The 72089-nt window shown below is 42.7% G+C and overlaps 1 protein-coding gene and 1 long non-coding RNA gene across 3 annotated transcripts; one reads left to right on the top strand and one right to left on the bottom strand.

Moving 5' to 3' along the window:
* Positions 1-2712: 2712 nt before the first annotated feature.
* Positions 2713-4078, bottom strand: LOC143273476 (uncharacterized). The gene is made up of 2 exons (XR_013051598.1): positions 3784-4078; positions 2713-3020 (listed from the first exon to the last, which is right to left on the bottom strand). It is a non-coding gene; the product is annotated as an uncharacterized LOC143273476 (long non-coding RNA).
* Positions 4079-15702: 11624 nt separating this feature from the next.
* On the top strand, positions 15703-55801 carry Tmem170b (transmembrane protein 170B). Of its 2 annotated transcripts, XM_006972805.4 has the most exons (3): positions 15715-16169; positions 41797-41967; positions 48459-55801. In XM_006972805.4, exons 1-3 carry the CDS (start codon positions 16073-16075, stop codon positions 48587-48589), a joined length of 399 nt encoding a protein of 132 aa, XP_006972867.1. In that variant the 5' UTR covers positions 15715-16072; the 3' UTR covers positions 48590-55801. The 2 variants fall into 2 exon arrangements, with proteins under 2 accessions (XP_076429340.1, XP_006972867.1); XM_076573225.1 differs by lacking the exon at positions 41797-41967 and having other exon boundaries at positions 15703-16169.
* Positions 55802-72089: the final 16288 nt, after the last annotated feature.

The following is a 72089-nucleotide window of genomic DNA, read 5'->3' on the forward strand; positions in this document are numbered from 1 at the left end:
GTTTTAGCTCTTAGCTCTGACCTCTTGGCTTTCTTCTTTGCATTGGTTCTGTTTCTTATTTAATAAGATGGTTAGTTACATCTACAGAGGAGAACTGTTCTGAATTTTAAAAGCACACCAATCTGTGGTGATATTGTGTTCCCCAAAATATTGTGCACTCTAATAAACTTGTCTGGGGTCAGAGAACAGAACAGACACTAGATATAGAAGCCAGAAAATGGTGACACACATGCCTTTAATCCTATCACTTGGGAGGCAGAGATCCATCTGGATCTCTGAGTTTAAAGCCACACTGGAAACAGCCAGGTGTGGTGACTCACACCTTTAATCCCAGGAAGTGATGGCAGAAAGCAAAAAGGTATATAAGGCATGAGGACCAGGAACTAGGCTTCTAGCAGCAGTTCAGCTGAGATCCATTTAGATATGAGGACACAGAGACTTCCAGTCTGAGGAAACAGGATCAGCTAAGGAATTGGCAAGGTGAGGTGGCTGTGGCTTGTTCTGCTTCTCTGATCTTCCAGGGTTCACCCCAATACCCAGCTCCAGGTTTGTTTTTATTAATAAGACCTAACAATTCGTGCTACACCAATCCCTAGGCTCGTCCCAAGCTCAAGACTTGAAATCCCACCAATCCCCACACTGGAAATATCCACCTTGGAAAACTCCACTGAGTTCTTCACTGCTTCTCACGCAAGCAGAGGCAGCCACCCTTTTGTGTATTTCCCAATAAATCTCTTGTGTGAGGCGTATTATGCAGTGTGACTTTGTGGTGTTCCTTGGCTCTCAACCGCCAGAATACCTTTCCTTCAGGCTACAGCACTTACATTGGGGAAACTTTTCCACTCAGAGTTGTAACACGTAAATAACCAAAGTATGGATACCACCGAAGTCCACCTTGGTGAACCAATGAGTTTCATTGGGGTTACTTACATAAGTATGGGTGAAGAGTTACTCATAGGAGCAGAAATGACTCAAAGACAGCCACATCACCAAAGCTTATCCCAGCTTAGGCGACAACTCACAAAAACTGGAAACCTGGGGCCCACTGCACAGCCTACAGGCAGCTCAACAGGTTGGAGAACATCCTTTCCCAGTAATTCAGTTGATCTAGACTTCTTCCAGGCAGTGCTGCTGGTTTCTGCTTCTTCCAGGCGACTGGTCTGGTTTCAGAGTCTTCTTTGCTGGCTGGCTTCTTTGAGAATAACTCTCATCAGGCCTTATTGCTTACTCTGGGAGGGAGGAGCCTAGAGAATATAGTCAGTTTCAGGTACTTCCTGAAGCAATTTTGAGTTGTCTACCATCTTTCTTAAAACCTTTCCCATAGGATAGAATGTTTCGATCTCTGGAAGAAACTGCTATGTAGTGGGTAGCCATTCCAGCTTTGATCTGGAAGTTCCAATCCCCATTGAGGCTTCAGTAACTGTCACGCCTACAAGGTGGGGCCAAGAGAGGACTCTGAAGACCTGAGATCCGGATGCACCGCCTCTTGGTTCCTGGACCCTGGACAGTGGAGGTAGACAGAGCAGAGTTCTCCAGAGAACACCGCTAGACTGTGACACACCTTCCCCAGACCCTGCAACCTACCTATCCCTTCATTTGTAAGTTACGCCACTAAATAAACCTCCCTTTTAACTACATGGAGTGGCCTTAATAATTTCACCAATAGCTACACAAGAGAAATTAATCGGATTTAACCATGTTATAAGTTGCCTTATCAATATTCTAAAATCAGTAATTTTATGCACTAACACCAGACAATTGAGAAACAAATATTTCATTTACAGTGGTAATTTGGGAGGCACTGAATACTTGCAAACTAATTAAGAAAAGTCAGACAAGATTTGACATTAAAAATTATAAAACTGCTGAGAGAAATGAAGAAAACACAAATAGCTGGAGATAGATACTATTTTCTGGATAAAAAGATTCAGACGCACTTGAGAAACAATAAAGCTGAGGGTTTATGCTAACTGAAATCAACATTTACATTCATTATGAAATTGCCATACCATCTTAAGAACCAATTGGTATCATAGCTCAGAAATAGAGCTCAATAAACAAAAGGTATTGGAACTATTGGATATTTAAGTGGAAAAAGTTTATGCAAAATGAATTTGAATGTCCTTCAACACTACTTCTATCTAAACAGTAATCCATGTATTATTGTTTTTTACTTATGCATTGGTAATGTATTTGTAGTTAACCAAAGTACTGTTTCTAAAAATATGTTGATATTCTTGCTGTTAGGCTGTTTATTTTCAACAAAAGTAATTGCTTTAAATTAGAAAGGAAGAGTTTTTCATTAATAATAGCTCTAAAGATAGCATATGAAGTAAATAAAAATTATCCATGACCACACAACCCAGAAATTAACTGAAAATGAAATTTTGTGGTAGTCTTCCAAAGCCTTTCTGTATAATGCCATAAAATTTGTAAATTTCTTAGCATAGTGTCAAGTTACTTATAAATTTTTCTTTGTGAATTCTTAGGATTTAATTATTTTTGTTTGTGTATTATCTTTCATTTCAATATATTTCTTGACTTCTGTGACTGTATTTTCAAATGGTATAAATTTTAATTGTAAGCTATGTTGAAGTCACACTTCATTAGATATCTGCTCCTAGGGTACCTGTCAAGCTCATAAACATTCTTCCTCCATTGAATGTTCCCCACTCAAAATATGTCATATCTATTGAGCAAGAATGCAAGGAAGCAATTTTGAAACAGTTATATTTTTGTTGTCTGTGGTGACTTTGAGTCTGTCTTATCTGCTCAGTATTTCCTTACATAGTGAATTTAAGGAAAGTCATAAGCTGAACATTTCAACATTGTATCTAAATGTCCTGTTATAGGAGTAGGTATAGAAACAGTGATCAGACCAAATTTACAGCACATAACAACATTGGGTGACCACAAATGATTGTTCAAGTGCTCACATCTGACTTAAATTTGTCAGTTTTCCTCTCAGCCAAGGATGTTTGTTCTTCATAGGTCCTGAGACTATACCCTGATACTGTGGGCTGAAGAACAGAGAAAGGCTGTCCTCAGAAAGAAAAACATGAGGAAAGTAAAAAGAGAAGTGAGGATGGACCAGAGGCACTTCCTCAAGCCTTCTAGCTATGGACCTTGGTTTCAGTTCCTTCTGGAACTTCCCTGGCTTCCTGCCTTTGGGTTCTGAGAAGATCCTTGTTCACAACAATTCCTAACTTTCCTTCTTCCCTCTCTCTCCCTCCCTTCCTTACTTTTCTCTCTCCCCTCCTCCTTCTTCTCTTTTGTGAAGTTGACTTAGTATCAAATAAACCTAAATAATACAAAAATAAAGTGATCTATGAGAGGCTTTCTCCTATAATCAACAACCCTCTTTATGTTCTGCACATCCTTGGCTTTACATATGGAAAGTATCACCTATCTAGCCCCTCAATAGTTTACGTTCAATTTTCGCTAGAAATCTATTGTGATGCTGGCTCATCCACCAAGGATTTTGTATATAGAGATCACCCTTGCTCCGTTGATGCTTTAGTGTGAAACTTCCATGTGTCTTTTCCTGAGCAGAGAGTGTGGATTGTTAGAAAACGCTTAGAATTTGACATCTGATGACTCCTTTAGGTTGCTGTTTTCTTAAAATCCTAATCCTAACACATGGTTTTTAGAAAGGTATTACACTAATTTCCTCTAAGGAGACACAAATAAATATCTTTAAATTCAAGACAGAGCATCAACAATAGACCAAGGAATAGATTCTACTTAGTCCAATATGTGAACCAAAGAGTTTATTTGGCTTACTTATAGGAACAAGGGTAAAAGGTTACTTCCAGGAACTGGCAATCCCTCCAAACAGCTGCATCAGCACAGAGTTCTGCCCCTTCATGGATGATGACATCATGGAAGCTACATCACAGAGTCCTACTTTTAGTTAACCTGACACTTTCCATTTACTCTGGCATCTCCCAAGATCATTTATATCTAGGAGGTGAAGGGGGCAAAAAGGAGTCAAGACCGACTCTCAGGTAAGAGAACTATTCCCCTACCCCTTCAGCCTACTAGAGTGTGTCGGTACATCTATTACTGATACCACAGAATTATCTGATATTGTCATGTTTTGTTTATTTTGCTGCCATGGCAACTGGGCCAAAGTCATCCCTTCTCTGAGATGGCTGTGGGATGATGATGGTATGTCTAAAGGAAAAAGTCTATACTGAAACAAAGGGAAATCAAGTTTAGTTTATCTTACTGTTATTTCAAATGTTGTCGATAAGCTTAACACTAAAAATTAAGCAAATTTAAAAATTTTTATTCTTGAATGTCAATGAATTCTGTTTTTAAACATTTGGCTTGGGTTCAGCAGACAGTTCTGTGACGTGTTTTTAGTGATTGATGCAAAGAGATAATATTCACTCACAATGCTAACTTTTTTTTTTTTCAGTAATATCCACTGTGCTAACGAGCTTTCTATTACTATAACTGTAAGTGTTGCAGCTCTGAAGAGAAAGGTATACTGGTAGTCAGAAGCCAAGGATTACCTCTGGGTCTGAAGGGAAAGTTATCCCAACAGAAGTGTTACAGCTCTGTTCCAGTGGGGGAGTTTCCCCCCAAAAAGTGTTACATTCCTTGTTCCAGGAAAGGTTTCCCTAATGCAAGTGTAACAACTCTGCACTAGGGAAATGTTACAGCTCTGCCCCACTAAGAGAGTTTCCCAGCAGAAATGTAGCGGTTCTGCTCTGCTCTACCTAGAGCCCTTACAGCTCTGCTCTGCTCTGGTGAAAGGAACTCATCACTACAAACCTCACTCAAGAGATTTATTTGGGAGGGAGGAATCCAGGAGAGTGGCTGCCTCTGCCAGGGTGGAAAAGAGGCAGCCCCAAACTGAACAGGTACAGGACTTATATAGGGTTTCTTAGGGGGTGGGGCTTTCCAAGGTGGAGATTTTCAGGGTGGGGATTGGCAGGATTTCATTTCCTGTGCTTGGGACAAACTCGGAGATTGGTTGGATTTCATGCCCAGGGATTGGTTGTTTTTGTGCTCAGGGAATGGTTGGATTTCAGTTCCTGAATTGGTTAGGGTCAGAATGTATTTCTTTGGCTCTGGTCTCAGGGCCAGGGTTTTCTTTCACTTGTTCTTTTTACCCTATAATAACAAATTACCCCTCAAAACAGCTTATACAGAGAAAAGGTTTAATTTGTTTTATGGATTTGTTGGTTTCAGTCCATGAGCCTTTTGGCTACAAGTCTTTGGGCTAGCATGCATTTAGTTTTCAGAAACTTGTTTTCTATGTATTATATACAAAATCTCATTCTCAAACTGTTAAAAAACTGTAATTAAACTAAACTAAAGTGGTTCAATAAATATCCAGTGTTAGATGTCAGTGCTACAGCGTTGCAGAGGAAAAAGAAGAGATGAGATGTGGAAGTGGTATGAAGAAGCAATATATAAAATAAGGCTGCAGAGAGTGAACATTGAACTTTAGAAGTTCTGAGATAGACAATAGAGAGGCAGAGTAAAACGTAAACAGAGACACTGACTGCAGGGATACTAAAACAGAGAGGGGGTCCACCGATATTTCTGATAACCCTTCCATCACTCTTTCTTTAGGCTCTTCTGAAGTAAGTGAAAGCTGAAATGTTGGAGAGAAATTTCTAGAAGGGGGTGAGGTTTGATATGGATCCTGAAGGTGGAGATTTGAGAGAATAAAGCATTGAAGACAAAACCTGAGCCAAAGCACAGGAATGAGAACACGCTCCATTTTGCAGAGGAGTGATCTACCTTTCTAGACTTCGGTGTGTGTCAGAAACTGTGGGAAATTGCTCAGGTGAGTATGGTGGACAAAGACACATCAGAGCCATTTGAATATGAATGGCAGCAAGAAGGAATCACTGAACTATGGAGTATCAGGATAGAAACTGGGGTGAGGTTACTCAAGATGCATTGGATGGGTGGAAGCTGAAGCCAGGCAAGCTAATTGGGGCATCCTATAGTGATCCATCTGTCACACAGTGAAGACCTTATCAACATAGTGCAGATGTGAGAAGGGATGGGAGATTGTTCAAGAGATGAAAATGTCTGGTTTCAAGCATGAACAGCTAGAGAAGACAATGGAGCTTCCTGTCTAAAAAGTCTGCATGTGTGGGACTGGGCCTTAGGGGAGAGTGCAGGGTGGAAACGCATGTTGAGATATAAGGAATAGCCAATGGCATGGTTCAGCTGAATTCAAGAAAAGGAAGATCTTTGGAGAAAGAATGTGAAGAGAAGGGTGGAGAGACATGGTGGAGATGCACCCACATTAAAGGCCTTGGACAGGTAAAACGAGCCAGGGTTGTGGAAACATGCAGCCTGGGAGGTGAGACTCAAGGGTTGCCAGAGAATGAAGAGAACAAAGTGGATGAGGAGCCAGAGAAGGTGACTGAAGAGGATCACATTTAGAAGAGTTCCATTAATGACCTGGGATTAGAAATCAAGGAGAGGAAGGACAGGAGGTGATGGACTTGCAAACATGGGCAGAGTCGTGAAGCTGTTATGAGGATGGGCTCTGGCAGCCACTCTTCTGGATCTTGGATCCACTAAAACAGGACAACTTAATTTGCAGAGGCTTACCCATTATAATGTACTAGATTGACTGTCTGTCATGGCCCTAACTCATGTCTTTCCCACCGGTTCATGTGATCTTATTTAGAAATGAAGATATTGTAGATCTAATGAGTCAATATGAATTCAGACGAGGGAAAGGTGGGTCGGTAGCGCAGTGGAACTGGTTTCCTTGTAAGAAGTGAAGAGAGACATAAGGAGAACACCTATGCCTATAATGACAGGAGCAGTCTGGGGTTACATAGCTGTAAACCAAGAAGCACCTAGGGCTGCTGGAAATAGCAGAAACGAAGAGAAAGGCTTGGATCAAATTCTGACCTAGCACTTTAGGAGGAATAGGGCTCTTGCCTCTAGGACTACAAGAAAAGAAATTCTGGAAATTCTGTTCTTTTGAGCCCCCAGTTTCTGGCGTTCTGTGGTGCTAGTCCCAGAACCTTAATGAATTCAGCCACCACATCCTTAAACTGAAGATGATACTGTCTTCCTAGGAAGGGTGGGAAATAGCACATTGAAAAATGCTTAGTACAGTGTCTGCTCTGGAGCTAGAACTCAAACAAATGTTGACAATATGTTATGTTATTCTTTAAGGATCTGGTTGTAGGCAGAGGGAAAAAATAATTCTAGTCAAGCCATGGGGACAATAAAGTCCGAAATTTTTTTCTTGCTAAATTATTGGTGCATAGTTAAATGGAGATGACAAACCCCTCACTTATGATGACAGGTGTCATTTTAGATCAAAAGAAGCATTTTCTAGGTTGGCCACTTAACTGGTGTGACACCACACTTCAGAATTTCAGAACACTAGACTCACCCTTCAATTACAGACATTAGCACCCTTGAATATAACTTTTACAAGAATGTCAATTTTATCAAAGCTAATTATAGGTATCCCCATATGAAAGAAGAGAATCTTATTTTAAGTAAAAAAAAAAAATCAACTTTGTTGGCTTAACATCTCAATGACTTAAATCCAGAGAAGATTTCTTTCAACAGAACTTGGCAAAATGGCACGCCACTCTACATCTCTCTGACATGTAAACAGCTCTAGCTACCCTGTCTGAAAAACTGAGGAAAAGTTCAGGGTGAATGTGTAATTGAGTTCTACTCAGCAAGTTCAAAACAAATGACTAATCTAATGTCATGGACTTCCTTTCTTCTCGGACTTTAGACATCGGTACACAGGCTTTATTAGGTTTTACTAAAAATAAAAAGGAACAAAGATTTTAGAATGCTGAGCAAACTGCTCATATCATATTTACATGACCAGAAAGGAAGGAAGATGAGAATTGGGAAGAGAGACTTTACAGATTGTTCTCCTTTAAAGAAACTGTTGCAAGCAGATCCCAGAAGCAAGCAGAAGACCATTAAAAAGTTACAAGAGGGTGTGGCTCAGTAGTAGACTATCTGTTGAGAACGTTCCCACCATTTTTTAAAGTCACATTGAAATCTTTCATTATTTAATTTCTAAACAATAATTAACATGAAATCTATCCTTTAAGCAACAAGACTTGTGGACCAAGAATTTGACCATGCTTTATCTTACCCTAGAGTAAATTTAAGTCCTTATTGACCCTTTCTACTGTACCTTGAGCACCAGAGTTGACAGTACAATATTAAATTATACTTCATTTGAACTTGGAAATCCAGGACAAATACAAGGAGGCTGAACATAAAATAGGAGTTCCCTTGGCAACCAGACTCTGAGTTCTTGAAATGTTCTCTGGTTGCAAGGAGGAAGTTAGAGTTTATTGTGCAAGCTGTTGGTTGTAGAGCCGTTGGCAAACTGAGAGATGACAGTCAACCACTGCCGAGCTCAGTGTATTTCTCAATGTATGTTGGCTAATAGAATTTTAAAACATTGGCTTCCATTCCTTTCAGAATCAGGAAAGACAGAGATACTTGGGGAGGCGGGGAGTTGATTATCTTTCTAGCTGATTCCATCTCAAACCTGTGATTAGATTGCAAGGCCTTAGTCATAAGGCAGGCTTTGATCTCTTTCACAAAGGCAAAGGCGAGATGTTCATCTTTTTCTGTTTTATAATCCTCTCAGCATTTATGGACAATGGATATATACATGTATATGTTAATGAGTATACACATATAGATTATGAGAGCACACCTATACATTGTGATATAGTCAATATATTTACTGAGTACTTATATGTCATATATAAATATATAAAACTCCTGAAGCTGGGTATTTTGCATATTTATCTCAGAGTTTGTAAAACCTTGTGGTGGTTTGAATAAGAATGGCCTCCATAGGATTATACATATGTATGCTTAGTCACCAGGGAGTGGTCGTTTTGAAAGGATTAGAAGGATTAGGAGGTGTGGCCTTATTGGAGCAGGTGTGGCAATTTTTTGGAGGAAATGTGTCACTGGGGGTGGTTTTTAGGTTTCAAAAGCCCACACCAGGGCCAGTGTCCCCCCCTACCCCCCCACCCCGTCTCTCTCTCTCTGCTTCTCTATCTATGGATCAGGATGTAGCTCTCAGGTACTGCTCCAGCACCATGCACAGCATCTTACTTCCCACTATGACGATAATGGACTAACCTCTGAAACTGTAAAGCAGCCCCAATTAAATGCTTTCCTTTATCAGAGTTGCCCTGGCCATTGTGGCTCTTCACAGCAATAGAGCAGTCACTACGACAAAGCTAAAATCTTAAGATCAGGTAGGCACGCCTGTTCAGCCTGTGACAAGGGATCTCTTTAAGCCGAGCCACAACATACTCATCTCGGAGTTGCCTGTTGATTGTCTTTTTCTATGAAAATTTAAATGTCCTGTATCTAGGGCTCTTGATGGGATCATTTGGGGTCTAGTAGTTGTGGGCAGCCCTGACTTTCCAGCTTTGCTGCTTATACCACAATATCCTGTCTTTCAGGCTGCCTTCACTCCATGATGTAATGTATGTAATGAATGTAACTGTGTGGTGGACACCTACAGCATCCTAACTGGGTCTCCAGAAACAGTTATTCTGCACCTTCACAGCTTCACACAGTGTCCTCTTGGGGGACTTCTTGCTTGGCATCAGACCTTGCCTGTTTCATGCTGGCAAACGGTATCAGGTGGTCAATGCTGCCAAGCTCTGTTGTTAGCTCTAGATGTACCTGGCCTCCTTGAGCCACACTCTCATTGCCTCTGTGTGGACCCTGGTGAGACTTTTTTCTAGGCGACTGTGTTTGAACAAGGAGTCCCTTCAGTGACATTGTCAGCCTAAGCTCATTCCTTTAAAATGAATTTGAGTTTTCACAAGTTGGTCTTACTGCCGGGAGGTTTTCCTAGGTTTCTCTGTAATGGGACTAAGCCCTTAGACAACCACAGCTGCTTTCCCTTCCCCCTGCTGCAACTTGAAACTTTCCTGCCAGACTACTTTCCCTGCCAAACGGCACCTTTCATATCTTTTTGCTCTACTTGCCACTGTCTTTTACTACAGACCTGGATAAGAGCAATTAACCACGATATAGCCTGAATACAACCCTGTCTTGAAATGCCCTCTGCCAAACAAATTAGCTCATTCCTTTTGGATTTAGCCACACTCCAGTTCTCAGGACAGTGGCTAAGTGCGATTCTCTGCCAGAATACAACAGCAATGCTCTCTAGCCTGGTTCTTGATAGAGTCCTTGCTCACCTCTGCAGCCCTATGAGCCAGGCCTCCACTGTCCACATCTGTTGCTGTTCTTCTGAACGCCCACCAGAAGGACCATTAAGCATTGCTTGCAGCATGGTAGGGCGTCTCTAGCTCATACCTCCAAACTCTTTCACATTCCTCCCACACACCTGCTCCAAATGCCTCAGAGCTACATGGTCAAGTTTATACAGCAACAGCCTTAATTCTTGGTACTAATTTTCTGTATTCTATTTGTGGAAGGAATACTGACTTGCTGTTTAAGGATTTTATTATTTACTTAAGTGTAGATCTATGTGCAGATGTCCTCAGAAGCCAGAGGGTGTTAGACCCCCAGAACTGTAGGTTTGGGCAATTTTAAGCCATCTGATGTGGGTGCTGGGAAACAGATGTGGGTTCTCTGAGGGAGCAGCTTTAACTGCTGAGCCATCTCTCCAGCCCCCAACTTTTTTGTTTTCAAAGCAAACAGTCAATGAGGTTCAGTCAAGCTACAGCAAGCTCAGCATGGTCCTTTGTGGGTTGTGATTGCAGAGCCTTCATACTGACACTTAGAGTTTTCCCATGACATCACCTTATAGCTTGGCTACTCTGCTATGTGAGTATTTGCTAAAACAAATGCCGTAGTCTAGGTAGCTTAAGTAATTTATTTCCCATAATTCTGGAAGCTGGGAGACACAGATAAGGGTGCCATTAAACTCCATGTTTGTTGTGGGTCCTTTCCTGGGTTGCAGATAAGTACCTCGTTGCTGCATTTTACATGGATGACAGACCATCTCCCTCATCTATTCTAATAAAGGAATCAGTCTCATCTACAAGGGTTCCACTGCCATGACCTCCTAATAATTTGGGAAAGTGTATCAGTTTGGAGAGATATGGACATTCAATACACAGCATGGTCTACACTGAGGTTCAATACACTGAGGTTCAGGCTTTCAAGTCTATCGTATGTATTTGAGGTCAGATCCATGCTTTTCACAGAACTGGGAAGGAAATGGCAAAAAGATGAAGTTTAAATATGCTGATTTTTCTCAGATTTTACAGCTGGAGTTGAAAAGATGTAATTTAACCTGGCTAAAAACAGGATGAGTCACAAGAACCTTGTAACTGTGTTTGGGTGAGAGGCAGTGAGCAGTTGGGGGGAAGTGGTAGGAGGACACTTTTCAGTGTACACATTTCATACGGTGAGAGTTTTGAGCCACTCAAATATATTACAATTTTCAAAGTAGGAAAATATAAGTAGATGTTTTCCTATCAAAGGACTCCTTTACAAGTAAGTCCCTTTGGCTTGTTCATTAGGAGAAATATTTACAAGGTAGCAATTTTCATATGGCTTCAAAAATCCATATTTAAATGTGACAGTAATAAAAACTAGCACCTACTGTTATTTATAGATACAGATTGCATTCTGAGTGCTTAAGGACCCGAATGCCATGTACACTGGTCCTCAAAATATCTCAAGAAACATTGCAATGAAATATGAGTATAATGATTTATGTTCCCTGCAGTAAGTAACATATGAAATAAATATATAATGAAATACTAAAATTCACAGATAATGAAACTGAAGCTTAGAGGTCAATAGCCCATTGTAATTAAATGTTCACATTGGCTTATGCAGTTAAATGGGGGTTAGAACCCAGACACTTGAGCTTTACGAGTAGACAAAATATCCAATCTACTGTGTTATGATAGGGAAAGAGAAGAACATTATGAGGAAGTGGAAATGTGTGAGTTTTAGACTGTTTGGAGTGAATTGACAATGGACAGACTCTCAACTGAAGTGTTTCACAAGTCATGGTGATATACATTACCAGAAGCAACCAGAGGACCAACCTCAAATGTTGTATAGGTGTTTCCTTTAGAGGGAAACACGTCTCCTTGGATGGAAACAGGGGGACTCACAAGAAAGTTACAAGAACTCACCACAAGGTTAGAGAACTTGCACAACCTTCCTGAGGTTACAGAAGCAGTAAACAGTTGCTGAAGGAAAGACTCTCACATGAGACACATGAGGGGACCGCCCTCTCCATGAGGTGGTAGGCGGGTGTTCGATATCGTTAAAGTACTATTCAAACACATGAAGGACACCATTAGTGTTTGTTACTTATGGTGGGCTCTCTTTCCAGTATTCATTTTCTATTAGCAAAGACTCTGGGATGGGTTAATTTGACCTCCTGGCAGGTGTCCACTCTCCTCTGTTGCCCTGTCAGCCTTGAGCAAAAGGCCTGCGGGTTAAGAAGTCAGCCAGTCTCCCAGCACCAGTCATCTGGAACACTCCATGGATGCCCTGAGGAAAGGCCCTTCACACAGGTTGTCCTGTACTTCCTGCCATACAGTCTTTGATGAACTCTACCTAGATCCTGCAACTATTTCCATCTAGGGGAGCATTTTTTTTTCCTAGCAGCCTAGTGGTATAGTGGTTGTTGCTGCTACCAAACAGACTGGGTAGTTGGTGCAACCACAAACCTTCATTAGCATGAGTGATTTTCTGTGCTTGTTGCAAACACCTCTTCTTCGACTATTTCAGCAGGTTTTTCTGGTTCGTTTTGTAAGCCGTCCAAGAGACAGTGCCCTGTGCTACTGTCCCTGGTGTTACAATAACACCTCTCTAAAGAGGTCTTTACCTCCTGTCCTAATTTGCTTCCTATTGCTATAATAAACACCATGCCCAAAAGCAATCTGAGAAAGAAAGGGTTTATTTCATCATACAGTCCATCATGGAAGGGAAGTCAGGGCAGGAACTCAGCCCAGGAACCTGGAGGCAGGAAGTGAAGTAGAGACCATGGAAGAACACTGCTTACTGGCTTGCTCCTCATAGCTCACTCAGCTTGCTCTTTTAGACAACTCAGGACCACCTGCCCAGGGATGGTACTGATCATAGCAGGCTGGCCCTCCCCACATCAGTCATTAATAAAGAAAATGCCCTAGGCAATCAGATGGAAACATTTTATTTATTGAGGTTACCTCTGTCCAGATGACTCCAGGCTGTGTCAAATTGAAAAGAAAAAAAAATGAATAAATAAATAAAACCAATGAACACATCTGCTCATTTTGGATAGGGCAGACCAGGCTGGCAACATGAAGAAAGCACCAGAGAGAACAGAATAACAGCAACGACAGAATAGCACCAGGTTGGCAGTGATGGGAGAAGAGGCGGAGCTGAGTGGCCAGAGGGCTGAGCTGCAGAGGGCTGAGCTGCAGAGGGCTGAGCTGCAGGGGACTGAGCTGCAGAGGGCTGAGCTGCAGGGGCCTGAGCTGCAGAGGGCTGAGCTGCAGGGGGCTGAGCTGCAGAGGGCTGAGCTGCAGGGGGCTGAGCTGCAGAGGGCTGAGCTGCAGGGGGCTGAGCTGCAGGGGCCTGAGCTGCAGGGGGCTGAGCTGCAGAGGGCTGAGCTGCAGGGGACTGAGCTGCAGAGGGCTGAGCTGCAGGGGCAGCAGAGGGGCCAGCTGCAGTGACACAAAGAGGCAGAGCTCCAGGCCTGGGACAGGTGGACTTGGCAGCAACCGTGGCAGCCGCCCTCCTGTCAAATACCTGGAGACACACAAACTGCCAAAGGGCAGTACTTGAAGAGCTGCTCCTTGCCTACCCACAATTCCTATCAGAGTACAGCAGAGGGTTCCAGCCCGCCGACTGGTAACAAGTGCAAGATCAGACTCTGTTTTGATTTAAAGAATTTGGTATTTTATTCACTATGGATTTTTGTAGTTTAAAATATACTGCATTTTAATATTCATTTATCTTGATAAAAGTTTTGGTTTTTTTTTTTCTTTTGGTAAAGTTGCCTTAAGTTTCATATTCCACTGTGTCTCAATCATCTAACATAAATGCTTGGATATGAGTTTGTTTTTTTTTTTTAAATCACATGGAAAAGGAAAAATGTTAACTTTCCTATGAAGTTTACTCAATTATTCATTAAACAAATATTTCTGGAGCATTTTATGCTAACACTGCCCTAGGTACAGGATGTTTTCAATATGTATTTTTAATGTGTGCTACAGCATTTTAAATAAATCTGTAATTAAAGAACCCAATAGCTTAAAGCTTAGGAGAGTTTAATGAGATGCTCCAAGACTCGGGTATATAAGCCTTTCACTAAGTGTGTTCACATTTCCTAATAATGTCAAGTCCCTTTCTTGCATTATTGGGTAACTTCCCATTCTGAACTTTAATGCTAGGGAGGGACTAGTGAGCCAGGACAGACACTATGGCTGCCAGAAAGAAAAGAGAGAAAGAAAAAAATAAGGGTAAAATTAGAAATGATGCCCCTTCAAATCACTTAATTCCTCAAAATCAGTTTCTCTATAAAATACAAAGAATTAGAACGTTAAAGCCTCATTTATGTCTGATAATTTTGAAGTAACAGATTTAATTTAGCTGATAAACTCTAAATTACAGTGGGTTTTAATTCAATTCCCATTAATGATCCCCAAATTTCCTTTTCCTATATTGTGAGAGCAAAAGAAAAATATACATAAATATATACCTGCATATACATTGTTGTCATTTTTAAAGTGCTCACTAAGAGCGACAATATTTAGGCCACTCGACCCTTCACTGTCTGAGCAAATACACCTGGTTAGTTTAGTTATGTTTTCTTCACTTTCCTCTCTAAACTTTATCAGCAGTGTTTGAACAAAATGGAGTTGGGTGAGGTGATAGCACCCTTTGCAAACACTTAAATTTTTATTTTTCACATTAAAAGGTTTCAAACTTCAAGGAAGAGGGTAACCAGCATAGCTGGACTTAAGATGCTTCTGAGGCTGACCTTGGATTTGAAGGACTGGGAAAGGGGGCTGATCTAGTTTAAGTGCTGGGGAGGCATGTGTGATAACAGAGACTCAAAGCGTAGATGAAAAGAAGAGCTAGAGCCAACCTTGGCCAGGAGGATTCAGACACCTGCCGGGCCTTGCGTCAGTAAGTGATTTCAGATCCTGCAGCCCCGGGAGGTCAAGTTCATATCGCCGGCAAGAAGGCTAGTTGAAATGACAAAGAGGATCTATTTCTGTTTTAGTGGATTTAGCAAAGGAAGAGACTTATCCAGGTCACTGGACTCACAGACAACCCCGCAAATAAAAACACCTTAACATTGTCATTTACATCTCTGCAAAAAGTTGCTCGCAAACGCCCTCACGGAGACGGAAGGGTCTCGAGTCGCGAAGCACCGTCTCAAAATAAAGCCCGAACGGAGAGCTCCTCAGTTCCACGCGCAGGGACGTCATGCCCGCCCTGCTCACCGGCCTCTGGGTCTCCGGGGGCGCGCAGTCGGGCGGGGGCGAGGGGCGTGGAGGCCGTTCCCTCGGAGCACCCAATCAGCAGCGAGCCCCGGCGGTGGCGCCAGTGACGTAGGAGGCGCTCCCTCCGCCCCACTGCGGGCGGACGCCGAGTTCTAAGCGGCTGCGGGCGGCGCACGCGGAGCCGGGGCAGTGCGCCTGCGCAGCCGCTCACCCGGGGGAGGCGGGGCCGAGAGAGGCGGGCACGCGCGTGCGCGCTCCCGGGGCGGTCGCGGGCGGAGGGGGCGGCTCCTCGAGTGTCGGCGACCCTAAGGCCGAGCGAGCGGGCGGCAGGCGGGCGGCAGGTGCCGCGGCCCGGCGCCGCAGCCTCGTCGCGCGTCCCCGCGATGAGCCTCGTCCCGCGGCCTGTCCCTGCCGGCTGCCGGTCCTCGCGGGCCTCACGGCGTGACCCGAGCCTCGTGGCGTGGCGGGCCCCCGCGGCGCGACGCGGGCCCTGAGCGGGAGCGGCGGTGCCTCCCGCGGCCCAGGCCTCGCCCTCCCGCGCTCCTCGATGTCTCCCCGGCGGGGAGGACGCTGCCTGCGACACCCGCCGAGCGGCGCCCCCCGGAGCGCCCCGCTGTCGCCCCGCGGCGACGATGAGGGCGGAGGGCGCCGACCACTCGATGATCAACCTGTCGGTGCAGCAGGTCCTGAGCCTCTGGGCCCATGGCACGGTGCTGAGGAACCTCACGGGTAATGCGCGGGGCGGAGGGAGCGGTGGGGACCCGCTTCACGCGTGTTCTGGGCGTCCTCACCCCCCCGGCCTGGTGCCGGCCGCTGGAGCACGCGCGAGTTGCGCCCGTGCCCAGACTGGATCACAGTTCACGTTTGTGTCATTAGCTCCCCCCCTCGCCCACTGCCCCGCGTACACACATACACACACACACACACACACACTCACACTCACACTCACACTCACACTCACTCAGCTTCTTGAGGTTTCGATCATTTTTATTCTTTCTTTCCTGGTATAGCTCTTTTTCTTGCTGACAAACCTCAAACCAAACGCAGCACTTCCATTCCCTGCTCACGGCGATCTGTTTGCTTGGACCGTTCTTTTCTTTTTTGGAGAGCGAGATGACTAAGTAGATTATAGTGGGTCAGGGGCTGGGCCAAGGTCTAGCTAGAGCAGTCAGAGCAGTTGTCTGTCTTCCCTGCTGTTTCCTTTTGTCTGTCGGTGTCTCCTTCTGGCCTCAAGTTGCTGCATCTGTGACATTTGCGAATTCTGTGTATTTCCCTTCAATAATCAAGGTGATTGGGAATTGAATTTAGATACGTTATAGCATCAGTTTGTGGTTGTTAGAGCGAGGCATTAGTACACAGCATATTTTCATCCAGTCTGTGGGCTTGCTTTGGGAAGAAACTTTTGGTTTTCTTAATGTGGAAATGTTTATACTCTGAGTTTTTAAGAGGGCTTCTAAAGAGGAATAGTGACAGGAAAGCGATAGGATTAACAGTTTGAGTCCAGGGTGTCTACTTTTCTGAAACAACCACAACCTCCCCACTCTACCCCCCCCCCCAAAAAAAAAAACCTCAGGTCTTTAAAGTCTCTTAACTCCAATTGAACATTAATATTTCAAAATTTGTGTGATGTCAAGTTAATAGCATATAGTATACATATGCATATATTTATAGGTAAAAATCTGACCTGATACAGGGCTCACATGTTCAAAGAGAAAAATGTGATGGAATTATGTACCCCCAGGACAATTTTCAGGTTACTTAATTCCTTATATAAGGAAACTACACAATTAAAGGAAACCCTGGAGCCAGCAGACTCTTCTTGGTTGCATGTTTATAGTTCTGAAAAGTTAAATCCACATAAAGGTAATTTCAAGATAACACTCCCTTATCTTACTTATGACTTTGTGTGTGTTCATCCACAGTTTCATATTTCCAAAGTATGATTGTTTATTAATGAATAATGATAAAGACTTAGTAAGAATATATATTGCCTATATTAATAACTAGCTTGGCTCATCAAGGTATTTTATAGAAAGTTAGCGTGGGGACTCTAAGAGTAAAGTGTAAATGTAGTGGACCTGTTTGCAAGATTGAGCAATATTTTAAAACATTTAAGATTCTTATCATTACAGTGGCTTTTCAGCTCCACAAGTCACCCATTTGGTTAGGAATAGCAGATAGCAATCCTGGAGAGCTTTGCTTATCTCTGGTGTGAGCCTAATAATTGCTTATATAAAGTGGCAGCCTGTGGTTCTGTGTCCCCTGACCATAGCTGTCCCACATGTAGCTTGAGGCTTGGTCAAGAGATGCTGTGTGCTGTGCCATGTACAGCCTAGTCTGTTCAAAACAAGCAAGCAAGCACAGCTCCCAAGACAATCAGCCCACCGTTGATTGTCTCCTATGGATTACTCTCTATATATAATTTCTAATCTTAATAACTCTGCAGAGTAGACACACAAAGCATTGCAGGCAAACGAAACTGCCCTAAGTTCTAGTGAGCAAATGGGCCTTCAGAGCAAACCTGTCTACAGGATGCCTTCCCTTTCCCTCTCCATAGCTCTTTATTCAGCTTCATCCTCTGCTCTGTCAAGCAGTGTGACTTTCTTGCTTCATCCTGCTACTTCTGCTCTTTGTACCTACTTCTGTTTTTGACTGCGTTGTAATTTTTGTCTCTGCTAGCCTGAGTGTTTGAAAGTAAGGCTGCTGTCTTGCTCCTTTCTGAGTTCTTATGCCATAGCGTACTGGACTCTGGCACGTTGTAACTGCTGACCCCATGTGTACTGAAGTGAGACTGTGAAATAGGACCCAATGCGGGACTTAAACGTGCTGCTGCGTTGTTTCATCTAGGTCTCTTAGAGTGAATGTGCCATTCACGTGCAGTGGGGTGCATAGGCAGCCTTTGTAGACAGTCATCTCACACACTTGGAGGACGGGCAAACGCATATTGAATGCAGTTGTGTTTAGTGCTAGGTACTGGCTTGCGTGTTCTTTATTTGATATTGTCAGTAGTTTTTGAGAGATTGTGTATCTTCACTTTACAGATGCAGTCGTTGAAGCAGGAAGCAAGCTTCAGTTTGGTAGCTTACATGATTGTCCCATGTACTGTTCATTCAGAAGGCATATTTGGCATCATAGCAGACTTGTAAGTGAAACAGATAATGAAAAGAAGCAGAGTATAAAACCAGGCTATCTTGGATTATGGCTGAAGGGATTATAAAAATCTGGGTATTGGGAATTTGAGTTAATTAAATACCAAATAAAAGAGAAGTAAGCTATCGTTTCTCTTCTTTGTACAAGTAAGCAGTGTGATTTTACTCTTAGGATTTTGTCTAAGAGGCAGGAGTCTGCTTTGATAGGAATAAACTTAGCCGAGAAGAACTAGAAGCATCCTAACCCAAGAGTTTTCCAGTTTCTGAACTACCACTCTGTCGCTCTTACCAGCCTGCAGCGAGAGGCAGGCCTGGAGCCTCTCCTGACTCTCAGTTCCATGCCTGTCCTTTCTGCCCCACATAGCTACTTAACTCAGGCAGGTCTGAAAAATAGTAAATCTTAGGATACTTAAGATTAGCCTGGCACATGTTTGTCGCAGGCTGAGAATATGTAAAGTTATCTCCACTGGCTGGGCCCCATACATCCAAGACACATCCCCTACACCCACCCCTGCCTCCTCCCCTAGCTGCCTGAAACCACAGATAGTATCTAGTCCTTAACATGCATACTTATGATACAGTTTACTTTCTGTTAGGTGCCGCAAGATGCTTAACAATAAAACCATAAAGCCGGAAAATGTTCAACTACACACTGCCACTACTGTATCACTACTGTTGCATTCTGATGCTATTAAGTAAAGCGATGGGCTGTTTGAACACAAGCATTGCGATACTGAGGCATCCTATCAGTAGCTAACAGTCAGTCTGATAAGGCATATGGTTCCTAGGTCTATGTACCCTTGACAGAGATGAGTCTTAGAACAGAACAGCATGAGGTGTCGTCATGCTATTCAGAGTGGCCAGCAATTTTAAAAGTATGAGTTGTTTGTTCCTAGAATTTTCAATTGAATATTTTTGGATGGTTGGTGATGCAGGTAGCCAAAACCATAGAAACTGAGATCTTCAATGATAGTTTACTGATTTGTTCAGTAAATAAAAGATGCTGGAAAATGTTAGATATTATTGAAAAAACAATGCTTTCTAACGTTCCAAGTGGCTATTGTTTTGTAAATTACTGACCCATATTTATTATATTCCCAGTCTTAGGAATTCTCTAAGGTTTGGTCAGCTGTTTAATGTTTCCCTCTTTTGGAGACGTTCATATGAAGATTCTAAGAACAAGCCGATCCCAAGTCCTGTGTCTGTGACTAGATGACCACCGTCCACAGTTGCTGTGTGTCCACCCCTTTCTCTGGATGTAATGTTTCGGATACCTCCTTTGCTTAACCCTGAATAGCTTTTAGGCTCCCCCCCCCTCCCCCCCGCTTATTAGAGAGATGAATGGCTTCCTTCCTTTCTTCATTCACAAGTACCCTTTTCTATGAATGTGCTCTAAATTCCTACCCCTCAATCTGAAGTTGAACTCCATACTGGGTCTATCTTTTCAGCTTTGTAACTTGGTTTTTTTTTTTTCCTAATAACTAGCTGTATCTTTTTGCTTTATTTTGTTTTTCTTAACTGATTTGACTCCCAATTTGTATTCTGATCCAAATTTGGTTACTAAGGAGTTAGAGAAGAATTTTACTTCAGAAAAGGCAGGTCCTTAAACTGCTGGCCAAACATAGTGGGGTTGGGAAAGGGATACTGGGCCCTGGGAGAAAAGTAGATGCTGTCTTAGGCTTGTCAGCTTCCTCTTTGACAGCAGAAGATGTAGGGGGCAGGTGTACCCCTTCTTCTCTTTCCTGGTAGTAAGTGTTGAGTGTGGGGTCCAATATATAGTGAAAGAGAAAAGCTTTATAGGTATCTATATAAATACTGTTCATTTTGTGTATACATGTGCATGTATGTACAGTGGGTCCTCAGATTATGATATGGTTATGGTCTGATAAACCCATTGTAAATTAAAAAAAAAACTATTAGTAGAAAATGTATTTGATATATCTTGCTTACCAAAACCAACACTTAGCCTAACCTATCTTAAATGAGCTACAGTAGCCCCTGGCTGACCAGAAGTCATCTTAACACAACATCGTATTTATCAAACACACAGTGGGAACAGAGTGTTGTGTGGGCATAGGCTTACAGCATTTTAAAGTTGACAGTTTGTAAGTTGAACCACTGGTAATTCGGGGTCTCTCTCTGTCTGTGTTTATTTACTTTTAGAATATTCATGCACATACTGTTAGAGTTTCCATTTAGAGTTTAATAGTTGATAAACTTTTGCTGTCAGTGGAAAGGGGAGAAATAGTTCAAACACGGTGGTGCAGTCAGCACCTTTGTTGTTGTTTTCAGGTAGCTTTCCTCCCTTGGTGTGGCTGTGTGTTTACCATTAGGTTACATTCCTTTACCGAGGTAGGCATATGTAGAGAGTGGTCAGAAATCCACTGCTGTTGCTCAGTCCGTAACCACAGCTTTAATCATACACTCTGTGTCTGGTATTTGTACCAGACCCCACAGTTGACTGTTTTTGAAACACAGGATTGGTATTTCTTACTCTTGTGGTGTAGCACAGAGCAGTAAGTGCAGGTGGGGCTGCCCTTGATAGCATGCACCCTTCTAGAAGGACCTCCTGGATGTTTGACAGCAGGCACTGCAAAGTCAGGCTCATTGTTCACTGGGCTCACACTCGGTTTCCACTCTATTGTCTTGGAGCTGTACATAAGCCCCTGTTCTCTGGAGTACTGCGGATTCATTGTAAGAATATATAGGCTATGATTTTTTGACTCTTTAATAATTAACTATATAATTTTATTTATCTTGCTTTCTTTAGTGACCAAGACTGTGAGCTAATCATAAAGACAGGTCAGAGATGTTGTGCTTCTAGTAACTATTTTAGGAATCCCAAACTGGAAAGGAAGGGAAATTGGGTCCAGGGAAGGGAGCTAGAATTAAAAATGGTCAGGTGTGACAGGTAAGCCCTGAGAGTTGAGCACTGGCTGTACATAGCTTTGGGAGGAAAAATCTCAACATGGCTACTCATTCAACACTTCACTGTGCCAGACTATACAGCAGAGCATTTCACATGTGTTTTCCTGTAATTAGTGACTGTGTAATTTATTAGCTTACTATGTATGATTATGTAAGGTGTGATAGGCTAATTATGTATTTTAATGACCTATTTAAGCAATAATAGTTAATCATAGACTACACAGTGGTGGCAGCAGCACCTTTAAGAGATCTCATTAATCTTAACTGGGTGCTGCTGGTGCGCTCCTTTAATCCCAGCACTCGGGAGGCAGAGGCAGGCGGATCTCTGTGAGTTCGAGGCCAGTTTGGGCTACAAAGCAGGTTCCAGGACAGTCAGGGCTACGAAGAGAAACCTTGTCTTGTGGGGGGAAAAAGGGCTATTGATTTCATTTAGAGACCTTGAGCTAATAGACTCAGCTTAAAGAAACTTTCCCCTAAATTTTACGAAGTAGGAAAAGCCAGGTTTTACGTGAGACTAAATGCCGGTGCTATAATATAAATTCTAGACTGTAACCTAGGCCCACATACGTACTTCCTGTAGGACTTAGAGAAGATGAAGTGGACCTCCATGGACACCTGACTTGTTTGAGCTTCCTGACATGCTTATGGCACTTCCCCTGCCCCTGAGGAGCTGTCCTGTGTACTTGAGAGCACACTGATTTTCCTCATGTTTTTGTAACTCACCATGGCTTATATCATCCTTATACAAAACAATTTGTGTCTAGCATTTTAGTTTTAAGGATGGGGACATGTCCATGTTAGAAACTATTTGTAGGATAACATTCCCTTAAACCTTTTTAGTGAGCAGGACATGGCTCTAAGAATCTTCCATGCGTTTTAGTTGATTCTCACAATACCCAACATGGTGGGCACATGGGCCCAGCTTGCAGAGCATGTGGATCAGGACTTGAAGAGTCATTGCTGTTCAGCAAACATGTCTTAGACACAGAGGTAAATCGCAGTTGGTGACCCTTCCTAGGCCTCTTTTGCAGTGAGTATTAACTTACAAATTTGAACTACTTTAATGCTGAGTTACAGTACTCTCAAATTTCGTAGCTCAGAACAAGGAACATCTCACAGGTTCAGCTCTTTGGAAATAGTGCTGGTTTTGGGTGCTCCAATGCGCCTATCAGCTGGCCTGTGTTCTCTGCAGACTGCCCTGGGACCTGAGAGACAGCTTCCACAGACACATTCATGTGGGAGGAAGGCTTCCACGGGACTGTTCACAGTTGTCTTCCCCACAAAAAGATGGGGACAAGTTGGACCAAAACAGAACCCCCAAGTCTATTTAACATAATCTTGGAAGTACAATTTGTAGTCATGCTGTATTCTGTTGGTAACACGTACCAGCTCGTGTCCATTGTGGGAAGCGAAAGCAAAAGCAAGTTTGGCTGGAACAGTTGAGGGCCTGCTAGAAAGGAGCTTTAACACTTGAATAGGTGTGGGGGAAGGGAAGAGGCCTTCAGAGGGAGGAATGGTGTCAGCACAGAGGGCAAGGGCATGCAGTCTCAGAAACAGAAGGCCACGAGAAAGAAGGCTGTTTGGCATGTACAGTTGTACAGAGTAGCCATGTGAAGCCTTTCCAGGAGCTAATCTGGACTCTTGACCATGAGCCCAATGCTGGCCATTGTGGTACATGCCGAGAAACAGATGAAATGGTCCTGGAGGACTGGACACTCTCAGAAGTGCCTCCTTATGGCTTGTGGACTTTGGGAAGGCCCAGGAATAGGATTTTGAAGAAACCTAAAGGATGGAGATTGACCCTGTGTATGTGGTAGTAGAGAATGAGGGAAGGACAGCTGCTTATAGAGTACTCCAGGCAAAGGTGGCTTTTTAAATCAGTAGTAGGAATCTGGTTTGCATCCTCAGATTCCCTCATCCCTCTGCTATGCACAACTTCAGGCGGAAGTAGTTGCTACTAACCCTGCTTGTATATGGGAACCACTGAGGCTGGTTATACAGATGCCAGGGCCCAGTCTGTATAGAGTATGGGTCCTCAAGGATCTTAAAGCTGCTCTTGGGTGATTCTGTCATTGAGTGCTCAGCAAATGGGAGTGTGTGCTTAAAAACTACTAAGACGTTTTGGAATGAGCTTTTAGCTGTCTGTAGCGTGCTGGAAGTTCATATGTGTGTAGGTTGACTGCAGACAGGCTCTCCAGATGAACAGCTTACTTCCAAAGAATAAGGGTGACTGGCTCTCGAAAGTGACTGTCTTTTAATACTCAAGGATAATACCATAATATATTGAAATATTTTGTTTATATAGTCATTAGCCATAAAGAGTAAGCCTTATTAATGTGTAGTGTATTTAATTTTTTTCCATTTCTTTTTGGTTTTTCAAGACAGAATTTCTCTGTGTATCCCTGGCTGTCCTGGAACTCACTTTGTAGACCAGGCTGGCCTTGAACTCACAAAAATCAGCCTACTTCTACCTCCCGAGTGCTGGTATTAAAGATGTGAGGTACCACACTTGGAGTATATTTAAAATTTTTAAGTCATGTAGTTTCGTTACATCCAAAATATATAGAATTAAATATTTAAAGTTTCTGTAAATATGTACATAAAATTTAAGTTAGGAATCTTCCTGACACCAAGCTAACTGTGGTCCTTCTAGATTTCTGTCTGCATGTGGAGTCAAAAGAATGAAAGAGCCGGGCGGTGGTGGCGCACGCCTTTAATCCCAGCACTTGGGAGGCAGAGCCAGGTGGATCTCTGTGAGTTCGAGGCCAGCCTGGGCTACCAAGTTAGCTCCAGGAAAGGCGCAAAGCTACGCAGAGAAACCCTGTCTCGAAAAACCAAAAAAAAAAAAAAAAAAAAAAAAAAAAAAAAAAAAAGAATGAAAGAACCTGTGTCAAGAATCGGGCTTTTGTCCTTGTGTCTGTTGGAAGGTCGGAGGAGAGCATCCGATCTCCAGGAACTGGAGTTACAGATGGTTGTGAGCCACCATGTTGGTGTTAGGAAGAGAACCCGCCCGGGTCCTCGGGAAGAGCATCAAGTACTCTTCACCCCTGGGCCGTCTCTCCAGCCACAAGCTGTCTTACTTTAGACCAGCACGCATCTCCCAGACCTTGCTGTCTTTACCTATTCCATTAGCATTCGTTTTCATAGTGGTCTTGCCGTGCACCACCACACCTTTAATCCTAGCAGAGGCAGGATGATGATCTCTGTGAGTTCGAGGCCTGCTTTATCTACATAGTGAGTTCCAGGACAGCCAGGGCTGTGTAGAAAGACCCTGTCTGACAAAACACAAGATGATAATAATAATATTGACGTTGTCATGTTAAGGGAAAAGTGACTTAGACATTTTAAAGAGTTAAGAAAAGTTCATAAAATATTATTAGGGGTCCAGAAAACAATTTTTCATGTGTATGTAAATGTCTCATTAATCTTTGAATTGTATCATTTTCAAGCAGCCCTTCCTCGGACTTTCAGTATGCTCATTTGTAGAATAAGATTTGGAGCTAGGAAAAAAATCTTTGCTATCTGATGACTACTTTGTAGCACTTCCGTTTGGTTTGGCTTAGTTTTTGGAGACAAGGTTTCTCTGGCTGTCTTGGAATTCAATTTTGTAGACCAGGCTGGCCTGGAACTCACAAAGTCTGGCCTGCCTCTGCCTCTCCAGTTCTGGGATTAAAGGTGTGCACCACTACCACCTGGCTTCTGGTTGTGCTTTTATTTCCTGACCTGCCATTCATGGTCTTATACTTAGGAAATTGAGAAACATGTTCTACTTAGATTAAATTTGAGGAACATGTTATGTGTGGAGTTTTATTAGAACTTATACTATTGCTATAAAAAGTTTATTTTTAGCTTTCAATATAAATAACCCTATATGATGAGACTGAAAAATCTTACCCATTATGAAGATTGCCCTTAGGTCAGTGTTTGATTTAAAAATCATGTGGTAGTATTACTACTTTTTTTAAAACATCGCATATGTAAGTTAAGTAGCTTGAGGGCATATAAGTAATAGCATGGAAGTCTTCTATAATTCATCTATTCCACCTTCATATAGATTCAGATTTTTAAATAATTATTCCATATGCTTTTCTGAATGAGTGATCAATATAAGGCGAGACTGCCGTAGCTTTAATGTTGAGCAGTTTTTAAGTTACTTTAAATAACCTTAACATTTTAAAGCAAGTGAAACTGTGATTATTGTAATGAAAATCCTGTTTTTCTAAAGATTCCCTTTTACTGTTCAATGCTGCATATTGTAATTTACGATTTTGAAATTATAGAATTAGCAAGCAAGAGGGTAATTTAGTCTAAGTGGGTAATAAACAGTATTGCCATAACTTTGAAAAGGCAGTGTGGTAAGCAGCTGTTGAAGGTGCCAGAACTGACTTTAAAAATTTGTGGTTTTCGTCTCCTAAGAAGCAAAAGTGGAGAGCTATTAGCGATCTAAGTAGGCTTGTATGTTAAAGGACGCTTCAAGCGGGTGGAGGCCAGAGTTCACTTGAGTGACAGGAAGACCTGCATCTGTGCTTCTTTAGCCTGCCAGTCCTTCCTCATGACAGTGGCTCTTCTGTCTAGTACGTGCCATTGGCCAAAGAACGTCCTCTCCTGTTTTTAGCATAAGTGCTGGCAGGTGGTTCTCCTAAGTTTTCCTTCCAAAAAGAAAAAAAGCAGAAGAAAGAAAAAAATCTTCATTGTGACATTTTTGCTGGATATAGGTATCTGCCTGCCTTTGGTTTTCCTCTGGATGACACTGGCTTCTGATTCAACGATTTTGCTGTGGAGGGAAGGAATACTGTTTGTCTGGCTTTAGATTCTGAGAGTCTTGGCTTTGTGGCTTGTTGTCTTTGGTTACTATATCTTCAAATATCTTTTTTTTTTTTCCTATCTGTTGTCTCTTCTGGATCCCTATTACATAAGTTCTTTGAAGGAGCTCCATAACTCTTGGATGTATACTTCTTTTCCACTGTCTTTTTTTCTCTTCTGTTTTAGTTTTAATCATTTCTTTTGGTGTATCTTTAAGTACCTCAGTTCTTTGCCCAGCTGCCTCAAGTCTCTTGATGAGCCCATTGATGGCATTTTTTTCTATCTAATATGTTTTGTTCAACTTCGGTCATAGTGTTTCCTTTTAACTCTAAGAGTTTCTGCCTAGCTCTTAAAACTCGCTGCCTGGTGGAATTGCAGACTGTGCTGTCTGGGTCAGGTTCTGTTGATTGCTGTATCTCTAAGAAGAGGGTTTCCCAGTTTTTTGAGTGTGTCTCAGTTTTTGTTGTTGGATGCAAGATAGAATGAGGTACACAGTCTTCACTGGTAAAGACCAGCAGTGATGCACACTACTCCAGGGCTGAGCTGAGTCTGAGTTTGCCTCTTGCTCTGGTTACCCTGCTCTACCACATGCCTCCTCACATTCTCTGGAGGTTGCTGCTGTTGTCTTGTGCTTGAGATGGGACCTGGTGCTGCAGGGCTGCTCTCTGCTTAGTGCTCCATTGCCAGTTTCCAGTCATCTCTGCATGCCTGCCTGCACTGGGGCCCCTCATGCACTTGCCCACTGCTGAGCTGTTGCTCGTGACTCAGTGCTAGGCTCATTGTGGGGGTTCTGGTCATGCTTGGTGTACTGGGGAACTGGGGTGAGAGCCTTCCCAGCATTCCTGCCTTTCCAAACCATGGTGGGCTAACTTGGCTTTTGTCTATGCTTGGTCTTAGGTCGGAGTTTCTGGTGCCTTCAGCAGTAACTGACCCCTGCTTGGAGTAGGCTCCTTGGTTCATGGACAGTCTTCTGCTTCCCCCATGAGGGCAGAACTTTTTCCTTCTTCCCTTCTCTATACTGCAGCAGCAGTATATTTTCATCTCTGGAGGGTAACAAGGTTTGCTGCTCTCCCATTGGCTGAAGGGGTTTGCTTTGTGTGAAAGAATCCCTAGAGGCAGACTGATCACCTATCTGGTCTACACTATCTACATCACCAGGAGGCTTTTCTAGCCTCCTCCTTACCACCCAGTCTTTCTAGGGCACACCCAGGAGAGAACAACACATGCCTGTTTCTCCCTCTGTCATTTTAGTCGAATGACAGTTAACACACAGATCTGGTTTCTTCTTTCTCCCCTAGGTGGTGCCCATCTATGGAGGTGGAGGTGTCTTTTGACTGACTTTGTTGCCTAAGACCCTCCTTATGAGCTAAGAAGTTTTGATTTTGTAATATATCTGAGTGATAATTCTTTTAGCTTTCTGTAGCCTAAATTCTGAATCACATTTACTGTTTGAGTAAACCTAGATTTTAAAGTATGACAAAATAGATGCTACAATTAAGGGAAAATATGATATATAAACTAAAATAAAGCCATATAAAAGTGCAGGTTACATAATAGCTACCTTGTCTACCTGACATTTTCTTGCATTTAGTTTTATTTCTCGTCTTTTGCTCACATTTTCGATGGTGTTGTGAATAGACCAAACATGCTTTTCCATTGTGTAATCCATATGCTCTTACCGATCACTAATCCTTTCTAGAAATCCAGGAGGACAGATACGATATCTCTCTTGTCTTCTCATCCAGACTGGACCAATGGTCCTCCCAAATATTTCTCAAGTTTTTTTTTTTTTTGTTTTTTTTTTCAACCTCAAGGCCAGTACCCAAGTCCAGGCCTTAACTTTCTTTGGACTTGTGACATCTCACATTTGCTCATCTGCTCCTGTCTCAGTTTCCTGTCTCTACCAGAGTGTGTTTTTACAAATTGAGTTTGGTTATGTAACTTCTGCACTTAAAATCTGCAGTAGATAGAAGATGTGGCAGGGCCGTTACAGTCAGGAGCTGTGGCTACACCTGCATACCACACACCACACACACAGGCACACACGCACATGCACACACATGGGAGGAAGACAGAGAGAGGTAGTATGAGAATAGGGGGACTAGGGGGGAAGAAGGGGAGTCAGCAGAAGGGGGAGATATTAGAGGGTAATGGAAGAGAATATTATAATGCATTGTATGCACACAAGAAATTGTCCAAAATTTAAAAATCAAAAGCTTTTTCAGTGGGCTGCCCCAGACCTTCCACCGTCAAAATAATTAGAATTTGTGACACTCCAGTCCCTACCTGTTTTGGCTCCAACACACCTCATCTCCCAACAGATTTTGGCTTTGGTCAAATACAGTTGTGTGATTTTGGTCACATACAGTTGTGTGATTTGAACATCGTGATTTCTCATGCTTGGCTGTACAGGAAAATCAACTGGGAAACATTAGAAAAATCCCAGCACCCAGTTTGTGGTTGTTATGTACAAGGCACAAGACCCTGGGTTTAGTCCCCAAATGACTGTACCACCAACAAAACTTCACAATCCTCTAAAGCAGTGGTTCAAAACCTTCCTAATGCTTCAAAACTTTGATACAGTTTGTTGTGGTGACCCCCAAAATTATTTTGTTACTTTGTAACTAATTTTACTACTGTTATGAATCGTAATGTAAATATTTTTGTTTTCTGATGGTCTTAGGTGACCCCTGTGATAGGTTGTTGGAGTTCAGTTGAGGAACACTGCTCTAAAACAGATCCTTATTCTGGAAGGAGTAAATTTACTAAACATGTTTGGCTTGCTGAGCCATTTGCTGTGTGTCACACCCCGTGGATGGTCTGAGCATACATTCTGGTGTTCACGTAGGAATTTTTATGAAATTTTGCTCTTTGGATTTTAAAAGATCTTCTTTAAAGGCACAATTATTTTTAGCCATAGATTGTTCAGAGATAGTATGGAGCAGATATGGCGCATAGGCTGTATTTATTTATTGGCCCTAATCTAGGGGGTCTTACCAAATTATAAATGCATTGTATCCCGTAGTGTAATCAATACGTTACAAGATCAGAAGTTTCTGCTGTTAGCAATGTAGTGGGACCAATTTGTATATGTTTGGATTCTCTGGAATGAAAGAAGAAAAAAAAACCTTGCCATCACCTTATTTTATCTCCTTTTGGTGAATTAAAAAATATAATAAAGCCTAATTTTTAAAAACTGTATTTTCATTCTGAATGTTCAGAAGTATTTTAGACTGTTCAACAGTGAAGATTCTAAAATACTGTTACCCGTCATTCATCTTATCTGATAACAAGTCTTTGGTTGATATCTAACAAGCAGGATCATCCAGTGTCTACCTTTCTTTGACATATTTTTACTCAGTGTTTTCTAGATGTCTCAAGGGATTAATTTATCATATACCGTGTTTGTTCAGATTAAATACAGAAACATAGAGTGACTTGGTAACCAGGCTGAGGGCTATTTCTAGTATTGTTTGGAAACTAGAACAAATTATAATTCTCTCAGATCTCACCAAAAAGGAAGCAAACACACTGCAATGATGTGTTTAATCGTTAGTTTAAGATGATGATTACAGATAGTCCTGCCTGTGGCAGGTGACTAAGAAGACTGGTTGTGTTCTGGGAGAAGACATGCCCCTTCTGTGAGTTATGGTGATTTCTTTTACATGAGGCGCTTCCAAGTGTTTACTTTGTGTGTTGTATTTTTCAGCTCTTTGTTTTATATTTTGTTTAGCACCAGCAATGTCACCTGATGTGGCCGCCTTCCTTTATTGCCCAGATGGAGGAGCTTGGTGGGAGATGGGCAGACAGAAGTAAGGGTGGAGGTGGGGCTCTGCATGTTGACATTAGCTATGTAACTTAAACAGTTACCTCCTCCAGTCCTCTCAGTGTCCCAGTGCTTGGTAGCTACACTGTTCCATCTCCGTGATAGCACACATTGCTGTCAGCTGCCTCTGATACAGCATAGTGGTCCGGGCCAGTGCTCACATATCAGCAAGTTCTGATTTCCTTAAGCTCAGGAAGGGGAATAGGGACTTTTAGTGTTGTGAATACTGCCTGTCAGCCAGATGTTGAATATTTGGAGATTAGCTAAACTTGCCCCCCTGTTCAGCTGTATGCAATATCCCTGCCTCCTTGTTCAGCTGTATGCAATAACTCTGCCTCCTTGTTCAGCTGTATGCAATAACCCTGCCTCCCTATTCAGCTGTGTGCAATAACCCTGTGCTGTGGGATGTTCTGGTTCTGTAGGTCCTGTGGGAGCCCATTCTCAGGTTCTTTGTGGCGTTACCCAGCAGGTCCGTATAGAGGATGATTAGGACCATGGGCCTGAGTGCAGGTGTTTGAGATGGTCTGCACTTGGCTGTGCTGGGGGATGGTCTGTATGTCAAGTTGCTCTGATTGGTTAATAAATAAAACCTGATCGGCCGTGGCTAGGCAGGATAAAAGGACAGAAAGGCAGAAGGAGACGCTGCAGCCGCCGCAATGACCAGAGAGGCTGCAGCCGCCGCCATGACCAGCAGCATGTGAAGACGCCAGTAAGCCACCAGCCACATGGCAAGGTATAGATGTATGGAAATGGATCAATTTAAGATAAAAGCACAGTTAGCAAGATAAGGACAGTTGGCAAGAGGCCTGCCACGGCCATACAGTTTGCGAGCAATATAAGTGTCTGTGTTTATTTGGTTGGGTCTGAGCGGCTGTGGGACTGGCGGGTGACAAAGATTTGTCCTGACTGTGGGCAAGGCGGAAAAATCAAGCTACAACCCTGCCTCCCTATTCAGCTGTATGCAATAACCTTGCCTCCCCGTTTAGTTATATGCAATAACTTTGCCCCCCTGTTCAGCTGTGTGCAATAACCCTGCCTCCCTATTCAGCTGTATGCAATAACCCTGCCTCCCTGTTTAGTTATATGCAATAACTTTGCCTCCCTGTTCAGCTGTGTGCAATAACCCTGCCTCCTTGTTCAACTCTATGCAATAACTCCGCCTCCCTATTCAGCTGTATGCAATAACCCTGCCTCTTTGTTCAACTCTATGCAATAATCCTGCCTCCTTGTTCAACTGTATATAATAAACATGCTGAGCTTCTGGGGTGCTGTGGCTTCTCCATCAGAGACTGGCCTACCCAGTCCCTGCTTTTATGTGTGTCTTTGTATTAGTGTTTTTTTTTTTTTTCTTCTTTCTTTCCTAGCTCCAGTCAGGTCAATACCTAGAGCCATACAGGACAGGCCCAAGACCACAAGAGGATGTCATATGTTTGGCTGGCATTTACCCAAAATATGTGATGTGATCAAACAAGATTAGTGCTTTCAATTCCATTATACTACATACCATATCAGAGCAGAGTTTTGTTAATTAATGTGATGGTTTTGGTATAAATACTCAGAGATAACTTTCCCGACTAAACACATTCTACAGATACACATTGTTTGGTGCAAACAACAAACTAGGAAAAGGCCGAGGTTCTCCATTTGGCATCATTCTTCCCTAGGGCTATGGGCACCTGTCATTAAGGTCCTGCAGTTCTCTTCATTTGAGCCAGTTATAGGTTTCTGTGATTGCCACTGGGGAGTGAGTCCTCAGACAGAATTGCTTGCCCAGAAGGTCATGTTGAAATGTCAGGAAATTAAAAGCAATGGTAGTAGCTCTCAACTAACCTAATTAAATATTAGCAATATTTATATATTGATAATATATAATAAAAATAAATATAGAGGTCAGTGTTTTCTAAGATGAATGGTATAGTATAATTAAGAGAGGGTAAAAAGAAACCTTGAAAATAAACTCAGCTTTGGAGTAGTTTGTTCAGAGAGAGTTAGCTTAACAGATGACTCTGGACTGGTTCTCAGGACCTCTTGAAGTTGTATTTTAGTATATTGATCTTTTGATATCTTGGATCTTTATGAAACATTAATCTTGAAATTCTCCTTTCCTTATTAAGTGCATTTATTGTGTAGAGCTAATGTATTCAGTGGGCAAATAACCCCACTTTTATGTTAGATATGTGTTAAGTAGTCAAGAATTATTCCCTTGTGTATTACTAGGACATGGAAGAGGCCTTCAGGGGGAAGTAAATCTATTCAGCTTTCCTAAGTGTATGTATATGGGTGGGGGATACAGGGTTTTGTTGACTTCTGTTACTGGAGTGTTAGTGATCACCCTGAGACCGTACTTGCCCTGAGTAGGATGTGGAAGGCACTTCCCAGTGACACTTACCCCCTTCCTTACATTTTCACTCTGTTAGGTTCACTTTGAGAAAGTATATCCTTTAATATACAAATATCTACTGAGCTAGTTAAACTTTTGAATTCTTAATGCAACTTACTCTAATCAAAGTTGTTTGTTCTGGCATGACCATGGAATGAAAGCATGATTTTCCTGAAAGTTGAAAGAGAAAAACCTTTAAAAGTCAAGCTTTGCCTATTTTTCCTTAATGATCAGTGCCACTGCCTTTTATTGTTGGGAGGTACATGTGGTATTTAACACACATCGTAAAATATGTCAGCTGTCTCTTCCTTGGAATGATTTCAAGTTTTCTGAATCCGTTCTCTGTGTGTTGCAGGAGAAAGTCCATGTTCTCACTTTTTTCCCCCTGTATTTCTGGCCTTCTTTTCCTCATGGTTAAGCTTCTCATTCTGAGATAATTACAGCTCCACCGTGACGGTAGGAAATAATATGTAGGAGAGCTGGTTAGCCCTTTATCCAGCTGGCTTGATGGGCTGTCTTCAAAGCCCACAGAGGGTTGAAGCTGAGATACTAATACTGATTCGGTCTGCCAACTGTACTCGGCATCCTCCAGAATTGTGTATGTACTTGTTCTCATTTGTGTGTGTGTGTGTTTCTCTGAGTATGTGCATGTGTAGTAGTGTGTCATTTTTATCACTCACAGTGTGTTTACTGACACACAGTGAAGGACAGCCCCTTTGCCACAGGTAAGTCTTGGGCTGCCCTTTTGTACCCTTCTTCATTTTCAAGACAGGTTTTTGATTTTTAATTTCTTCATCATTCTTGACTTAAAAGTAACTGTTAAAAATTTATATTCATGCTTTATACATTTTAACTTACTTATTTCTTAAAAATAATGATTAAAAAAATAAATATATGATGAAACCCATTAATTGTTTCCTCTGCTGTCGCAGGGAAGACTGACCAATGTACCAAGCAGTTGGTCAAGGCATCAACTAGGTGTTCTATAATTCAGTTCAGCTCTGACATTCCACCTGGAGTTAACACTTGATCCCACAAGCTAAGGGGTCAGTCCCACAGGACTGGCTCACTCCAGATGCCAGTTCAAAGTCTGGATTTTCCCCAGCTGAGAGGCCACGTTACTCAGGAAATTAGTGTTTCCTCTTTGGACTTGTAGTCTTGTGAATACGAATTTTAAGAACAAGCTCAGAAAGCAGTTTCAAGATAATTTTATTAAAGTGTTTTTGTTTATTTGTTTGTTTGTTTTTAAACAAAATAGTAGGGCAGGTGAGCTGGAAATCTTAGCAGCTGTCAGGAGGAAGGAGATGAGAATTAGAAGAGAGGAAACATGCCTTAGGGTAGCAGCAGACAAGAGCCCACGACAAAGGGCAGGGTGTGTGTCTTCAGAGGAAAAGGAAAGAAGCCCAGAATGTCAAAGGAAGAGAGGAAAAGAAGGAGTTACTAGGCGGTGAACAGGTCAGCTCTTGTCTTTGGCTGGAAACAGAAGTCACTGTTGATTCTCGGGTTTCTTCTCTCCTCCTGAATGAATACTTTCTGGCTCTACATGAGCAGGTGATTCAGGAAGTAGGAAGGTTTAGCTGCATGCTGGTGGCTCTCCAAGTGACTGCTGGAAGAGTAGGAGGTCTCTGGGAAAGAAAAGTACATTATCCCATTAAGATGATAATTACTCCTATCTATCTCTTTTACATGGGTAAATGAGTCTTCCTGAGGGGTGGCCTCCTGGCCCGGTAATTGACAGGACCAGCTGGATTAACTCTTAAAGGAGGAGACAACACTATATACTATTGTAACTTTTGGCACAGATCAGAATGGCATGTCTCTGCCCAGGGCCAGAATAGATTCTATTATGGAGAGGTTCCATCCTCAGTGGCCTTTAAGGCTCCTGTAACATTCCTCCTTCAAGAATGGGGACCTAAAAGCATTTAGGAGATAGGCTGAAATTGGGGAATAGATATAACTTATTTTCACCAAGAAAACCTGGAGTTCCAGCTCCAAAGCTGTTCACCAGAGGAGATGACTGTCTGGACTAGAGTTTGGGAAACCCTCTCATGCAGAGCCTGCAGGCAGGGTGCTCATTTAGGAGGAGATAAGAAACCAGGACTTTCTTGTGGCCAAGGACTATAGAATTCTTCACTTTGGAGTACCTGCCCCTAAATTGCCTAACTGGTTTCAGTCTCCTGTCCTAATCAGTCCTTCTGACCAGAGGTAAATTAGGGATTTCTATGTCCTCCACTTGGGATTTGGTTATTTACTAAGTGGCCCACAGGACTTGCAGAGATACTTAGTATTTCCCTGTATATTATAAAGGATGTGATTCAGAGGTGACTAGATGAAGAATGTGTATAGGGAGAGTACTGGCTAGTTTTATATCAACTTGACACGAGCTAGAGTGATCACAGAGGAGGGAACCTCAGTTGAGAAAATGCCACCTTAAGATCAGGCTGTAGGCAAGCCTGCAGGATATTTTCTTAATTAGTGATTGATGGGGAAGAACCCAGCCCATTATAGGTGGTGCCATTCCTGGGCTAGTGCTTCTGGGTTCTGTAAGAAAGCAGGCTGAGTAGGTCAAGAAGAGTAATCCAATAAGCAGCACTCCTTCGTGGCCTTTGCATCAACTCTTGCCTCCAAGTTCCTGCCTTATTTGAGTTTCTGTCCTGACTTCCTTCAATGATGAACACTGATTTGGAAATGTAAGCCAAATAAGCCCAAGTTGCTTTGGTCATGGTGTTTCATCACATCAATGATAACCCTAACTAAGACAGGTTTGGTACCAGGAGTGGGGTATTGCTGTGACAGACTTGACCATGTGAGGATTGTGGAAGGACTTTGAAACTTTAGGATGGAAAAGCCATTTACCATTCAAAGCTTGGTGAGCTGTTCTATGGGAGCTTAGAAAATAAGAATGTTGAGAGCAGTGCAGACAATGGAGGCCTGGCTTGGGAAGTTTCAGAGGGAAGTTTGAGAGTCCCTAATGACTGTCAGGGCCATTTTTTTTTTTTTTGAGTTAAGAATTTATGGTTCTAGTAGGACTGAAGAAACAGCTATGATTAACAAGATACGAGAACCATTGAAATAACATCTTTGCTTTACTGGGATAGTTGATGCTGGTCAGCTGGGGCTGAGCTATTAGCTGTGATTAACAAGAGACCAGCATCATCGAGCTAAAATCTTCTTGGAAGCATTCCTTCAGAGTCAGCATAGTCCTCACTTGGGTGTGTTACTCTGGCCCATATACCAAGTGACTTGGAAAGTTGCTAGCTTTGTATAGGACCTGGAACAAGGGAAGACTCTGTTCGGTAACAGATCCAGGCTGCTGTGCAGACTGCTTTACCAGTTGGACCATATGATCCAGCAGACCCAATAGTATTTGAGATGTCAGTGGCAGATAGGGATGCTGTTTGGAGCCTTTGGCAGGCCCTATAGGTGACTCACAGAAGAGACCTTTGGGATTTTGGAGCAAGGCTCTACCATCATCTGCAAACAACTATTCTCCCTTTGAGAGACAGCTCTTGGCCTGCTTTTGGGCCTTCATGGAAACTGTAATGGGCCACTAAGTTGCCATGCTACCTGAGCTGCTCATCATGAGCTGGGTGTTATCTGACCCACTAAGTCATAAAGTAGGATGTGCACATCAGCAATCCATTATCAAATGGCAGTGGTATGTGTGTGATAGAGCCCAAGCAGGTCATAAAGGCACAAGCAAGTTACATGAAGAAGTTGCCCAAATGCCTACCGTTTCTGCTCCTGTTACAATGTTGTTTGTTCCCAAGGATGAACCTATAGCCTCATGAAGTATGCACTATGAGCAGTTGACTGAGGAAGAGAAGACTAGGACCTGGTTTATTGATGGTTCTGCACATTATGCAGGCATCACCAGAAGTGGACAGCTGGAGCATTACAACAACCCCTTTAGGGACAACCCTGAAAGACACCAGCGAAGGGAAATCTTCAGTGAGCAGAACTTCAGAACATCATACATTTTGTTTGGAAGGAGAAATAGCCGGATGTCTGATTGTTCACTGATTTGTGGGCTATAGCCAAAGGATTGGTTGGATGGTCAGGGACTTGGAAAGAGCAAGATTGGAAAATTGGTGAGAAAGACATCTGGGGAAGAAGTATTTGGATAGATCTCTCCAAATGTGCGAAGGATGTGAAGACATGTGTATCCCATGTAAAGGCTCATCAAAAGGTGACTTCAGCAAAAGAGGAGTTCAGTAATCAAGTAGATAGGATTAAACAGTTCTGTGGACAGTCAGCCTCTTTCCCTAGCCATCCTTGTCATTGCCCAGTGGGCCCATGAACAGAGTGGTCATGGTGGCAGAGATGGATGTTATGCATAGGCTCAACATATGGACCTCCACTCACCAAAGCTGACCTGGCTATAGCTGCTGCTGAGTGAGAACCTTCCAACAGTAGAAACCCAACACTGAGTCCCCCAAATGGCACCATTTCCTGGGGTGACCAGCCAGCGACCTGATGGGAGTTGACTACATTGGGCCACTTCCACTGTGGGAAGGATGCTTTGTCCTTACTGGAGTAGATACTTATCCTGGTGATGAATTTTCCTTTCCTGCACATAATGCTTCTGTCAAGACCACTGTCCATGGGCTTCCAGAATGCCTTATCTATCATCATGGTATTTCACACAGTATTGCTTCCAACCCAGGAACTCACTTCACAGCCAGCATGGGGGAAACATTAGGGATGGAGTGGTGGAACTTTCCTGTCATCTGATAACATCATCCAGTGTCGCCACATGTTTAGCAACCTAGAAGTTGGTTAGACTTAGTAGTTCAGTTTTTTTTATGCATCTTAACCTCCAGACCTTCTCTTCTCCTTCCTGGAAATAAGTGGGTGGGCTAGAAAATCAGGACAGCGTTCTTGTGACCATTACCATCCATATAAGGTCAAGCCTCAGTTGCTAACTTAGCGTACATTTTCTCAGGCTATTCCAAGATTTTTAGGAGTCCTGTGCTAGGAGCCAGGAACAAACACCAATTGTATCTATTACACCAACTCAGATAGTATAAAATTTACTATTTGTAAGGGTATGGTTTGGTAAATTCATTTTGTTTTGCCACAGACTCCTAGATCCTTGACATCTTGTAAAACTCAAACTCTGGGAAGGCCAGAAAAGAGGATGGAGAAGCCCATTGAGTTTTAAAATAAGTATGAATTAATTATGGCAAAAATAAAGGACTATTCCAAACAAACCCTGAAACTCTGGATTCATTAGACCCACAATCTTGTTCCTCCATTCCCTGGCAGTCTCCATTGTATTTCCTTTGAACTTGATCACTTGAGATGTCTCATGGCATTGGGATCATACAGTGTTTGTACTTCTGTGACTGGTCATTCTCCTCAACAGATGTCTTCAGGGTTCATCTGTGTTGAACCATATGACAGAATTTCTTGTCCTTTCAAAACTGAATAATTTCCCACGATCTATGCATGTGATGTGCTTGTTCATCCCTGTGTTGTTGCACACCTGGGGTGCTTCTGCCTCCCAGCTGTGGTGAAGATGATGGCATGAGCTTGGCTGGGCCAGTGTCTCTGGGAACATCTAGTTTACTTTTCCTTCTTTGGTGTATTGTAGTAGTTGCTTTTCTGTTCCTGTGATAAAATATTCTGACTAAAATCAACTTAAGGAGGATAGATTTATCTTGACTTACAGTTCCAGGGATATAGAGTCCATCATGGTAGAGAAGGTATGCATGGTGACAGGAGCAGGAAGCTGGCTGATCTCTTTTCTTCCGCACACAGGAAGCAGAGCTAGAAAACAGGAGGTGACACTAAACTCGTAAAGTCCATCAGTGATGTACTTCCTCCCACAAAGCTCCACCTCCTAAAGGGGCTGTAGTATTCCCAAATAGCACCACCTACCGGGGATCAAATGTACAATACATGAGCCAATGGGGACATTTCTCCTTCAAACCACCACATTCCACTACAGGCCTTCCTGGGCTCATAGTCATCTCATGATACAAAGTGCATTTAGTCCAGCTTCAAAAGCCCCTATAGTCTTTTAACAGCCACAACACTGTTCAAAAGTTCAAAGTCTCTTCTAAGACTCAAAGAGTGACTGAATCGAGAGTAACTAAAACCACACAGCTGGGCGTACCTGTGAAGGATTTTTCTTGATTGGATCATTTAATATGGAAGATCCACCTTAAGTCTGAATCATTTGAAGTTGGAAAACCCACTCGAAATCCAGGGCACACCTTCTGGTGGCTTTGCACATAAGATGACATTGAAGAAGGGAACTTTTGTTCTTTGCATGCTTGTCACTCTTGCTGGCAAGTTCATCTCTCCTGCTGCTGAGGCATCTTTGCTGATATTAGAACCTACTTTGGGATTCCAGTGTAGACAGGCAGCTCTCTAGGATTTCCATGAGACTAGCACCAGCCTGGGACAGCTGAGACATCCAGCCTTGTGGACTGAACTACAGGATTCTTGACTTTTCTTCAGGAGACAGATGTTGTTGGACTAGCCAGACATACTGTCTCCTATTAATGTAATATAAGTTCATTTGATCAGTTTGCTCCTCTAGAGAACCCTGAGAGATACAGCAGCTCTCTGAAACTGTGAAGGAAGAACCCATGACTTCCTTGATCATGCATCTTCCATACATCGAAAAGCAGACCAAGTGGATGGCACTGCCAAGGTCAGCTGCCAGTGTGAAATGGACCCTGGGCCTTCCCTTGGAACACAGCTGTAGATGCTTCTGTATGCTGAAGCTGTGGATGAACTTGCCTAAGTGTTTTCTGGGAACAGAACCCCTTAGGCTTTCTCCTGTCACATGGTGTATGTTAGCTGGGTGAGGCCTTGCCCTCAGAGTCCCCTTCATCCCAATAAAGCTTCCCTTTAGTGATGTTTGTCTCGTTAACAGTCACAACCTTTTTCAGCAAATGACCTTACTGCAGTATTACGTTTCCTGCCGCTCGCTTCCTCTCCAAGCTGCACATTTTTTTCTTTCTGCCTGTTGCTTTTCTTCATGGTAGGCTTGCATCAGAGTAATCAGTAATAACCGCACCCTAGGCCTGGTGCTATGCTGTCCTGAAATTTCCTGCTTAATAAATGAGTCCAGTGCTCTTTATTCTGGCCTCATTGAAGTTCTCAGGGCAAGAGCAGAACACAGCCAGATTCTTTGTCAAATACCGCACGAATAGCCTCTATCCATTCCCCCGCTCATAATCCAGGCCTCTAGTGTTGACATGTCTCTCAGTATTATCTTCCACTAATAGCCCATTAAGTTCTGCTTCCAACATTCAACAACTTTCCCAGCCTAATTCTCCAGTGAAACAGTCCTCCTACTTTCTTTATTACTAATTTCTGTTGTTTCATTCTATTGCTGTGACGAAAACCGTGACCAAAACCACCTGAGGGGAGAAAAGAGTTTGTCTTACACTTCCAGATCACAGTCCATTGTTGTGCTCATCCTCAGCTAGCTCAATATCTTCCTCCCTCTATCTCTCCCTCCCTTCTTTACTAATTACCAAAACATTTTCCTCTTTTTCTTTAGTTATTTTTGTTACATGTATATAGCGTATAATTGAACCTGCTGAGTCCACTTAGTTTTGTTTGTATATGTTTTTAGGGCTGACCACTTGGTGTTGGATAACCATTTAAGAGGATAATCTCTGAAGAAAGATTTTTTCCCTCTCTCAGCAGTCAGTAATTGACTATAGCTCTTCATCTAGGCTTGGGACTTTGTAGACTTCCCTCATTCACTTTGGCATGCTAACTGGTCAGCTAGCTTTCTTAAAGTTTATTTATTTTTATTTTATGAGTGTGAGTATTTTTCTTGCATGTAGGTATGTGTACCAGGTGCCCGTGGATGCCAGAAAAGAACATTGGAGCCCCTGAACTGGAGTTTTAAGACATTGTGAGCTACCATGTAGGTGCTAGGAAGCAATTCGCTCAGAGATAACTGCCGAGCTATCTCTCCAGTCCCAGCTACTTTCTTACACAGTCTAGGGTTGGTGCCACCCACAGTGGGCTGTGCCCTCTTGAAGCAGTCATCAATCAAGACAATTCCTCACAAATAGGGCATCTGACCTGGGCAGTTCTTCATTGGTTCTTTTTCCACAGGTGACTCTGGGTTTTGTCACATTGACAATAAAACCTAACCAACACAGATATATACTGACAAATGGCATTGGACCATATGGTGATTCTGCTCTTAGGTTTTTGAGGAACTGCCATACTGTTTTTTGTTTGTTTGTTTGTTTTTTGTGGTAATTGCACCATTACAAATTTCCACCATGATGTTTGGATAAATAGGGCTTATTTTTAAAAATGTGTCTCTGTAATGACCTGACAGAAAATACAAGTAGCATAACATCAGAGGAGGTCCTTCTTTGTAGAATGTCTACATACCAAAGAGGACCCTCTCAAGGGTGGCTAAACATGGTAGACAGCTTTTCAGTTAGAAGCAACCTTCTCTGAGTTACTTCCCATGAAACAAGTGTTTTAGTATAGAGAAACTGGGATATTAAGTCTCTTTAAGGATAGTAATGTGACAGACCTCAGAAGCCACTGAAATACTAGACTTGGTGGCCTCCTGTCTTTGATGGGTCTATTTTCTTTCTCTCTTTCTGTACTGTGGCTTGCACTGTATGCGGAGCAAATGGGTTTAACTTCAGTTAGCCAAAGATGGAGGAGAGTCAGTGCATTCCCATCAAGAATTCCCAGGGAAAGGGAAGGATTGATCCCACCTGGAGCAACCGCTGCCTCTGTTGCATGTCCCTCCTAGGTATGGCCAGGGAGGTGGAGTTATATCAGTGTAGGGCATCAGTATCGATGTGAAGTGTGTAGATGGTATGGGAGGCAGCAGAGGCCTGGAAGAAAGGAAGTGACAGCTAGAAAGATGGAATATAGGGTGTGCTCTGTCCCTGGTATAGGAAGACAACAATGAACAGCCCATTGGGAGCACGTTGAAGAAAGCATAAAGGATTATCAAAGCCCTGGGTAAGATTATTACAAGACAGGAGACAAGCTGATGGGTTGCTTTGTAAATGGGATATGGAGAGGACATGGCAGTGAGGTCTTCACCTTCTGAGATCATGAAGGGATTATTCCCCATCAAGCATTAGCATCAGTGGTAATCACTAACTTGCTTAGTAATACCATGAGTCAGACAGCAGGCTAGGCCTTTTTATATGTGGGTCTTGTTCGGGCTTCTCCCCAGCCCTGGCTGCTCACTGTTTGCTGACTGAGTCTTCTGATCTATATTTCTGCAGCAGGACTAACACTGTTCTTTCCTTTCAGAGATGTGGTACTGGATCTTCCTCTGGGCTCTCTTCTCCTCTCTGTTTGTCCACGGTGCTGCAGGCGTGCTGATGTTTGTGATGCTGCAGAGGCACAGGCAGGGCAGAGTGATCTCCGTAATTGCTGTCAGCATCGGCTTCCTGGCCTCTGTGACTGGAGCTATGATTACTAGTAAGTCGACTTGTTTCTTTGAAGGATGTAATTTTATATGCAATTGTTTTGGTCAGTGCTGTCCTTAGGGTAAAAGAAGCCTTATCTTTCATGTAGACTCCTCCTTAGCACTTTACAACCCAGGGCCTCAAAGACAAAGAGGAGTTCACAAACTCACCAGACAGAAGATTTACTCTGGGGATTCATGGGGAATGGCGCTGGCAGGGGGCAGAGTGGTTCAGTCTGAAAGTGATTGTAGAAGAAGTAGTTTCTGCTTTAAAGACACCTACTGTTTACTAAGGAAGGGAGGTGGGCACTAAAATACATCAGTAACAGCTGTCATTTAAGAACAGGAAACTATGGCCTTTGAGTCTGTAGGGTCATCTGCCTGTGACAACAACCTAGAACTGCATTTCTTCCTGTACCACATATTATGACAAAACTTCTCTGCTCCAGGAAACGTACAAGTTTTCTGAGCTGTCTCTTACATGCCACCTGGTTTTGTTCCCCTGATACTGAACTTGGCCCTACTGTACCCTGCTCTTCAGAGTTCTGGTTTCTGAGGCTGCTGATTGAGCAGAAACCAGTTGCATCCTGGGAGCCCCACACTGCTTTCTTACTAGGTTGTGCTTACAGCTGGTGACTTCTCATACACTTAAGTGGCACCCACTTCTGGCTGTCTTCTACACCACAGGGACAGCTCACTGCTACACTGCATCTGTTTCAGGGTTCACCACGAGAGACTTCTTTGAGTTGATTCTGGCCACAGTGTGAGGAAGGCCTTACCTTTATAGTACACCTGTTCCGGAGGGATTAGCATGTCTTGTCTGAAGAGGGAAGCGGTCTACCTGTGTTGTCTCCTGACATCAACCGTAATGAAACACTTGTGGGAAAGAGTGATTTTTTTTCCCTCTCTTTCTCTTTTAATCCCGTCTTTACTGTTTGGTTTCCTGGGTTGGCTTATTTGGGGACATTGTGTGGCCTTATCCTGTGGTTTCTTATCTACCTTGTCACAGGTCAGGTTTGAAATGAGGGCCCAGGCCCAGGTTCGGCTGCTAGAGTCATAGGAGAGTCATCTGGGAAGAGACTGGAGTGACTGCTAAAGGATTTTGAAAGGCTAGCCAGAAAAGTTGGATTTTTTTCCTGCAAACGCATATTTTTATTTTCCTTTTTAAGAGATTCCTTTTGGTGTTTTGCCTGTGCATACATCTGTGCACTGTGTGCATGCGGTGTCTACAGAGGCCGGAAGAGGGCACTGGATTTTCTGGACCTGGAGTTACTGTAGGTGGTTGTTAATTGCCACATGGGTACTGGGACCTGAACTGAGGTCTTCTGCAAGAACAGTGAGAGCTCTGAACCTCAACGTTTCCAGGCCGCAGATAGATATTTTACAGGGGTTGGTAAGGGGTAAGCTCTTCAGTTAGACATTTTGTCCTGTAACTGTATATGGAGTGTATAGATATTTTACAGGGGTTGGTAAGGGGTAAGCTCTTCAGTTAGACATTTTGTCCTGTAACTGTATATGGAATGTATAGATATTTTACAGGGGTTGGTAAGGGGTAAGCTCTTCAGTTAGACATTTTGTCCTATAACTGTATATGGAGTGTATAGATATTTTACAGGGGTTGGTAAGGGGTAAGCTCTTCAGTTAGACATTTTGTCCTGTAACTGTATATGGAGTGTATAGATATTTTACAGGGGTTGGTAAGGGGTAAGCTCTTCAGTTAGACATTTTGTCCTATAACTGTATATGGAGTGTATAGATATTTTACAGGGGTTGGTAAGGGGTAAGCTCTTCAGTTAGACATTTTGTCCTGTAACTGTATGTGGAGTGTATAGATAATTTACAGGGGGTTGATAAGGGGTAAGCTCTTCAATTAGACATTTTGTCCTGTAACTGTATATGGAGTGTATGAAAAGAAGCAAGAGAAAACTCAGAGAGCAGGCTCTCACTGCCACACCCACTAATCAAACCACTAATAAGAGTGAATACTGTCGACTGAGTGGATGGAGCGAAGGAGGAAAAGAAGGGAGGAAGTGGGGAGAGTCAAAAGGGAGAATAAAGGGGAAGGAAGAGGAATTAAGAAGCCCAAGTGGAGACAGTACTGTGTCAGGATCTGCGCTAAGTGACGGCTGTGTACTGTTCACTGTGGTGACTGACATTTAAAGAGACAGGAAGGGCAGCCAGTGTGGGCTACTGTTGAGACTGCGACCATAAGCAGAGAAGGGAGCGATTTGCTCAGCTGTTGTAAACACTGTGCATGTGTATGTCACTGTAAGATTTTGAAGGGTGTGTGAGGTATTTAATTCTACTTCTATTTATGTCTGATATGGGTGTATGCATATAACCACTTTCAGTTCCATTGAGAATATAATAATAAGTTAACGGTTTGGTTGGTTGGTTTGGATTTTTGAGACAGGGTTTCTTTGTGTTAGTCCTGTTTGTCTTGGAACTCACTTGTGTAGACCAGGCTGGCCTCACAGAGATCCACCTGCTGCTGCCTTCCAAGTGCTGGGGTTAAAGGCTTGTGCCACCACTACCCAACAAGCTAGTGATTTTTAAAACTGCAATGAAATATTTTAAAATCCTTGAAAATATAAGTCTGCCACAAATTCCAGGTAAAAATTTGGTTCTTAGGTTAGCAAGAATACACAGAAATATTTTGTTACCGTTTTTTTTTTTATTTGCAACCATGAATTAAGGAAACTAGCTAAAATATTTAGCTGTGTATCTTCCCTTTTTTATCTTTTTAAAAATCTTTTCAATTTTTATTTTATGTGTATGGGTGCTTTGCCTACATGTGTATCTGTGTGCACACGTGTGCAGTGTTCTCAGAGGCTGGAAGAGCACGTCAGCTCCCCCGGAACTAGATTTACAGATGGCCATGTGCCACCACTCAAACCCAGGTCCTCTGGAGGGGCAGCTGCCAGTGCTTTTGCCCACTGAGCCATCTCTCCAGCCCCTCTCTGTCTTTTCTTAATGTAGCTTGTTGGTGGCTTATACATAGCTGTACACTCAACAGTTGCTGAAAATCCTTATCCGTAAGACACTGATGGGATGAATGTTGGCATATATCCACTGTATTTGTTACTTAGATTTTATTTCCAAGAAAAAGTGATGTGTGGTTGGGTTTTCTTTTTGCTTGTTTTTCTCATGCTGGTTAATATTGATACTGCCAGATTTGATTTAAACCAAAACCAGGGGTGGTGTTGGGAAGGGGGCTCAGTGGGTGTGAGTACTTGCTGCATAAATGTGAGGGCCTGAGTTGGTCCCCAGCTCCCATGCAAAACCCCGGGTACGGCCATGCAAGCCTGGAGCCCCGGCACTGGTGAGGGGTGGGGGCTTTGGAGGTTAGGGGCTCACTGACCCTTGCTTAGATAGCCTAGCTGCAAAGTGGTATGCTTCCGGTTCAGTGGGGTTCAGTGTCTCAAGGGAATAAAGCAGAGTGACAGTAGAGGGCACCCAGGACGCCAGCATCCTCCTCTACCTCTACACGTGGGCACACACAGCCTGTCCTGTGTCCCCCCCCCACCGCCCCCACATACATAAAGGGTTTATCTTTTGTTTGTTTGTTTTGAGACAGGGTTTCTCTTTGTAGCCCTGGCTGTCTTGGAACTTGAAGATTTGCCTGCCTCTGTCTGTGGACGGTTAGGATTAAAGACATTCGCCACCATGCCCCATTACAAATAAAATTTTTAAAAGAAAACAAAAATGTATTTATTTCTATATAGTGCCCAATTTTAGCTGGCTAATCTTTTATAAACATTTAAGCCAATCTGAGGGTGTAGAGTAACAGCTTTTTATTGATTTAATTTGCATTTCCCTGTATACTGGTGGGTCTCAGCGTCTCTTCCTTCACCCGCAGTACTGAGTTTTTCCCGTACACATCGCCTAATTCTGTGCTTTCCTTTGGATGCACCTGTTTCCTTCCGACTCCATTACAGCTGCTTCTCATATGTTCAGGCTGAGGGCTTCGCCTGGCCGGTATGGGGCTTTGCAAATACCTTTTCCCAGGCTCTTACCGGTGCCCTTTGTCCAGTGAGTTTATTGAGTAGAAATGTTTAAATAGCAATGTAGTCAGTTTACAGGGTTTTTTTTTCCCCACTTATGGTTTATAATTTGGGGCTTTTTTCTGTCTCACACCAGGAAAAAAAAAAGGCATTTTGATATATATTCTTTATTTTATATCTTTACTTACTATAGTAATGTCTTTAACTCGTCTAGAGCAGGAGTCAGCACACGTCTTCCTAAAGGGACAGATGGTAGATGTTAGACTCGGGAGGCAGTGATCCCAGTGACTCCAGCCTGCTGTTGCAGCACAAAGCCGAGATGCGGGAAAAGGAATGGACATCACTATTCAGAGAAAACTGTTCACAGAAACAGGTGTCTGGACTCAGTCCTGGCCCAAGTCTACCTCTGTTTTTAGCATTAGGTGGGACCCCCTCATACATGGTAAGTCACTATTCACCCCAGCACCCACTGAAGTAACTCACCAGTTGCTGATCAGTCTGTGGGTGCTGCCTTCTGAATTGCTGTATTCTCAAGGCCCAGGGATCCATCTCTCGGCAAGGCCACATTTCCTAGGCCTTTGGTTTTGTAGTGTGTCATGGCGGTGGTATGGTGTTGTGTGTCCTAGGTAATTCAAAGTTAGCTGTTCATGAACTGTTTCTTCATGTGAATTTTACAGTATGTCTGCTAAATTCCCCCCAAAGCACAAGTGTGGTTTTTGTTAGAACTTTCTTGGGAAGCTTTGGAATGTTAGGATATGTGACATGTTCACTTACGGAACTTACCTACCCTTTCATTAGAGATTAAACTGTTTTCCTCAGTGGGAGGGCTGTGTGCTTTGCTTAAATCCCAAACATCATCTTACAACTGGTGTGCATGTGCTTTTTGGTCATACTTTAGTTGTATTGGTTGAGGAAATACTGTGATGCTTGGCTAGTTGTGTTTAGTTAGGATTCACAAAGACTTGGTGCTCTGGAGAGATATAGACTGCGGACAGGCTAAGTGTTAAGACAGTCAAATACCGACCAGGACTGAGGAAACAACCAAAGTGTGGTAAAGAATAAAGAATTTAAAAACTTAAAATTCGTCACAATTAGCATTCGGAGAAATAGAAAGCACTAATGGAACAAAAACACTTTTAAAACTTTGAAATGCTGAAGAGCCCCCTCCCCCATCTCCAGACCTAAATGTGGTATTCAGGTCACCCCACCAAAATTTTAAAGAATATTTACCCCCCAATCCAAATTACTGCACAAAATAGAAAGAGTAAAATATGCACAGCTCTTATCGAGGCTGGTGCAAGCGAGTCAGGAAAGTTCAGAAAGGGAAAGACAGAAGCGTAGGCTCCTAGGCACGACAATGCTGCCTCTGGAGTGCAGAGCTCACTCTCTGCATCAAGGGCTTCTGCTGTTTCGTTTAAATTGTGTGTGTGTGTGTGTGTGTGTGTGTGTGTGTGTGTGTGTGTGTGTGTATGTATGTGCACAACTTGTGTGCCTGATGCCCATGGAGAGGGTGTTGGGTCCCTTGGAGTTACAGGTAGTCATGAGCCACTGTGTGGGTGCTAAGAATCAAACCCAGGTCCTTTGCAAAAGCAGCCAGTGCTCTTAGCCATTGAGCCATTGTGGTCTCCAGACCACATTTGTTTGACTTTTGAGGACGGATCTTACTGTGTAACCTGTGTAACCCTGGCTGGCCTAGGACTCACTGAGAACCATCTGCTTCTGCCTCGTGAGAGCTGTGATTAAAGGTGTGCGCCACTATGCCTGGTCCTTTTCCTTTTCTCTTTTCTACTACCCCCCCCCCTTCTTTACTTTTTCTTCTTTTCTCCTCCCTTCCCCCACCACCATGGTTTTAAGGTCACCTCTTTCCTAGGATACTAAATCCGTTCGCTTGTGTTTCATAGTTTATAGTTGTGGTTTTATTTACTTTTAGCATTTTGTTCTTTAGTGTGCCTGATGGAATGGTATGAGGTAGGAATTTCAATCTATTTCTTCCAGATGGCTACTGAGTTATTCCAATACCATTAGTTGTATTGTGAGACACTGATAGGCTTTTCCATGCCATGACTACTGGCTAGAATTAGTGCACAGAGTTCCAGGGCAGCACCTAATTCTTTCCTTTCGTGTGTGTGTGTGTGTGTGTGTGTGTGTGTGTGTGTGTGTGTGTGTGTGTGTACGTGTGTGTACATACACATACTATATATGTATATATATGAAAGGGGATAAGAGTTTTTATTCTGGAGTAAAATACGAGTAGCAATTGTTAAAACAGTTCTCACATTAAAAGAGATGAGAGCATAAGCTGTGTACTATAACTGAGTTGAAAAAGCCATTCTTGAATTCAGTGATTATGTGTTGTGTAGTAAAAGTAGTAACTTTTAACCAGTCACATAGAAAAGCGAGGATGTGTTGAAGTTCTCTGCTTTGGTAAACTGAAGGTGACCTTTGCCGCAGCCATGTGGCAGGTGGTGCCCTGGTGACCCTGTGCTCTGTTTCCCTCCCAGGTGCAGCAGTGGCAGGCATCTACAGAGTGGCCGGGAAGAACATGGCTCCCCTGGAAGCCCTGGTGTGGGGTGTGGGGCAGACTGTGCTGACACTGATCATCTCCTTTTCAAGGATCCTCGCGACACTCTGAGGTTCTGACGGAATGTCTTCTTCACTAAGGAAATAGATGTACAGCTTCCCCGGAAATGGCGTTGTTAACCAGCTGAAATGAAATTGTACAAGCAGGGACCGGGCAAGTCCAAACGTGTGGAAAGCCTGCCCTCTGGCGTTCAAGCGATTGCACTACCGCACTGCACCTTACGTGCCTCCATCCCAGGCAAGGTGCACAGGACACTATGTGAAGCTGCAAGAAAAAGCACCTTGTTTAGCTGCCAATCAGGTTAACATTGGTGTTGAAATCATCGTTCTCAACAGTGTTGTGTTAAGTTACAGGGAGGTTTTGAGAAATTGATCTATGTGCCAAACTTTTCTTTCTGTTAACATCGATCATGTGACAGTTTGCAAGTGTAGATGTAGGTGAGTGCTGTGAATATACTTGACATGGATTCAGGTAACATAGTCAGACTTTGTTTGTCATGCTAACTCCCATATGAATGCCGAACACCAGGCTTTCAATACTAAGGAAGGCATTTGGTTTTTAAAGCTGAGTGTTTCTGGGACTTGGGGCTTTAATATGTCTATGTGTTGTTATTTAATTTATGTGAAAAACAATAGTCTTCTTAATGGAAGACTAGCTGAGCTGTTCTAAGGACTCAAATAGACTTGGAGGGTGCATACTTTTCAGTAACTTTCACCCTTTTAATAGTTTCCCTGTACATCATATTCTATTTATATGGATTCAAACACATCGTCACTTGTGTGTCATAAAATATCATTTGAAATTTTTCTTATAAATTTTGTAAGAAGTCTGAAATGCATGTTGCATTCTTCAACCCTTCTAAGAAAGTTCTTGCCTCATAAGTCACAGAACACGACCTTCTAACTCATGTTGTGGTAGGATTGTGTTGTATGTGTACATGTCTCGGCAGTCTTTGATTCCGGAGTACTAACTGCTTAGAGAGTGGCCTAAATTAGGCTCTGGGATTTAAAATGCCTCATTTATAGAAGACTAATAAGTACCTTACATAGGAAGAACAGTAACTCTCTTGCTCTGTATGTGCGGTGGGGTTAGGATTACACTAAATAAAAACTGGGGGACATAGTGTATCACAAGTTGGCAGTTAGTCAGAGTGTATCAAGACAGCACAGAGCCTTTGTCTGAGGGGTCATTTCAGGGGTGTCATTTGAGTTTTTGTTTCTAAGTTATTACCTGAGTCAAATAGAGTCTCGGATCACACTCATTAAAATTCTAAAATACAGAATTTGTCTGTAAAACCTTTTAGGAGGTTTAGAAAAATACACAGTTGTTTGTTATGAATACAAGAAGTCGGGAAAGTACAGACCCTGGTTGAAGTGAGTATTGTGGGGAGATGGTTAACTAGTTGTGATTACAAATGTGCTAACTTAAGAGAATATCCATTGTAGAGATTATGAATTTATAAGTAAGCTAAAAAAGAATGGAGCCCCTAAGCTCTTTAACTTCATTTGGTTTTAAGACTTTTATTATCCATACCCCTTTTCTCTAGCAAAAGAATATATTGACAGCTTTTGGAGGGGCTGCTTTTGCCAGTACATAAAGCAGTTTATAATGTGGCTTGGAAATTCAACAACCTCCCCCCCCCCAAATCAACCATCAGTAAGTCTTCACCCTGAGAGGTGTGGGAAAACAAGTCTAGAGATGGATTCTGTGTACAAGCCTGCTGTTTCTCCCGTGTGTTCTTTATATTCTTCATGCTTTCTGAAATGAAACCTAGGCATCTTTTCCAGATAGACCTGGTTCTCCTTTCCTGTTGGCTGATTTCTGCTCTTCCCTCAAGCGGCTTGTCCGGAATTCAGAGCTTCGTGTACCACCAGGAAAATTGCTAACACGGACAGTGCTTCTCATGTACAGAACAAATATTTATTTTAACCTGGTTATTTTATGATCTAAGAAAGTTATCATAGGAGGTAATATGGAACCCAGTGTTTATAACCTAAAATTAACTAGAAATTAACTTGACGCATTGAATATGTGAATGAATGGACCAAAGAGGTTTGAGCTCCTGTTTCTGCTCTAGGATGAAAGTCTGAGAGGGTTATCATTTTATAGACTGTCCTGAAGTCATCTCATTGTCAAGCTGATTTGCATTAAGAATTGTGTTTGTGTGTGTATGTGTGTGTACTTTTATTTTGAGGGGCATTTTTAATTTCTTCAGTTACTTCCATTGGGATTTTGTGTAACTGTCACTCTTGGTAGTTTGAAATGCAGTTGAATAGTATGGATTTATGAAACTGTCTAAATAGCTGTTTATATGGTGAAGTTTTCAAGAAGATAGCCATTTCTTATAGAGACAAATGTTTAATGATATATATATATATACACACACACAAGTATATCATTATATACATATATAGATAGCTATATATGAATATGGTCCAATTGGAAAGCTTTGTTTGATGAACATTTTCCTATTGGAGAAGTTGCTATATTTGTTCAGTTAAGGGATCTTTTAGACTGGAGGGTGTTTAGGATTTTTGCTGGAGACCCTTGTTTGGGACATGACAAAAGCTTCCACCAACATAGTCAAGTTTCATGTTCTGAAAACTCGGCCGTGGTCTAGCAGTAAATTTCCTTCATGACAAAGGAAAAGTCTTTAGCACCAGGGCCTCATGTAAGTTACAAGTGAAGCCTGTTAACTTCTCAAGAAAGAGGTGCAGGTCATAGGCCCTGGCACAGTTCCATTGGCTTCTCAGGGGACCTGATGCCTGCATTCATTTCAATTTAAAGTGTCATTGTTAATTTGAATTCTCATATGTATCATCCAGTGTTAAAGTCTTATCCAGGATACTTTCTTAGTATTTGCAATGCAGAATTCCACTGCTTCTTTTCCAAGCCCTTGGGGGGTTTTATTTATGAAAGGAAAGAAGGTTCACTGGATGATTTAAGATTTAAAAAAAAAAAAATGCTATAGGAAACAGTGCTTCCAGGACCTTTCATTTGCAGTGGAAAGTAGGGTGGCCTCTTTAAGGTACCCAGACTGGCACTCACTACCTAGCTCAGTTTGGTGAGTTCCCATCTCCTATGTACAAAGATGGCTGAAATAGGATTCCCTCACTCGAGTCCACCAGGAACTGGCTAAACAGTTTCAAGCCCTAAACAGCTTGGGCAGCTAGTACCTTGTTGCTTCCTGAGACTCATCCTTCACTTCCTCTTGTGACCTAGTTTTTCCTTTCCCATCTCATCCTCTGAATTGGGCATTACAGTGTCTTAGATGCTGCTCAGAGCTAGGGGAGAAAGGACTAGATTCTCAGCCAATGCTCCAGTCTTGTGTCTAGGCTCTGTCGCCTTGTTCCCTCTGATCTGAGCATTGTTTAACCACTCTTAGTTTCAGGTTTCACTCTGGACTTTGATGAATTTCTCCTGGGTAAAAGAATGCATATGTGACATTAAGTGCTCAGAAGACAGTCAATAGAATGGACAGGTCATTTTTGCAATACCCATTAGAGACGGCGTTTTGTAAAATTTACCTTTCTTCATCCATTTCGTGTCTCTCTGTATATTTTAAGAAAGAAAACAAATCTTTCCTCTAGCCTTGCTTTTGGCACCTCCTCTTTACTTCTTAAAGTCAGCAGGTAACTCTCCTAAGGGTACTTCGGGGAGTTGGTGGTACAGGGCAGACAGGAGGAGACTCCGGGGTTGTCACCGCTGTTACTACAGGAAGAGTAGAGGTGGCCAGCATTTCCTCCGCTGCCATCTCCTACTTCTTTGGATTAACTTCAGACCTTCATTGACTCTTGATGTTATCCAAAGGATTGCCCTTGTTGTAGCTCCCCACCTCTCCTAGTCACCTGTCACCTGTCATCCTGAGCATCTGGGACTTCTATATCCTGTCTCTGTTGGTTTGTTTATTACCTATTTCTATTTAACCTAAAAAAAAAATACCATTATCTTAAACTTATGACCATTTTATAATGGAGGGAGTGACAAGATGCTGAGAACACGTTCTGAACTGTTGGCAGACAGTGCTGTTGCCATTTGAAAACCTTTTTGAAGACTGTCTCAAACAATATTTGGAAGCACCCCTTTTGATTTTGTGTGTAAGACATGAAGAATACAGGGAAATTACTGGGGAATTTCTCACGGGTTTAGATTGCAGAGAAGTATGGTAACACAAGTTGAGTGGAACTGAGTCAAGTGCTGTTTCTTTTTAAAATCAAGGGTTTGGGTTATATTCTCAGTGGTTCAACATGACATCATCTAGTAGTCTCCTGGTTGCCCAGAATTCTCATCCTTTTGAAACTGTTCAGAATATAAAGGACATTATTTGATTTTAAAATATAATGTTTTTTAAATGTATGTGAATAATGCCATTTGTAACAGAGGAAAGTTCAAAGAGGAGGAATTGTTAAAGAGGTCAGTGCACAAAAGCACGCGTGATAAAGTTCCCTGCATTCTACAAGCATAGTTCCTCCATCCTGCTAAGAATTTAAACCCCAGTGAGATACAAGTTTGCTAATATTTCACTCTAAGGAGTGTGGGCTCTACCAAACACATGCACTTAACATCATGGTGCATTTTGTGTGTGGTAGATTTGCCCTTCTCCCTTGGAGATCCTTGTTCCCTCTAGGTAATCCAGTGTGATATCTTGGTTTCTGAATTTGCCTACGACAGAACATAGCTAGGATTTGTTTGGGAGGAATTAATGCTTAATATATGAAATGTTTTCAGTAAACAGGAAGTGCACTGGCTACCTCTTTGTGGTGGTAGGGCAGCATTCACCTTTCTGAGCAAGCTGAGCTGTGATCCAGAATAATTTCTTAATTTAGGAGATTGGCTCTCACATTCTTTACCTGTGTGTTTAACTTATCTAGTAGTTTTCTTGGTTTTTTGAACTGATTTATCTAGCAGTTTCTGTAACAATCTCTCGCCTTGCTGAAGCAGATGTCAGATATTATTTCTTCAGTGTCACAGTTCCTTGACAGAAGCTGGAGTGCTGGTCTAGAGTGAGCGTTCTGTGCCTGTAGTTATGCCGTGGTGCCCATGGAAAAGGAAGTAGCTGACGGCATCAGGTGGGGTGGGGTGGGGGTGAGGTGACGGAGGGAAGGACGATGTGATGCTCCTGTTTTCCTTTAGATGCTATCCTGTACCCACAGCTAGTGTATGTAATCTCACTCTCCCCTTTTGGGGAGTTCCCAGGTCTCTGATGTCAAATGGGAAACAGTATGGCCTAAATACCTAGAAAGAGGAGTTCTGATGCATGGTCATCTAAGACCCAGGACCAGAGTACTTTCCCTCCCGGATGTGTATTGGTAATTACTTTTTAAATATTAACTTTTTTAGAGCCCTGTCTAAATGAATGGTAGCTTGGGACTACTAATGATATTACAACATTTTGTTTGCTTTTATTTTAAGTTTTATGTATTTGAGATAGGGGCTCACTTGCTGTATAGCCCAGGCTAGTTTTGAACTTGTGATCCTCCTGTCTCAACCTCTCAGGTACTGGGATTAGGGGTGTGTGCCACTGCTTGGCTCCTTCATTTTAAATCAAAATGTTTACATTCCATCACTGAATGTGGTTGGGATGGAACAGTTTTAAAGCTTTCTTCCTGGAAAGACAACTGGAGGCTTTTGTTTGCATAGATTTTTTTCAGTGTTTATGATAGTGGATGCGATTTCAGGGAGAAATCGAGAAACAGTCTGACTCTCTCCCCAGTACGCACCTTTAGTCATGAGGTCCACCTGTTTAGATGGATAAATAAGAAGTTCCCCTGTTGCTCATTTTAGCCATATAATCTGGCAGAGCATTCACCTGTGCTTCTACCCTCATGTTAGCCTCAGCCTTCAGATGTCCCAGGATGAGGGAGCAGCTTTGAAGTTAGATGCTAATGTGGCTTTGTTTAAGTAGCAAGTATAATTGATCCGTCAGAAAATACTAAGAAACTCACTTTAAAATTGTAGTAGCTCTCAGCCCACTGATGAATCATTTAGCTGAACCACAGTACAATTTTTAAAAGCTAAATGATGACTCGGTGTCTTGGAAGTTAAGAACCTTTGCAAAGTGTCCTCAGTGGGGCTGGGGTTGGTACCAGTGAGCTGGCTTTGTTTGTACACTCCACTGCAGAGAGACTCTGGAGCTTAGGAAGGGCCACTGAGGCAGTCCAACTGCTCCCTTCCTAGGGTTCCCGAGGAGTCAGTCAGCCACCAGCTACGACAGGAGACAATTGCTTTCACTACCCTTCATTCCCCAGCGTTTCCCTTTCCTGTGGGTTCTTTCTTCATTTTCCAAGCAAGTGTGAAACGGGGAAATATGTGGTCAAGCAAATTAAATGTGGGATTTTAAAGCTGGGTTTTATGGTACACTAGAGATTCCTGTGTGAACAGTGTTAGTTTAATATTGTAGTACAAGGACAGACTTTATGTAACCTTTAGAAATACGTTTGCCATCAGGGATTTATTTTTACAATAAAAATACTAAATGTACTGTGAAGCTTAAAGACAGGAAGAATAGACATTGGAGGGTGATACTCAAGCAAGAGTGTGTTTGATGAAGTACCTGCATTATGTGAACACAACTTCCCCTTCTGTTAAGACTATAAACTACACTGTATGAATATGTGTACTGCATGTTTACATAAAACAGTTTCATTTTGAAGGATTATTTAAAATATGTTTATATGTAATACCTAACCGGCTGTAAATATTGTATACTATTGATTTTTAATTTTATATGAGCAATTTTTTTATTTCCCAAGTCATGTACAAATTTCATTGTATATATAGCATAACTTCCTGGAGAACACAAATTTTGCAGTGAATTTTAAGTATTTTAATTGCAGTAAGCATCGGGTTAGCCTCAGAGATGCTGGTCCTTATTTTAAATTATTTTTCACCACACATTTTCTTCAAAGGGCAGCAATAAACATATGCAAGTTATCTTGATCCTTGAAAGTTGGCCTGCGAAGATGAGACCGCAGTCAATCCACTGCTGTAAAAGATGCACAACTCACACCATCCCGCGTCTGGTCCCAGGACAACTTCGGAGAGCCGCACGTGGCTCTCCTCTGTAGTATACAGGGTGAACTGAGGACAACACACAGAACATCTGTTAAACTGAACCCAGCACTTCAATGTCGTACACAGAATTTATTGTGTCATTACACAGAATTTATTGGATTAAAATTTGTAATATACAGTATTTTAATAAAGTTTCTGTATTCAATTTCATGCACTTATATATAAATAAACCTGTCTTCAAAAGCTTTACACGGTGCTGGACTCTTGACTGTCTAAAGTCTGTATCTTCTCAACTCACTCACAGTGGACTCAGTGTATTCTCACAGGCCAGTGATATGGCTCAGAGCTACAATGCTTGTCTAGCATTTGTAAGATTCTGGGTTCAATCTCTGGTACCACAAAAGCCATAGAAAACACAATAACATGACCTCTCCTGATCGTTTGCTGTTTTCTCTGGGCCAGTGTCACCTGTGAACTATGAAAGTATTGAAAAGGTAAGCAACAAGTTGAAAGACAAATTTGGCCTGGCTTATATTTGCCAGTAGTCAGTTGGTGCTAAACTAATCCTAGGCCACATAAGCATTTATTTCTAAGAATCACTGTTTTAAAAATTCTGCCATGGGGCTGGGGTGATGGCTCAATCAGTACTGCTGGCCTTGTTCATATTCCAGCACACATGTGAAAAGCCAAAATCTATGGCGTGTTCCTATAACGCAAGCACTAGAGAATAGGAGACAGGAAGATTCCTGGCCTTAGCCAGTCCTGACTGATAAGCTCATGGTCCAGGAAAGACTGTCTCCAAAATGAAGGTAGCCCTGGAGAGATGGCTCACTGAGTAATGATGCTCACTACCAAATCTAATGACCTGAGTTCAGTCTCCAAAACCTACATGGTGGAGAAAGTTCAACAGTTCAACATAAAAATGGAGAATTTTGGAGAACCGTAGCACACCCTTGGCATTGTGGAGTCTCAGGATTTGGACTGTCTCATTTGAGGCAGAATATGGGTTTTTTTTTTTAAGGGATTTCTGAGGGAGGTGCCAGGCTCACCCATCTTAAGAAGGGAGTGGACAGTCACTTCCTATGAATGTCACTGACCCTATTGGGACAAAAACTAGCTTTATGTATAATGTTAAGGAAGTAAACACATTTTTCATTTATACTGGTGTTTATTTAATTCTTATATTTACCAAATTGAAGTGAGTTTCTTTTTTGGTACCAGAAAGCATTCTTATTCCACCATAAGAATTACAAAATTACTAAATACCTCTCCACATTGCCCATGAACCAAACCAAATAGAAATCTCAGATGAAATGCAAATCTTGCACACATGCACCAAGAGTTTATTACTTTATTTTCTTGGACTCTAATGTTTTGAAATGTTTTTGAAACAGGTAACTGTTTTTATATATTTTATATCCATTGAGCATTGAGAGAAGGCAATAAACTTCATCCTTAGGGCACCGACCTAGGACAAGACCAAAGACAAAGGATCCAGAAGGAAGACACTTGAACCCTATACCAACCCTTGTGGAGGACAAGTCCTGCTCAACTTACTGAATGGGAACTCGCGTCCTGGGTGTTTTCATGCCTGACCTTGTTACCTCATGAAATTGTACCTGTGGTTATAGAGACAACGAAGGAAATCAACAGGACCCATGGTCAATCTTTCATAGGGAAATTGGGTCTGCCTCCAGAAACATTTAAGGAGCATTTATATCTCCTAATGCTGACCACTTGTCTGCAAGTTTTCATTATTTGTTGCAACCAGACCCACTTTTGTCCACGTTTATAGAATGGAACTGCATCGTCTGTTTAGTTGCAAGGCTTCATTCTACCGCTAGATGGTGCCGTGGTTCTATATTCTTTTTCCACTTAGGCGTCCAGACTAATTTGGTATGTAGTTTGGGGCTCATTCCCTTAAGACAGCTAATTATTTTGCCTCCTAAAGATAAGTGAGCAAATTAAACATGAGAAAAAACATGGTTTCTATATGCCATCACTAACCAATTTTTGCTTTCTGAAGAATGATTAAGATACAGTGTTGAGAGTTATTTACAAATCAAAAAAATTAGCTATATTAATCTGATTTTTAATTAAGTCATTAGCCTTGTCTTGATTTATGCATTTTTCTCAAATTCCATTACTTAACGCCTAATCACATTTTATCAAATTGAATATACTATGTAGCTAGTGATAGTTAAATAGTTTCCCCAGAGGAGAGAAACAACTCCAAAACTACACAGCCTTAGAGCTGCCTGTCAAGTCCTGGTCTGCCACCCCTAGCTTCAACATGGCCGTGGTGTTTAGTTTCTGTGACCCTCAGTTTAAACATCAATAAACCGGGAATAACGTGTATAGAATGAATGCCCAGCCTATAACTCTGTATCCCCCATTAGCTGTTTGTCTGTAGGACAGGTAGACAGATGTCCTTCTAGGCCTTTGCTGCAGGTTTCGGTAGGGAGTGAAATAGATCTCTTCCAAAAATCAGAACCAGATTCTATGTCCTGAGGTGAGGGTGCTTCTTCTTTTGAGAAAATCCTTTCAGACTAAAACTGTCCCATTGACCACGGTGTTACTTCTGAAACAAAGCCTGCTGGGAGATTTTCTTTTCTTTTTTTAGAAGCAGTAATGGAGAGGAGCCTGTTACAAAGCAGAATGGATGAACTTGCTCAGCTAGCAAATTCCTTGCATTCCCTAGACCAAATATGTCCAAGCTTGAGGAAGCCACAGCGGTGACTTAAGTGAGGTCCCCTGAAGGACAGGCATGACGTGCCTGTTAGCTGTGCAAGGTCACCGGCTACCTCAGATCCTGTTGCTAATAGCTTTGTTTGTTAGTGTACAGAAATAAGTGTAGCTCAGACCCCCACCCCCCACCCCGCAGGGCTGATGCTTTCCCGGACATGCTGTATTACACAGTGTGCCTGCTCTGCAGGGACTGTGGAGACAAACACAGAATTGCTCCCAACCCTAAGTCAGGACACTGTGACAAGAGAAGCTGAGAGCCAAGCCCGCTTTTCCTTCCTTGTCCCTTTATGCTGACTGCCGTTTGGTGACTCCAAACCATGACACAAAAAGGAAGTAGGACAAGCACAGAAATGGGTGGGGACAGTTGAGACTTGTCTTGAAAGCCCTGTGGATGCTTCCTGAGTGAGACGTGGTCCTTCTGGTCTGACCTCTCTGTACCTGAGACTCCGTTAGACCTGGGCGTCTGCTAGTCTCTTCCCTGATCAACACAGCATTAGATGAACTCCCCTTGTCTTCTCAAAGTTCAGGCTGACACTGTCCATGCAACACCATCCACACAAGTAGTATTCTCATAACTTCCCTAGACTGCGGCCAGTCGAGCAGCCTGAACTCAACACTAGTCTTGACTCAAGCCATAACCCTAATCATCCTAACCATAACCTCAACACTAATAGTGCATTTGAAGGTTTAGTCTCTGCACATTCTTAGTTAAAAACCTTGAGCTACTTTTTTTTTTCAAGGTCAATGAAAAAACCTGAAAACTTCAAATCTAAATCATAACTCTCTCTCTCTCTCTCTCTCTCTCTCTCTCTATATATATATATATATATACATATATATATAATCTATCTATCATCTATCTGTGTGTGTGTGTGTGTGTGTGTGTGTGTGTGTGCGCCTCTTATTGGTAGAACACTCATTGTAATTATGTTATTTCCCAGCCTTTACTGGCAAACCTTTGACATATTCCATTTACCATCATGGTGTGTTCTTACTTGGAAAGAAGTCTTGTTGTTTGTTTGGGATATTTGGTTTTGGGTCCTGTCCGGGTGGCAACCCAGGGCTTGGTGCACACTAAGAAAGCACACTTCCCCTGGAATAAACCCAAACATGTTTTCTTTCTGCTTTTCTGTCCTGGATACATTTACTTAGTTAAACAAGTTCTTTCATGACTTGGGCAGCTGGTTAGACAGAGTCAGTTCTGAAGGCTGACCTACAGTGACCACAGCAGCCCTTGTCTGGACTCAAGTGAGTCTTGAGGGCCAGTGGGTTCTTTGGACATAGATTACTTCCTGAATAGCCTGAGCCCAGCTCCTCTATCTGCCATAAAGCTTCGCCTTAATATTTTATGAAGAGAGCAGCAAGGCCTAATTATGGCTTAGGTGGGATACTGTTTGCTAGTGCTCGGCATGGGGCTGGTAATCAGTTTCTTCATCCTAAGAGTTGTGTACCAGTGTCCAGAAACTGGTCAGAGTGCTTGTGTGTTTAATTAAGGTCTCAACTAAGCAGACCATTTTCCTTCATAAATAAAACCAGCATGCATTCCAGACTCTGATTCTTCACCAATTCAATACGTATCACCAGTTATCTGGATCAGAAAAAAACATCACTAAGTCAAAACCAGTCTTTGTGGCCATTTTGAGTCCAGCATAGAGAAAAGCACTAAAGGGTCCTTTGGTTGTCATAGTAGTGGGATGCTGTGTTTGAGAAGCATCTGCAGAACAGGCCCTGAAGGATGTCAGCAGCAGGTTCCATGGCACGGTGGGAAAAGTGAGCAGCGTGCTGATTAGCCCTAGTCAAGATCAAGCGACAATGTATCAGTTGTGACAGTAGGATTCATTTGTGGGGTCAGATTGTCATGGAGAAACTGTTCAAAGCTTAGGCTGAAATTTAGATTACAGTGATATCCCCAAATAAAGACAAGCTCAACATTATGTCACTTCTTCTATTGCAGAGATACTAGATTGGCAGACAACCCTGAGAGAATTTTTTGCTTCATGTTGAACTGTTCTTTTACATGGATCACTTCCTGTTAAAATACCCCTGTTTCAAATGTGTGTAAACATCTGACTTTAGTCACTATTTCTGTGAGGACAGAGGTGTGCAGAATCTTCTCTTTGCAATTTAGAACAGAATTAAGGCATTAAAAAAAAAAAAAACTGTCCCTGAAACGAACCAAAACAACAAAACCCGTGAGCTAAGTTCCATTGTGAAAGCAGAGCTCTTATTACAATTGAAAATCCAAATAATCCAAAAGAAAATACGTAAGAATTGATTTAGTCTTCAATACCCATTCAGTGTTTTAAAGTTCTAGAAAATAATGAAATTTGAAGAAAAAACTTAAAGTTCTGATTGAAAAAGCCATTTGGTGGGATTCCAACTTTATAATGTATACCTCGAATGATTCTTTGGTTATTTTGGCTACTCCTAATCTGGCCTGGCCTCATTCTTTTCTTCAAATATTGCGAAAAATGCTAACTTTTAACAGTAAAATTTGACAAAATAAAGATCCATCTCTAAAATTTTCCAGTCTTCTCTCTTTTAACTCACAATTAAACATGGATCAGATTAAATGTAAATGGCATTTATTACACATGTTCCATAGGGCATGGAATGAGAGAGGCTTTTGTGCAGAATTATCTGTCCAAAATTTCTTTAGATAAGGCTATCGCCTGTATTCATCTCTTATGGGTTCATAATTCATACAGGCATATTTAAGGCTGTGGAAAGCACTACAACCCTTTCTAGCTTTGTTTAATTTCCATGAATACTCTGAAAACATCAAGAGCAGTGAGGGAAATCTCCCTAGCTCACCCTCAGAAAGCACTCTGAACATATTTTAAAAATTTGACATGGTCTCCCCATCTCAAAGCTCTCCAGCCCTCTAGCCCATACCCGAGCCAGACTTTGACCGACTGTTTCACCCAGACCCCTCACTCAGTGCTGCGTCTCTCTTGCCTTCCAGTGTTTGCTGACCTGCTCCTTGGCTCTCTGCAAGGCGCCTGGACACGTTAACCTCCCCAGCCCTATGATGTCATGCCTGGCATATCGATGCCTGGAATTTCCTAACTTGAATTTCCAGAAACAAGCCCATTGGCTGGCCCTGGTTATCCATTTCCTGACTCAGTAGCCTGTGAATATGGGGACCCTCAGAAAATCCAAGGTTGCATCTAGTTCACGCCAAATGAGAGGTACAAGCTAGAGATCATCATAGCATTTCAGAAATTGGAGAAGCTCCTGAGGGCTTAGATGGGCAGAGGTGGCTGTCCTGGTGACTGGACACCAGGACAGGCCTGGAAGTATGGATTTCTAAAAGTAGACGTGGGGTCTTTAGTCATGAAAATAACAGAGAGGAGCACTCAGGATGAAGGAGCAGAAGGAATCCAAGTCCACATGCTTGGCCTGAGGTCCAAGTGAGAAAGGCTCACAGGGAGACAGTGCTGGATGGGACTCAAAAGTGAATAGGCATTGCATAGAAGAGCCAGTTTTATCAGCGTTCTTAGGGCCAGAACCTGGACCCGGGTACCCCTAAGAGCTAGGCTTAGCCACTTGTCCTCAATAGGACAACGAAACAAGTAATAGTGACAAGCGGAGAAAGGAGACTTATTCAATGTGGCCACATTGGGAAGACAGAGAAGTCCAGGGATGCCCCAAGTTTGGAGTACTGACCTGAGGTTTAGGGTTGGGTGTAGCCCCATTCATCACTGACCCATCATTGTCTGGGCTCCTGGTCTATCCTGCAAGGTCATCAGACACGTCAGAATGATGTGAGATCTCTTCCTGGGAAACGAGTCCCTCCTTTGGCTGGCACCAGCTTCAGGGGCTTCAGCCTTCTCCTTTTCCCAGAAAGAGATTCCTGGGGAAATTCCAATTCCTCAGAGACCATTGTTCTATAGTCTGATAGCCAGGGGAGGGACACAAATATCTCTCTTTAGAATATCCTTGCTTTGACCAGGACAGTTCTGCCAAGAGTACCAGAACAATGAGGTTGGACTCGACTTCACCGGCAGAACAATACCACTTTGTCCAGACTACGTTCTATGAAAAAAAAGTACACCTCCTTCTAAAATTACAAGGTAAGGGATGGATTGCTGTCTTAGTCTGTTTGCTCTTGTTATAGCAAAATACCTCAGAGCAAATCATTGAGAATGAATAGGTTTGTTTGGCTGACAGTTCTGGGCCCTGAGAAATCACAGAGCATGGTGCTGGCATTCAGTGAGGGTCATCTTGCTGTATAATGGCATGGTGGAAGGTATCACATGGTAAGATGAGGCAAAGGACCAACCCAGCCCCTCCTCTCCTCTTAAAGTCAGTGATGCCACAAGGAGGTCTCACTCTGGTAACCTCAGCCATCCCTGATTACTTCCCAGAGTCCTACCAATACCATTAATATGATTTTGAAGGCTAAGCCTCCAATACAGAAACTTTGGGTGGACATCCAGACTGTAGAGGATTCTGCTGTCTGCTCTGACATCTTTTCAGTGCCTCCTTTCTCAATAGAAGGAAAGATCAAAGGTTTCCCCATCAGAGCCTCCATCTGATCCTACCTTTGCCACCCACTTTGCTGGATGCACTTGAGAATGTTACATCATGTCTTTGAGCCTCAAGCTGCAGACATGAAATGATTTCAAAAGCTACTCTGTTGTGGAATAATATTTTTTTTGTACAGTGTGGAGATGTGTCATTCTGATTGGTTTAGTAAAAAGCTGAATGGCCAATAGCTAGGCAGGATTTTCGGGGCACACAAGATGCTGGGAAGAAGAAGTGGAAAGTCGCCAGATAGACAGAGAGATCACAGACTATTCTAGCAAGGACTTGACCATTATCCTAATTTTCTCAGGGTCCCCCAAAGATGCCAGTGCCCCCAGACAACAAGAAGTAGTATAGAGAATACAACTCCCATATTCCCAAGAGTGGGTGGGTTTTTGGTCATTTAGTGGGGTATGGATGTTTTTCATTGTTTAGGGGGAGTTGGTTACAAATTGTTACTGGTTATGGTCAGAAAAAAACCTGAACAAAGGAGATTAGTTTCAGGGATCGCTTTCTGAAGAAAAAAGGGGAATATAGTACAAAAAGGATGAGATAAAAGGGTAAATTGTTGAGTCTACTTTTGAACAATTACTAGTCTCAAATATTTTATACTGGTATGGATCTTTATATACTAATACAAATTTAAGGTTATTTTATTTTAAGGTATAACACCTTAAACAAGAGTAGAAACATATATACAGTATGTTTACAATAGTAAACAGTAAACAGTATGTTTGCAACATACTGTATAAATGTTTCTACTCTTGTTTAAGGTGTTATACCTATGCAGCCCATTTAACAATATAATATAAATTTCTAGTCTTTGAAAGTTATTATTACAAACTATTTAGTATAATAAAGAAATGCAGGTTAGTAGTTAGTCACCTATAACAATCAAACTTGTAGTCATGTTAGGTATGTTTTCAAGGTCAAACAGAGATATATTTTAGATAGATGGTTTTCAAACACTTCAAGACTTACAGAATATGACATTTAAAATGTTCTGTTAACATAGGGTTTTCATGACAATGAGACACGTCTGCTCCTGGCAGCACCAATTTACTTCAGAGAAGATGATGGACATCAAAGAAACTCCATATAGAATTTGGTTTCTTTGTGGCAAAAGCTAGCCATTTGGGCAAGAAACTACCCTTGTCTCAACTGTTGACAGTATGTTGTCCAAACTGGACAAGTAGGACCCAAAAAAAAGTGACTGCCAAACTTTGACAAGCCAGGGTAGGACAGTACTTCAAAAATTCCTGCTTCACAGAAAAGTCTGCCAGATCTTCTAGGCCTGTAGACTGAAAAATGGATGCCCCAGCATTGCAGTGGAAACTTTGGTGACTGTCCAGGCAGCCAGCTGTTTCTGTTGTTTCTTTTAGTTTTGGAAGTTGCTTGCTCTACACTTCCTATTTACTAAAATGATATTAAATATTTCTGGGATCTTTGATGGGGTTGAAGACTACAAATAGTCATAGTTATAGTTTTTCTTAGTTATGATACAAGATAAAATAGGTACAGAACTTTGAACTCACCAAGATAAGATAAAAAATAAAGTATTTCCTCTAAAATTACCAAATACAAATGGACTAAACATTGTGAATCTAATTCTTACTGATAATTATTCTTATTATATACACCTTTACTGTGTAGAGTTAAACCCTTTCCTTATTATTTAGACAAGAAGGAGGAAATATTGTCTAATAATCTTTTTGTACACTGTGAAGATGTGTCATTCTGATTGGTTTAATAAAAAAACTGAATGACCAATAGCTAGGCAGGATTTGGGGGGCACACAGGATGCTGGGAAGAAATGGGGAGTCACCAGCCAGGCAGAGAGGAAGCAGCACAGGCAATACAGAGTAAAGGTAATAAAGCCATGAGACAAAAAGTAGACTGATAAAAATAGGTTAATTTAAGTTGTAAGAGCTAGTTAGTAACAAGCCTAAGCTATCAGCTGAGTGTTCATAATTAATAAGAAATCTCCGTGTCATTATTGGGAAGCCAGTGGTTCCAACAAAAAGGTCCAATTACACTACTCCGACTATTTACTGGAAGATTGAACCAGCATAAGTCTTAAAAAGAAACTATGGTACTTGGGGCTGGGAGATAGCTCAGCAGTAAAGAGCACTGGCTACTCTTGCAGAGGAGCTGGGATTGGTCCCTAGCACCCACAGGGTGACTTACAACCCTCTGTAACTCCAAGGGATCCAATGCCTCCTCTGACCACCACAGACACTTCACACATGTGGCGCACATATGTACACACAGGCAAATGTGCACATAAAATAAGTAAAATACCAACAAGGAAAAGAAACATAGTGGAGTGAAACATGGTTGCAGATGTTCTGGAGCTGTGAGCTGCCGGTGATGTGTGTGTGCGTGTGTGTGTGTGTGTGTGTGTGTGTGTGTGTGTGTGTGTGTGTATGTGTGTGTCCTGTCTTATTCTGCACCGTGAACCAGACTTTCCCAGCCACACTGGTAGGCATGCCCGATCTGCTGTTAAGCAGCATCCCTGATCCCACACTGCACTGATCACCCGCAAGAGAGAACGGTATGCCACTGAGCAAGTGCTTTCTCTGCTGGCCTGTGCAGACTGAGGTCCCCCCAATGCCACACCTGTGACGAAGACTCTACAGCCTGACTGACTCGTTAAAACCTCTGTGATTGTGGAAAACGGGAGTGTTGCAGATCAAGAGCTAACCGCATCATGGGTTGTCTTCAGTCCCTTTCATAGGCATTATCAGCCACCTCTGTATCTAACCTAACAGCCTCTTAACTATCAGGTTCAACCTTTCAACCCGTGGGATGTGTCAACTCTGCAGAACTCTAGCTTCCAATGACCAAGCTAAGCATGCCTTCAGCCAGCAGCTGGGACCTGTAGCAGAGAGTTCCTCACTCTGTTGAAAACTGCCTGCCTGGTGTTCCCACGGTGTGTTTAGTAAATGAGCTGGTGTGTGACTCTCTTGTGTTACATGACTGTAAAGAGTTCATTTAAAGGATTCCACAGTAGAACATGTCATCTGAGGCAGCCATATTTGGATGGGAATACACTATCTCTTAGCAAGCCTTCGGAGACTGAGCTGTGTTTTCCTGATTTAAGTTAACCTGTGTTGTTTGAGCTGGTATGAGGCCCTGTCTCTCCTTTCTCCTTTGTTAGTGTCAGGGTGAGATGCCATCAACAGACAGCCACCTGGGCTGCCTCAAGACAATGTCTTCCTGAAACTTAATATGCCCGGTGACCTCCCTGCAAAACAGCAGATCACAGGAGGTGAAGCCAATTGACCCCAGCCTGTCAAGGCAAGCCTGGGACTCCAAAACAAAACCTGCTTTGGTAGTTTCTCTTTTTCTCCTTTTCAGAGGTAATTCCTTAGAGCAGGCAGTGCCTGCTGGGGGTTCTCCACAATGGCGCACCTCTGGATACCGTGTGGGGCCAAAAATGTCGCAAATGCAGAAAAGTAGACTTTCATAACATGGGAGTTTAGATGTAAGACATGAAGCAAGCAGTCACTACAAGTCAAGGTTCTATTTATGTCTCTGCTCTGTTGCTTCCATCCTGACTGTGTCTGGAAATGGAAGCCTTCCTGGATGCGAGGCTTTGCCTTGTTCCTCATGGGGGTGAGCACTCCTTGTGGCATGTCCACCGGCTTTCCCAAATGCCACCTTCCCTGGAACTACCCTGGCCTCAAGTCCTCCTGCAGATGAGGCTGGATCTGGGGAAATGCCTCGTCATGGGGGAAGAGGACTAAGAAGGAAGAAAGGGAAGACATCGTTAGATTGATAATTGGAAGAAAGTCTCATAAGAGAAACAACTCCCTAAAGGAAGAGAAATGCTGTTGTTATATGAGTATGAAGTGTTGTACACTGATGCTATTTGGGGGGCCAACAAAACCTTTAGGAGGTATCTTAGGCTTTTATTGCTGTGAAGAGACACCAGGACCCTGGCAGCTCTTATGAAGGAAAACATTTAACTGGGGCTGGCTTACAGTTCAGAGATTCAGTCCATTATCACCATGGCAGGAAGCATGGCAGCATGCAGGCAGACAAGGTGCTGGAGAAGGAGCTGAGAGTCCTACATCTGGACCTACAGGTAGCAGAAGGAGACTGTGGGTCACACTGAGCATAGCTTGAGCATATTAAGACCTCAAAGCCCACCCCTGCCGTGACTTACTTCCTCCAACAAGGCCACACCTAATAGCGCCACTTCCTATGGGCCAAGCAGTCAAACACATGAGTCTATGCGGGCCATTCCTATTCAAACCACCACAGGAGGTGAGGCTTAGCTGGAAGAAGCAGGCCACTGGAGTAGTGAGATGGGTCTTTGGGGCATATTCTCCCTGGTTCCATCCTGTCACCCTCCCTTCATCCTGGACTTCAAAATTGAGGAACAGCCTCTACATACGCTTCTGTGCCTGGATGCTCTGCCACAGCTCATAGGACCAAATGACAGTGGAATGGACCATCTGAAACTATGACCCAAAGGGAGTCTTTCCTCTCTTTAGGCATTTCCATCAGGGATTTGGTCACAGTGGTGAGAAAAGTGTGGCTATAGAATACCTTTTCCAATGCCACAGAGCAAAGGGAGATGGAACAGAATGTGAGGAGGGCCTGGGGAAATGGCTCAGTGGATAAAGCACTTACCATGCAAATATGATGAAGACTTGAGTTCAAAGCCCACCTACACCCCAGTGTGGTAACCCATCTTTAACCTCAGTGAGACGGGGAGGTGGAGGGAGGAGAGTCCCTGGAAGCTAGCCTGGCATATGCAGACCTCACATCAACAACAAGGTGGAGGTAGGCCCAGCCCGAGTTTGCCCTCTGACCTTCACGTGTGTGCTGTGGCACCCACACACCTGCACACTGTGACAGATGTTCCTGGGAAGACACCGCACCTCCCACTGGCCCTTCTACAAGGCTGCTTAACTCATCAAAACTTAAGTGAGTGTGGAGAGGTTGGAGTGCTGCAGGTCCACAGCCCCATTACAATAATTTGGGCCTATCTTACCCACCACCCCTGTGATGGACCTAACAGCCTGTGACTGACAGAAAAACAAAACAAGACAAACAAACAAAGAAAACTTTTGGAATGCATTAACAAAACCTTAGAGCCCACCAACCAAAAAACTAAGAGTATTATCAGCTAGCATCTGAGGCCGATAGCTGAGCTCACCCTGTCCAGCTGTCCACTTAATGTTTCCACCGATGTGTTTAAATGCACTTTGGTTTTCTTATTTCCTTTGTTCTGTTCCTGTGCATACATGCACACCAGCACACATCATATACAAGGTTGGTGCTGGAATCACACATATGTGCCACCACACCTGACTTTTTTGGGGGGGGCGTGGATTGACTTCAGGTCCTTGTGTTGCGAGGCAAGCACTTGGCTGACCGAGTCATCATCCCAGCCCTAAAACCATATTATAGAGTGGATTATGATGTCCTATCAACGTTAAATTTCCTGAGCTTCAGTCTGGGAGGAAGGGACTGGACCTGCCTGGACTGAGTCTACCAGGTTGATCGCAGTACTCGGGGGAGGATTTGCCCTGGAGGAGGTGGGAATGGGGGGTGGGAGGGGGGGGGAGAATAGGGGAACCCATGGCAGATATGTAGAACTGAATGGTATTGTAATATAAAATAAAATAAACAAAATAATAATAATAATAATAATAAAAAAATTTCCTGAGCTTGACAACTATATTCTACTTACATACAAGGGTAACCTTATTCTCAAGCAAACTCTGGTGTGTTCAGTGGTAAAGAAGATTTATATATGTAGCCTATTCTCAAGTGGTTTAGAGCATATATCTGTGTATATATATATATATATATATATATATATATATATGTATATATCCATATATCCCTTAATCATCCGTCATTGCTATAGAAAATGACAAGTAGAAATGATGTGTATTTCAGGTATACAGCAGGATGCTTTTTCATATGTTTACATTGTGTGATGGTAAAATCATGCCAACTGGCATAAGTGATATTTCATATTTACTTACGATGAGAATATTTAAAATCCACTCTTTCCCAAGTACTCAGTACGTTCCTGCCGACCGTCATCTGTGTCACTCGGTAGATTCCTTGGCCTTACTTCCCTGTATAACTGCATTCCTTCTCCTTTGACCAACATCTTCCCAACACTGCCCACCCCCCACCCCCCAGCCCTGTAACACTCTTCTTCTCTCTGCTTCTAAGTCTTCTTTCTACAGCTATGCATCAGGAGGTCATGATCTGTCACATTTCCATGCTTGGTCTGTTTCCCTTCACATCATGTCCTCTCGGTTCATCCATGTTGCTGCAAATGGCATCAGTTTCCTCCTCCTCCTCCTCTTCCTCCTCCTTCTCCTCCCAGATAGTATTCATGAAATATAAGGGTGAAGATGAGATAACTCTCTTGTTTCCTTATAGTACCTTCCCTTCCGTGGAATGGCTGGATCCTATGATAACCCTCTTTCTAGTTTCTTGAGGATCCACCATACTGTCTTCCATAATGGCTGCACCAAGTTGCCTTCCCAGTAACAGAGAAAGGGCTCACACAATATCACCACAAATATATCGTGCACCCTAATAAATTTATCTGGGGTCAGAGAACAGAACAGCCACTAGACAGACATAGAGGCCAGAAAATGGTGGCACTCACACCTTTAATCCTAGCCTTCTGGAGGCAGAGATCCATCTGGATCTCTATGAGTTTAAAGCCACACTGGAAACAGCCAGGCATGGTGACTCACGCCTTTAATCCCAGGAAGTGATAGCAGAAAGCAGAAAGGTATTTAAGGCATGAGGACCAGGAACTAGAACCTGGTTAAGCTTTTAGGCTTCTAGCAGCACAATTCAGCTGAGAGGCATCCAGTCTGAGGAAACAGGATCAGCTGAGGAATTGGTGAGGTGAGGAAGCTGTGGTTTGTTCTGCTTCTCTGATCTTCCAGTATTCATCCCAATACCAGGCCCTGGGTTTGTTTTTATTAATAAGACTATTTAAGATTCATGCTACACCTCCCCTTCTCTTTCTTTCTTCCTCTTTTTAAGTTTTTTCCCCCAATCTTTGACATACAAGAACAGATAAGATCATTTCAAATCTCTGCTGAGTAACATTTGCTAACAGGAATCTCTCCAGGGGAAGAGATGATCCTGAGAAAAACAGATTTAAAACAATCAGAATCCATCTTTTACTCCTGCCTTGGGCATGTCCACTTTAGAACATTTGCTCCTGACCTCTTGTGTTTTATAACCCTAAAAGGTTTCCCTAGGTACTACTTTGAGGACTGAAAAAAATGTTCTTCAAATGTTAAAGACTTCAAAATAAAAAGGGCCCGTTGATTTTTATATTTAAAATGAAATTTTTTCAATGGCAGAAACAAATCAAAAGAAAAGGGTAGAAGGGTGGGAGAGAGGAAGGGAGAAAATTCTGCTGAGCTGGGGAGTGCTAAGTTGGAAGTTTATGTGCACACGAAGAATTGGACATCTCAGGGGGTAGAGTTAGTCACAACTAAGATGGATCTGCTCTGGTCATCAGGGGTCCCTACCCCCATGCAGTGTCCAAGCCTTCAGACTGTTTGTTGCCCAGAGACCCACCACCCAGGCCTTCGTCAGAGCACTGGTGTGTAGCCTGCTGTCTGCTGGATGTGATGAAAGGATGTGTTAAAGCAAAGGTCGATATTGACATGTACTGAAGAACAGTAAGGCAGAGGGACCCACAGGATGGGATTTTTTTTTTCCCACATGGAAGGAAGATAGGATGTCAGTAGATGGAAAATTACTAAGAAGAAATGGGGTGACCTGACATCACCTGGGGGGGATGCTGAGGATGAGAAACCTGATCAAATATGAAGGGTGGGGGTTCTTAATTGAGTGATGTAGCAGAATTCTTGCTCAAGTTAGGTGACACACAGAAGAACATTGGCACCCCAAACTCAAGACCTAGTTGAGAACGGATTTCAGGTAAGTATGAGTAGTCTGTAGTCAAATGGCTAGTAATTGTATCCTTCCTTCCTTCCTTCCTTCCTTCCTTCCTTCCTTCCTTCCTTCCTTCCTTCCTTCCTTCCTTCCTTCCTTCCTTTTTTCCTTCCTTCCTTCCTGGAGTGGGATTACCAGTATGGACATCTACTGATCAGGCTTCAGGAATAGATTTTTCTCCCCTCTGCTGGGCATTGAACTCAGGACTTCACTCATTCTAGGCAAGCACTCTACCACTAGTCACATTTCTTTTTTTTTTTCTTTTACAATATTTTTATTTTATAATTAACTTAATTTTACATATCAGCCACAGATTCCCTCATCCTCCCTCCTCCCACTCCCCAGTCCTCCCCCATCCACCCCCCATTCCCACCTTCTCCAAGGCAAGGTCTCCCCTAAGGAGTCAGTCAGTCCAGCCTGGTAGACTCAGCTGAGGCAGGTCCAGTCCCCTCCTCCCTATACCAAGGCTGAGAGCAAAGTGTCCCAGCATAGGCCCCAGGCTCCAAAAAGCCAGACCATGCACCAAGGACAGGTCCTGGCTCCATTGCCTGGGGGCCTCCCACACAGTTCAGGCTAATCAACTGTCTGACTTATCCAGAGGGCCTGGTCCAGTTCCATGGGGGCTCCTCAGCTATTGGTTCATGTGTTTCCACTAGTTTGGTTATTTGTCCCTGTGCTTTTTCCAGTCGTGGCCTCAACATCTCTTGCTCATATAATCCCTCCTTTCTCTCGCCAATTGGACTCCTGGAGCTCCACGTGGGGCTCGGCCATGGATCTCTGCATCTGCTTTCATCAGACACTGGATGAGAGTTCTATCATGACAGCCAGGGTGTTTGGCCATCCAATCACCAGAGGAGGTCAGCTCAGGCACTCTCTCGACCATTGCCAGGAGTCTACAGTGGAGGTATCAGCGTGGATTTCTGGGGAGCTCTCTAGTACTCTGCTACTTCCTATTCCCCTGGGGTCTTCATTTATCATGGAATCTCCCTCTCCGTTCTAGCCCTCCCAGTAACTGTTTGCAGAGGATGAGGTGACCAGGGTTGGATGGCAATGAGTTTTTAACTTCTAGCTTGGACTTTTTCATTCTCTGAACTCTCTGCTATTGACATAGATGCTTTCTTCCCCAAATTCTGGTCTGGTTCCTCTAGGCCCTTGGCATTGAGTCTTGCTTCCTATTCTTTTTTTTCCTCCTTTTTTTTTTTATTAAAATATAATTAAACAATTTCCCTCCATTCTCTTTCCTTCTTCAACTTCTGCCATGCCTTCTGCCCCTTCACCTCCTCTCAAAGTCCTG

Source organism: Peromyscus maniculatus, chromosome 5 (assembly GCF_049852395.1).
Source record: "Peromyscus maniculatus bairdii isolate BWxNUB_F1_BW_parent chromosome 5, HU_Pman_BW_mat_3.1, whole genome shotgun sequence".
NCBI lineage: Eukaryota > Metazoa > Chordata > Mammalia > Rodentia > Cricetidae > Peromyscus > Peromyscus maniculatus.

What these genes read in the sequence shown, in the direction of transcription:
- Tmem170b (XM_006972805.4), top strand. Translation starts at nt 16,073, where the DNA reads ATGAGGGCGGAGGGCGCCGACCACTCGATGATCAACCTGTCGGTGCAG. An exon ending in GGTGCTGAGGAACCTCACGG is followed by an intron (nt 16,170 to 41,796) that starts GTAATGCGCGGG and finishes CTTTCCTTTCAG; the next exon opens with AGATGTGGTACTGGATCTTC. An exon ending in GACTGGAGCTATGATTACTA is followed by an intron (nt 41,968 to 48,458) that starts GTAAGTCGACTT and finishes TTTCCCTCCCAG; the next exon opens with GTGCAGCAGTGGCAGGCATC.